The sequence below is a fragment of the Eleutherodactylus coqui genome, chromosome 1 (assembly GCF_035609145.1).
Source record: "Eleutherodactylus coqui strain aEleCoq1 chromosome 1, aEleCoq1.hap1, whole genome shotgun sequence".
In the NCBI taxonomy this organism is placed as follows: Eukaryota; Metazoa; Chordata; class Amphibia; order Anura; family Eleutherodactylidae; genus Eleutherodactylus; species Eleutherodactylus coqui.
The window spans coordinates 105884170-105956258 of NC_089837.1; the positions used below are offsets into that span (position 1 = coordinate 105884170).

A 72089-nucleotide genomic window follows, 5' to 3' on the forward strand; every position below is an offset into this window, starting at 1 on the left:
TTTTGTGTATCTAGTGCAACATCATCCTGACATCTCCATCTTAGTGTGTGGCACCATAACTCCCAGACAGTACGCTTGCTGCCTTGGAGTTATATTCGACTTCAATATCTCCTTTACCCCCTACATCCAATCTGTGGCCCGAACATGTTAGCTGCACCTCAAGAACATCACAAGAATCCGCCACTTTCTCACCATGGACATGCTAAAAACGCTCACTGTCGCCCTCATCCACTCTCTGCTCAATTATTGCAACTCGCTGCTGATCGATCTCCCCGCACCAGACTCTACCATCTCCAATCCATCCTGAATGCGGCAGCTAGGCTCATCTTCCTGTCCAGCCGCTACTTGGACGCCTTTGCCATGCAGTCTATGACACCACACCCCAGGCATGACTTCATAGGCAATCTGCAATGAAAGCCATGAGTGCTTCAGAAGGCTACCGGCTGCCATGGCAATTGAGTGGCACCCAGCGATCTCATCGCAATCTGGGGGGAAAAGATTTAGAAGCCCCGAACTTCAATCAGGATCCAGGATAAAAATGATAAAAACCTAATCCAGCACTCAGGTAGAGGATAGATGGAAAAATCTTGGACCGATCAAGGTTGCAGCAATAAACTTTCTCATCAATATTCTGGTCCAAGATTTTTCCATCTGTCCCCTACCTGAGCGCTGAATTAAGTTTTTATCATTTTTATCCTGGATCCTTACTCTATGCTTACACTTTGGTGGTAGGCATTATAATATCCTAGCAGCTCTTCTGTTCACCCAGGATAAGAAGGAGAATCAAGAGCACCACTTTGTGTTTGATGTATGCTCACCGGGATGTGGAGGTGGTAGCACTCACCGGATAAGTCCCTTTATCTATTCTCTATTGTGAAGACACTATCCTAGATTTGCTGTGGAGCGCTGTCCTGATTGTTTGTTTCGAACTTCGATCAGGGCATTTAAATGCCACTGTCAGAATTGACAGAGGCATTTAAAGGGTTAACAGCTGTGATCAGCGTGTCAAAGATAGCTGACACCTGCATTGTATGGAGCAGGAACGTCCCCTGGTCCTACTCCATACAAACCCCAAACCTCCTTGACGTAACTCTATGTCATGAGGGGTTAAGGAAAATGTGTTATTTTATTACAGTATTTTGGTAATTCAGGCATTTTACTTTCTGTATAATGATGAAAGTTTTCTCCTTTTGACTTGCTGCATTCTGTATAGTATTTTGTTCATGAAGCTTTAGACTCTGTTCACACTAGTGTTATGGCTTCCGTCTATCTGAACAATGACAGCTACTGTGTGAGTATACTGGGGTCAGTCAAGGTTCCAGCATTTTGATGGCAAGACTAGTGCTGCAGAAAGGTCGACGAACACCTAAACCGGAGCTCTGAACACAAATGTGAACAAGGTCTAAGGGTCTTTTTACCTGAACAGATAACCAGCCCATGCTAAAGTGTGCTGACCAACAATCACTCCTGGGATGATTACACAGGCAAATTATCTGCAGGTACAATGATTACTGCGAACCTTTGTCCCCATATAGCTAGCATTGGTTGGTCCCTGTGTACAAGAAGAGATGTGCAGCCGACCCGCAAATGTTCCTACTACCATAAATGAGCTGCTCAACTGGTGAACAATCATTTACATGGCCCCATTATTTGGATAGACCGGGGTTCAGGCTGGGGTTTGTCCCTATCCTTTGGAGAAAGCCAGGCTGGTAATGTTTGATATCTGGGAATGAGAGGCTCACCCCATTTTATGTCACTGACTGAATCAGTATGGCCTTATCTTCATGGGTGGGCAACTGACATCAGGCTCTCATCAGGCCAAAATTAGGCAGGCTACATTGGTTCCAGGACTGGCTTAGGCCTCATGTCCACGGGTTTGCACAGTTTCCCCGGACAGAATCCAGCAGCGGATCCCACCCGGCCCGAAGATATGACGCCAGAAAATACATTATACTCACCTGTGCAGACACTGTGGAGCTCTCCTCCATGCAGGCCGGATCCTCTTTCTTCTGCACGGTGGATGAGCTTGGGACGCTAGCAGCATGCCGTCTTTTTTTTTTTTTTTAAACTCCTGCTTTCCCGCAGTCCGCGGCATGGATGCAGTGACAGCTGCGTCTGTGCCGAAGATCCGGTCAGCTTCCATTGGCTTCCATTGGCCTCAGGAGCCATTCGTGCGGGAAAATCGCACAAAAATGGAGCATGCTGCTGTTGTTTTTCCGTGCATGTGACCTGCATGCCGGTGGAAAATGACATCCGCAGGTATTTGATTATCTGCGGGTGCCCAATGATTCCCTATGGGTGCGGATCACACGTGCGGGATAATAAATCTATTTTCCCTCTGAACATTGGGCCTTTGGCTAGGCTCACACGGGCAAGTTCGATATCGGGCAAGAAAACCTGGCAAGATATCGTGCTTCTTAACTTGCACTTTGCCCGCAAATACAAGGCGTTTTTTTTAATACAAAACGCCTTGCATCACTTCAATAAAATTGCGATCTTCAGGTGTTTGTTTCATGATTGTTGGACGATCGACAAGTGTTTCCCATTTTAATCAGAACAAGCAAGTTTTTATGAAAAAGATTCCTATGTTCAGGGTACCCAAAAGACACCAAATATTTAGTGATGTAGAGAGAAGGATATCTCGTATAGTCAATAGGGATAGCCAAAAAGAAGTGCTGAATCCTTAGTGTTTGAATAAAGTGATTATCTATTGACAAACAATACATGGTTCAACGTGTTTCTGGGCTAATGTTGCTCCTTTTGCAAGGACAAATCCTGGGCTGGCTCTGTGACCCCAAACATCCAGCAGTTAGTAACACTTAGGCTGGGTTCACACAGGGCGGATTTGCTGCGGTTTTGCCTCGTTTTTTCCGTTGCGGTTTTGCCGCAGAAGAAATGTTTCTGTGGCAAAACAGCTTCAAAGGTTAATTTTGGCTTGCGGATTTTCCTGCGGAACTCATAGAGTAAAAAATTCTTTATGAATCTATTTATGCCCAACATTACGCTAAAGCTAGCCATACATCAGAGATTTGTATGACTTAAAAGGCTGATTTCAAAGGCTGCCAATTTTCTACCAATTGTTTTTTGCAACACAAACGAGCATGACAGATGCCAACCAAAGTCAGATATCTGTGGAAATGTTGATCTGCCAAGTTGGATTTCTTAGGTTGTTGTTGGGTACAGCTGTTGTAAGGTCATACAAGACAACCAATCCTTAGAATAGTAGTCCCCTACCTAGAAGAGTTAAACTGGAGCAGTAACTATGCATGCACATTGCCACTCTATTCAATCTCTATGGGACTGAAGGACATAGCTGTGTGCCATACTCGTCTATCTCATTCAGTCCCATAGACTTTAAATGGAGCGGCAGTGCTCATGCATGACCATCAAACCCTTTAAATGCCTCTGTAACAGGGATTCTGGTACCCCATTCTAGTGATTGTGGTGATTCTATCATTGGGCCCCCAGTGATTACACATTTATTACTTATTGTTTGGGATAATCCACTGGCGTAACTATAGGGCAGTGGTGGCAAACCTATGGCACGCGTGCCAGAGGCTACGCGCAGAGCCCTCCCTGCTGGCACACGCCACCGTCAGAAGCTCATCACGGCAGTGAATACCGGCAGGGGCCGCGGCTGTGACGCAGCAAGGTCACGTGGGCTGGCGGCGAACCTAGAAGCAAGCGATGAAAAAAGAGGCAAAATTCTGCAATGAAGAATTGGCAAAACTGGAAATCGATGAAAGACGAAGGCGACAAAAGTAGAGGTATGACTGTATCTATAATAAAGGAATCTAAGTAATAAAACAAAAATACATATTTGGTATCATTGTATGATTTGCTATGATCCATAAAAGTCCAATCTATCAAAGTAACGCATTATTTATCCCGCACGATGAACGTCGTCAGAAAAAAAAATAAAGAATGCCAGAAATGCGCTATTTGTTAGCCTGCCTCCAATAAAAATGCAATAAAAAGCGATCAAAAAGTCGTATCTATTCTAAAATGGTACCAACGCAAACTACAGGATGTCACGCAAAAAATGAGCCCTTGCACAGCTATGTCAACGAAAAAATAAAAAAGCTATTGTAGATAAGCACAGTACTAGTCATTAAAAGGTTAATTATGGGTGACTTCAAGTGGATGAGGCCTTGGTGATAAACACCTGCAGTCACCATGGCAACTGTGCTGATGTCATCCACAGCTAGGCCTATGTCATAAACTGCCTACACAATAAAACTCCATGACGGAAGGGGATACGGCCAGATGCAGCGTGGTGCTTGGTGTGTCTGGAGACCTGGAGCTTCACCATCTGTGAGGGAGGAGGGGACGCCCGCCTAGCCAGCCAGATCAGCCATATTTACCTAGCCAGCCCAATCAGCCATAACTGCGCAGCCAGCCAGATCATGTATATGATCCCTAGCGATCCATGGGGTGACAGATGCTGCAGCCAGATCTCCATCATATCCAGTATTCGCTGCCCGGAGAGGTCACATTTGGATATCTCCATTAGGCATCACATGGGGCCTCTGCTTTGCCCTCGCCTTGTTTACTAATAACTATCATGTAATGTTCTGTTATAGGATGTATTACTGTAAGTATGATAAAATGTATCAATTCTGATAAAATATGCTGTTATATATTGGCATTAACCCCCTAAGCCCGGAGGGAGGGCCGTCCTCCAGCCATGGCTCCCCAGAGGTTTCCTCCACAGGGGGTTTTTCCTCTCCTGAGTGCTGGACGATGACTCTTCGTGAGTCGGAGGTGCGCCATTTTCAGTGTCTTCTTATAGCAATTGGTCTGATCTTAGATTTGAGACTCTGAATAAAAATATGTTATTTCAAATAAAATGTTGTCAATTAAACACCAATGAAAGTGTCTTGTGTATTTATTTCACAATCTTTGGTTCGGGAGAGGTTGTTTGGGACTCAAGATGCATCACATATGACACAATGATGAAGCCGGACATCCAGTGGGGGCATTTGTAATCCAGATTTATTTCCTCTGCGTTGAAGTCCTCAGACAAAAATGCAGTGCGGGTCAGAGCCTCGTTCTGTTTTGCCTCTGGGATCTGATCTAGTTTGGTGCCGATCACCAGCAGAGGGATCTGGTTGTTTGCAAACTGCTCCCGGTCATAGTCCCTGTTGGTCACCAGCACCCCTGCTGGCAGTAGATGTCGATTCAGGTCTTCTAAGGACAAGCAGTACCGTTAACACCATTGTAGAACACGGCTCTGGTACTTTTCATGCTGCTTGCGCTGCCCACCAACCCTCCAACGTGCCACAACTCAATATAAAATGTCTTCCCCTCCAGGGTTCCTCTCCCGATACTCATGAAGTCGGACATCCACCGAGCAGCCAACTGTCCATGATGGGTTTCCCAGGACTTGGTCATGACACAGCAAATGGACCAAAGACGATTTTTTTCAACACCTGAGTTATCTAGCACCAGTTATTGCAATCATTTTTAACCCCTTAGTGACCAGCCCATAGTGTTTTTATGTCCTGCCTTTAATCCCTGAGGACGTAAAAACATGCATCCTGCAGGGATTAAAGCCCCATGGGCTATGGACGTGACAGCTCCATGCTGTCGGTGCCCTGAGGTAGCTGACAACATGGAGCAGTCATCCCAGGCTCCGGGGAGCCCCCCCAGCAATGGGGTTGGCTCTGTCCATTGGATAGCGCCAATCGCAATAAAGTGAAAAAAAGTTTTAAAAAAGCTAAAGATTCAGCTGACCTCATAGATTGGATCCATGGAGGCAGCTGAGATTACTCACCCCCATCCTCCGTGCTGTCCCCCGCTGATGTGGTCCTCTAGGACCTGACGCCGGCCTTCTGCTCATGTGCGCCAGGCGTCATTACGTCAGCCGCATGCACAGAAGGCCGGGAGCTCTGGCAAATTTGAAATCTCCTGGGTCCCAGCTCCTGAAGGTAGCCGGGAGGCAGGAGATTTTACCGGTAGCGGGAAGTCAGGATAAGTCACTGGGGACCGCATCCAATGGATAACGGCGATCACGGAAAAGTGAAAAAAATGTTTAAAAAGTTAAAGTTTCACCTCCCCTCATGGATCAGATCCATGAGGGAGAGGAAAATACTCCCCCCCCCCCCCCCCGTCCTCCATGATGACCCTCGGAGATCGGAACCTGCGGCGGGCTGGCCAATGTGGCGCGCATGCGCAGAATGCCGGGGAGCCTGGCAAAGTCAAAGTCTCCTTGCACCCTGCTGTATGCGGTTCCCGGTCACATGATCACCGTTATCCATCGAAAATAAAAGTGTAAAAAGAAAAGTTTAAAAAGTTAAAGTTTCATCGCCCCTTTTGGATCTTAAGCCATGACGGGAGATGGAATTACATACCCAAGGTCCCTGGATTTGTTCCCCGATGGGCTCTTCATCCATGGACCTAACCCCGGCTTCGCCGCATGCGCCCGTCAGCATAATGGCGGACACATGCGCAAAAGTCAGGGATTGCCCGGGAAATTTAAAATCTCCCTGCTCCTGGCTGCCAAAGGTAGCTGAGAGCCTGGAGATGTCACAGGGAGCCTTGTGATTGCCATTGTCCAATGGATAATGGCGATCACATAAAAGTTTTTTTAAAAGTTGAAGTTTCATCTCCCCTCACCGAAGCGATCGTGAGAGGAGATGAAACATCCTTTCGGAGGCTTCCGCATTTGAATCCAGATGCGATCATCCTCCATGGACCTTTCCGGCTTCTGCACATGTGCCTGCCGGACACATTCGCGGGAGCCAGGGAGCCCGGGAGATTTTAAATCTCCTTGCTCACGACCACCAACGGTCGCCAAGTGCCTGGAGCAGTGACTGGTGGCCTGGTTGAGTGGTCCCCAGTCACGGGATAAAAAAGTAGTGATCTACCATTAGGCCGGTCTCGCATAACCAGATAGAAATTGCAGATTCTGCATGTGTTTGATCAGCAGTAATACGCAGATCAATCACATTGGATTGCACAATTCCGCTCAACTTAGCGGGTCGGAATTACGTAATCCACTCGCAGAAAACAGAACGCAGTATGTTCTATTTTACCATGGATATCTGCGACATAGAGCCTATTGTGCTCCATTGTATATAGGCTGCGGGTGCTGAGGGTACCCTCCTCATCGCTAAGCATCGGCGCAGGAAATATAAACAAATAAAGGTGTACTGCGCATGACTGCCTGTGTGAGTACGCAGTTATGTGTAGTACACTGCCGTACGCAGGGCCATGGCCGGGCTCAAATCTGGTTAAAGAAAACGAAAGCTTTTCAAATGTGCGTCCAGAATAAAGTAAACAGATGTAAATATATATCTTGTACAGTATTTTGGAACATATTTGATATATTACAATTGAAAATGTGAAAAAATGACAATTTTTAAACATTTTTCCTAATTTTAGCGCTTTTAATGAATGTACACAAATTCTATTGGACTATTTTCACCAGCTAAATGAAGTACAATATGTGGCGAAAAAACAATGTCAGAATCACTTGGATATGCAAAACCTTAACAGAGATATTCTATGTTAAAGTGACACGTCAGATTTCCAGAATTTGGCCTGGTCATTAATGTGTAAACAGGCTTGGTCACTAAGGGCTCAGTCAGACTAGTGGCGATCCGCGTGTATTACCGCGTGGAAAAACGTCTGCACCGCTTGCGGACGAAAATCCGCATGACCACGTCCATTGCCACCCACATGTTCTTTCTTTGGCAGGTGCGGATTTTCGTGTGACCGAGTCCTAAGGGCTTAAGTGTTATTTTATTCTTTTCGGACTCCACAAAGTATAGAAGTTTAGCAGTACTTCTTCACAGTTAGGGCTTAAACAGATGGGCGTGATTTAGTCCCGTTATGCGTCTGCGAATCGAGATGAAACAAAACCATTTATTTCAATGGAGTCGGTTCCACTAGCGGTATTCTCAGGCGTTAATGCTACACCCGAGTAAAGATACTATGTGCGAGAAAGATAGCGCAGGACCCACCTTCCCACTTTTTTTTCAAACTCAAACGGAATAGCGCAGAGTTTGCAAGTTAAAAAAAAGATTTTTACCTTGTTCATGCACCGCCACGCTCTGTAGAGGCGAGCGTAGTTGCGTATATGCAGCATGACTTTTTTAAAATTATCCATCAATATAGTCTTCTGAGGACTTGTTTTTTGCTGGCAAGTTGTATTTTTTAAATGGTACTATTGTAATATGTTACTTTCATAGATGAGACTTTTAGGCCTCCTGCAGACGGCCGGGTCAGATCCCGCTGCAAGAATTCTCACAGCAAGATGCGAGTGTGCCCCTGCAGTGACCTGGCGCCCATCTCCTCCTGGCGTTTTGCTCTGCTTTGCGTCAGTTGTCGCACAGCTGTGAGTGCGCAGAACAGAGTCGGCGCATCACCAGTGATGTTTCTATGCGGGCCTGGCACGCACAGAAATAGGACATGCCGTGATTTGTTCACCACGCGAGTTTTTATGCGGTCAAATTGCGGCTGTCTGCATAGGATTGCATTATCTACTACAATCCTATGGCAGCGGGCACAGGCAGAAATTCTGCGGGAAATCCCACCATGGAATTTCCGCCCGCGTGCATTTGGCCTTAAGGATGGAACAATACCAAATATGGTTTTTTTAATTATTTTTTTTAATTTTAAATATGGGAAAGAGATTTAAAAAAAACAACAAAAAAAACTTTTATTACCTTTTATCTTTTTTTATAAATGAAACTTTTTTTTTTCAGAATGTGAATTCTGCTTATGTTTATTTGTTCAGCAGTTAATATATTTTTCTGAATAGAAACAATGCTCTACAGTGGTCCAATCACAAGAGTAGCAAGTTTGTCATAACATACAATGAAGCATAACTTGTATTTGTATTGACATATTATTGTTCAATAAGTTTTTGTATTAGAAATTTTGTGCAATACAACTTTTGCAGTAGAATAAATTTTGCCAATACCTTACTTTTGTGTATCTAGTGCAACATCATCCTGACATCTCCATCTTAGTGTGTGGCACCATAACTCCCAGACAGTACGCTTGCTGCCTTGGAGTTATATTCGACTTCAATATCTCCTTTACCCCCTACATCCAATCTGTGGCCCGAACATGTTAGCTGCACCTCAAGAACATCACAAGAATCCGCCACTTTCTCACCATGGACATGCTAAAAACACTCACTGTCGCCCTCATCCACTCTCTGCTCAATTATTGCAACTCGCTGCTGATCGATCTCCCCGCACCAGACTCTACCATCTCCAATCCATCCTGAATGCGGCAGCTAGGCTCATCTTCCTGTCCAGCCGCTACTTGGACGCCTTTGCCATGCAGTCTATGACACCACACCCCAGGCATGGCTTCATAGGCAATCTGCAATGAAAGCCATGAGTGCTTCAGAAGGCTACCGGCTGCCATGGCAATTGAGTGGCACCCAGCGATCTCATCGCAATCTGGGGGGAAAACATTTAGAAGCCCCGAACTTCAATCAGGATCCAGGATAAAAATGATAAAAACCTAATCCAGCACTCAGGTAGAGGATAGATGGAAAAATCTTGGACCGATCAAGGTTGCAGCAATAAACTTTCTCATCAATATTCTGGTCCAAGATTTTTCCATCTGTCCCCTACCTGAGCGCTGAATTAAGTTTTTATCATTTTTATCCTGGATCCTTACTCTATGCTTACACTTTGGTGGTAGGCATTATAATATCCTAGCAGCTCTTCTGTTCACCCAGGATAAGAAGGAGAATCAAGAGCACCACTTTGTGTTTGATGTATGCTCACCGGGATGTGGAGGTGGTAGCACTCACCGGATAAGTCCCTTTATCTATTCTCTATTGTGAAGACACTATCCTAGATTTGCTGTGGAGCGCTGTCCTGATTGTTTGTTTCGAACTTCGATCAGGGCATTTAAATGCCACTGTCAGAATTGACAGAGGCATTTAAAGGGTTAACAGCTGTGATCAGCGTGTCAAAGATAGCTGACACCTGCATTGTATGGAGCAGGATCGTCCCCTGGTCCTACTCCATACAAACCCCAAACCTCCTTGACGTAACTCTATGTCATGAGGGGTTAAGGAAAATGTGTTATTGTATTACAGTATTTTGGTAATTCAGGCATTTTACATTCTGTATAATGATGAAAGTTTTCTCCTTTTGACTTGCTGCATTCTGTATAGTATTTTGTTCATGAAGCTTTAGACTCTGTTCACACTAGTGTTATGGCTTCCATCAATCTGAACAATGACAGCTACTGTGTGAGTATACTGGGGTCAGTCAAGGTTCCAGCATTTTGATGGCAAGACTAGTGCTGCAGAAAGGTCAACGAACACCTAAACCGGAGCTCTGAACACAAATGTGAACAAGGTCTAAGGGTCTTTTTACCTGAGCAGATAACCAGCCCATGCTAAAGTGTGCTGACCAACAATCACTCCTGGGATGATTACACAGGCAAATTATCTGCAGGAACAATGATTACTGCGAACCTTTGTCCCCATATAGCTAGCATTGGTTGGTCCCTGTGTACAAGAAGAGATGTGCAGCCGACCCGCAAATGTTCCTACTACCATAAATGAGCTGCTCAACTGGTGAACAATCATTTACATGGCCCCATTATTTGGATAGACCGGGGTTCAGGCTGGGGTTTGTCCCTATCCTTTGGAGAAAGCCAGGCTGGTAATGTTTGATATCTGGGAATGAGAGGCTCACCCCATTTTATGTCACTGACTAAATCAGTATGGCCTTATCTTCATGGGTGGGAAACTGACATCAGGCTCTCATCAGGCCAATATTAGGCAGGCTACATTGGTTCCAGGACTGGCTTAGGCCTCATGTCCACGGGTTTGCACAGTTTCCCCGGACAGAATCCAGCAGCGGATCCCACCCGGCCCGAAGATATGACGCCAGAAAATACATTATACTCACCTGTGCAGACACTGTGGGGCTCTCCTCCATGCAGGCCGGATCCTCTTTCTTCTGCACGGTGGATGAGCTTGGGACGCTAGCGGCATGCCGTATTTTTTTTTTAAACTCCTGCTTTCCCGCAGTCCGCGGCATGGATGCAGTGACAGCTACGTCTGTGCCGAAGATCCGGTTAGCTTCCATTGGCTTCCATTGGCCTCAGGAGCCATCCGTGCGGGAAAATCGCACAAAAATGGAGCATGCTGCTGTTGTTTTTCCGTGCATGTGACCTGCATGCCGGTGGAAAATGACATCCGCAGGTATTTGATTACCTGTGGGTGCCCAATGATTCCCTATGGGTGCGGATCACACGTGCGGGATAATAATTCTATTTTCCCTCTGGACATTGGGCCTTTGGCTAGGCTCACACGGGCAAGTTCGATATCGGGCCAGGAAACCTGGCAAGATATCGTGCTTCTTAACTTGCGCTTTGCCCGCAAATACAAGGCGTTTTTTTTTAATACAAAACGCCTTGCATCACTTCAATAAAATTGCGATCTTCAGGTGTTTGTTTCATGATTGTTGGACGATCGACAAGTGTTTCCCATTTTAATCAGAACAAGCAAGTTTTTATGAAAAAGATTCCTATGTTCAGGGTACCCAAAAGACACCAAATATTTAGTGATGTAGAGAGAAGGATATCTCGTATAGTCAATAGGGATAGTCAAAAAGAAGTGCTGAATCCTTAGTGTTTGAATAAAGTGATTATCTATTGACAAACAATACATGGTTCAACATGTTTCTGGGCTAATGTTGCTCCTTTTGCAAGCACAAATCCTGGGCTGGCTCTGTGACCCCAAACGTCCAGCAGTTAGTAACGCTTAGGCTGGGTTCACACAGGGCGGATTTGCTGCGGTTTTGTCTCGTTTTTTCCGTTGCGGTTTTGCCGCAGAAGAAATGTTTCTGTGGCAAAACAGCTTCAAAGGTTAATTTTGGCTTGCGGATTTTCCTGCGGAACTCATAGAGTAAAAAATTCTTTATGAATCTATTTATGCCCAACATTACGCTAAAGCTAGCCATACATCAGAGATTTGTATGACTTAAAAGGCTGATTTCAAAGGCTGCCAATTTTCTACCAATTGTTTTTTGCAACACAAACGAGCATGACAGATGCCAACCAAAGTCAGATATCTGTGGAAATGTTGATCTGCCAAGTTGGATTTCTTAGGTTGTTGTTGGGTACAGCTGTTGTAAGGTCATACAAGACAACCAATCCTTAGAATAGTAGTCCCCTACCTAGAAGAGTTAAACTGGAGCAGTAACTATGCATGCACATTGCCACTCTATTCAATCTCTATGGGACTGAAGGACATAGCTGTGTGCCATATTCGTCTATCTCATTCAGTCCCATAGACTTTAAATGGAGCGGCAGTGCTCATGCATGACCATCAAACCCTTTAAATGCCTCTGTAACAGGGATTCTGGTACCCCATTCTAGTGATTGTGGTGATTCCCTCATTGGGCCCCCAGTGATTACACATTTATTACTTATTGTTTGGGATAATCCACTGGCGTAACTATAGGGCAGTGGTGGCAAACCTATGGCACGCGTGCCAGAGGCGACGCGCAGGGCCCTCCCTGCTGGCACACGCCACCGTCAGAAGCTCATCACGGCAGTGAATACCTGCAGGGGCCGCGGCTGTGATGCAGCAAGGTCACGTGGGCCGGCGGCGAACGTAGAAGCAAGCGATGAAAAAAGAGACAAAATTCTGCAATGAAGAATTGGCAAAACTGGAAATCGATGAAAGACGAAGGCTACAAAAGTAGAGGTATGACTGTATCTATAATAAAGGAATCTAAGTAATAAAACAAAAATACATATTTGGTATCATTGTATGATTTGCTATGATCCATAAAAGTCCAATCTATCAAAGTAACGCATTATTTATCCCGCACGATGAACGTCGTCAGAAAAAAAAATAAAGAACGCCAGAAATGCGCTATTTGTTAGCCTGCCTCCAATAAAAAATGCAATAAAAAGCGATCAAAAAGTCGTATCTATTCTAAAATGGTACCAACGCAAACTACAGGACGTCCCGCAAAAAATGAGCCCTTGCACAACTATGTCAACGGAAAAATAAAAAAACTATTGTAGATAAGCACAGTACTAGTCATTAAAAGGTTAATTATGGGTGACTTCAAGTGGATGAGGCCTTGGTGATAAACACCTGCAGTCACCATGGCAACTGTGCTGATGTCATCCACAGCTAGGCCTATGTCATAAACTGCCTACACAATAAAACTCCATGACGGAAGGGGATACGGCCAGATGCAGCGTGGTGCTTGGTGTGTCTGGAGACCTGGAGCTTCACCATCTGTGAGGGAGGAGGGGACGTCCGCCTAGCCAGCCAGATCAGCCATATTTACCTAGCCAGCCCGATCAGCCATAACTGCGCAGCCAGCCAGATCATGTATATGATCCCTAGCGATCCATGGGGTGACAGATGCTGCAGCCAGATCTCCGTCATATCCAGTATCCGCTGCCCGGAGAGGTCACATTTGGATATCTCCATTAGGCATCACACGGGGCCTCTGCTTTGCCCTCGCCTTGTTTACTAATAACTGTCATATGTTCTGTTATAGGATGTATTACTGTAAATATGATGAAATGTATAAACTCTGATAAAATATGCTGTTATATATTGGCATTAACCCCCTAAGCCCAGAGGGAGGGCCGTCCTCCAGCCATGGCTCCCCAGAGGTTTCCTCCACAGGGGTTTTTTCCTCTCCTGAGTGCTGGACGATGACTCTTCGTGAGTCGGAGGTGCGCCATTTTCAGTGTCTTCTTATAGCAATTGGTATGATCTTAGATTTGAGACTCTGAATAAAAATATGTTATTTCAAATAAAATGTTGTCAATTAAACACCACATGAAAGTGTCCTGTGTATTTATTTCACAATCTTTGGTTCGGGAGAGGTTGTTTGGGACTCAAGATCCATCACATATGACACAATGATGAAGCTGGACATCCAGTGGGGGCATTTGTAATCCAGATTTATTTCCTCTGCGTTGAAGTTCTCAGACAAAAACGCAGTGCGGGTCAGAACCTCGTTCTGTTTTGCCTCTGGGATCTGATCTAGTTTGGTGTCGATCACCAGCAGAGGGATCTGGTTGTTTGCAAACTGCTACCGGTCATAGTCCCTGTTGGTCACCAGCACCCCTGCTGGCAGTAGATGTCGATTCAGGTCTTCTAAGGACAAGCAGTACCGTTAACACCATTGTAGAACACGGCTCTGGTACTTTTCATGCTGCTTGCGCTGCCCACCAACCCTTCAACGTGCCACAACTCAATATAAAATGTCTTCCCCTCCAGGGTTCCTCTCCCGATACTCATGATGCCGGACATCCACCGAGCAGCCAACTGTCCATGATGGGTTTCCCAGGACTTGGTCATGACACAGCAAATGGACCAAAGACGATTTTTTTCAACACCTGAGTTATCTAGCACCAGTTATTGCAATCATTTTTAACCCCTTAGTGACCAGCCCATAGTGTTTTTATGTCCTGCCTTTAATCCCTGAGGACGTAAAAACATGCATCCTGCAGGGATTAAAGCCCCATGGGCTATGGACGTGACAGCTCCATGCTGTCGGTGCCCTGAGGTAGCTGACAACATGGAGCAGTCATTCCATGCTCCGGGGAGCCCCCCCCCAGCAATGGGATTGGCGCTATCCATTGGATAGCGCCAATCGCAATAAAGTGAAAAAAAGTTTTAAAAAAGCTAAAGATTCAGCTGACCTCATAGATTGGATCCATGGAGGCAGCTGAGATTACTAACCCCCATCCTCCGTGCTGTCCCCCGCTGATGTGGTCCTCTAGGACCTGACGCCGGCCTTCTGCTCATGTACGCCAGGCGTCATTACGTCAGCCGCATGCACAGAAGGCCGGGAGCTCTGGCAAATTTGAAATCTCCTGGGTCCCAGCTCCTGAAGGTAGCCGGGAGGCAGGAGATTTTACCGGTAGCGGGAAGTCAGGATAAGTCACTGGGGACCGCATCCAATGGATAACGGCGATCACGGAAAAGTGAAAAAAACGTTTTAAAAAGTTAAAGTTTCACCTCCCCTCATGGATCAGATCCATGAGGGAGAGGAAAATACTCCCCCCCCCCCCCCCCCCGTCCTCCATGATGACCCTCGGAGATCGGAACCTGCGGCGGACTGGCCAATGTGGCGTGCATGCGCAGAATGCCGGGGAGCCTGGCAAAGTCAAAGTTTCCTTGCACCCTGCTGTATGCGGTTCCCGGTCACATGATCACCGTTATCCATCGAAAATAAAGGTGTAAAAAAAAAGTTTAAAAAGTTAAAGTTTCATCGCCCCTTTTGGATCTTAAGCCATGACGGGAGATGGAATTACATACCCAAGGTCCCCGGATTTGTTCCCCGATGGGCTCTTTATCCATGGACCTAACCCCGGCTTCGCCGCATGCGCCCATCAGCATAATGGCGGACACATGCGCAAAAGTCAGGGATTGCCCGGGAAATTTAAAATCTCCCTGCTCCTGGCTGCCAAAGGTAGCTGAGAGCCTGGAGATGTCACGGGGAGCCTTGTGATTGCCATTGTCCAATGGATAATGGCGATCACATAAAAGTTTTTTTAAAAGTTGAAGTTTCATCTCCCCTCACCGAAGCGATCGTGAGAGGAGATGAAACATCCTTTCGGAGGCTTCCGCATTTGAATCCAGATGCGATCATCCTCCATGGACCTTTCCGGCTTCTGCACATGTGCCTGCCGGACACATTCGCGGGAGCCAGGGAGCCCGGGAGATTTTAAATCTCCTTGCTCACGACCACCAACGGTCGCCGAGTGCCTGGAGCAGTGACTGGTGGCCTGGTTGAGCGGTCCCCAGTCACGGGATAAAAAAGTAGTGATCGACCATTAGGCCGGTCTCACATAACCAGATAGAAATTGCAGATTCTGCATGTGTTTGATCAGCAGTAATACGCAGATCAAACGCATTGGATTGCACAATTCCGCTCAACTTAGCGGGTCGGAATTACGTAATCCACTCGCAGAAAACAGAACGCAGTATGTTCTATTTTACCATGGATATCTGCGACATAGAGCCTATTGTGCTCCATTGTATATAGGCTGCGGGTGCTGCGGGTACCCGCCTCATCGCTAAGCATCGGCGCAGGAAATATAAACAAATAAAGGTGTACGGCGCATGACTGCCTGTGTGAGTACGCAGTTATGTGCAGTACACTGCCGTACGCAGGGCCATGGCCGTGCTCAAATCTGGTTAAAAAAAACGAAAGCTTTTCAAATGTGCGTCCAGAATAAAGTAAACAGATGTAAATATATATCTTGTACAGTATTTTGGAACATATTTGATATATTACAATTGAAAATGTGAAAAAATGACAATTTTTAAATTTTTTTCCTAATTTTAGCGCTTTTAATGAATGTACACAAATTCTATCGGACTATTTTCACCACCTAAATGAAGTACAATATGTGGTGAAAAAACAATGTCAGAATCACTTGGATATGCAAAACCTTTACAGAGATATTCTATGTTAAAGTGACACGTCAGATTTCCAGGATTTGGCCTTGTCATTAATGTCACTAAGGGCTCAATCAGACGAGCGTCGATCCGCGTGTATTACCGCCTGGAAAAACGTCTGCACCGCTTGCGGACGAAAATCCGCATGACCACGTCCATTGCCACCCACATGTTCTTTCTTTGGCAGGTGCGGATTTTCGTGTGACCGAGTCCTAAGGGCTTAAGTGTTATTTTATTCTTTTCGGACTCCACAAAGTATAGAAGTTTAGCAGTACTTTTTCACAGTTAGGGCTTAAACAGATGGGCGTGATTTAGTCCCGTTATGCGTCTGCGAATCGAGATGAAACAAAACCATTTATTTCAATGGAGTCGTTTCCACTAGCGGTATTCTCAGGCGTTAATGCTACACCCGAGTAAAGATACTATGTGCGAGAAAGATAGCGCAGGACCCACATTCCCACTTTTTTTTCAAACTCAAACGGAATAGCGCAGAGTTTGGAAGTTAAAAAAAAGATTTTTACCTTGTTCATGCACCGCCACACTCTGTAGAGGCGAGCGTAGTTGCGTATATGTAGCATGAATTTTTTTAAATTATCCATCAATATAGTCTTCTGAGGACTTGTTTTTTGCTGGCAAGTTGTATTTTTTAAATGGTACTATTGTAATATGTTACTTTCATAGATGAGACTTTTAGGCCTCCTGCAGACGGCCGGGTCAGATCCCGCTGCAAGAATTCTCGCAGCAAGATGCGAGTGTGCCCCTACAGTGACCTGGCGCCCATCTCCTCCTGGCGTTTCGCTCTGCTCTGCGTCAGTTGTCGCACAGCTGTGAGTGCGTAGAAGAGAGCCGGCGCATCACCAGTGATGTTTCTATGCGGGCCTGGCACGCACAGAAATAGGACATGCCGTGATTTGTTCACCACGCGAGTTTTTATGCGGTGAAATTGCGGCTGTCTGCATAGGATTGCATTATCTACTACAATCCTATGGCAGCGGGCACAGGCAGAAATTCTGCGGGAAATCCCGCCATGGAATTTTTGCCCGCCTGCATTTGGCCTTAAGGATGGAACAATACCAAATATGGTTTTTTTAAATTATTTTTTTTAATTTTAAATATGGGAAAGGGATTTAAAAAAAACAACAAAAAAAAACTTTTATTACCTTTTATCTTTTTTTATAAATGAAACTTTTTTTTTTCAGAATGTGAATTCTGCTTATGTTTATTTGTTCAGCAGTTAATATATTTTTCTGAATAGAAACAATGCTCTACAGTGGTCCAATCACAAGAGTAGCAAGTTTGTCATAACATACAATGAAGCATAACTTGTATTTGTATTGACATATTATTGTTCAATAAGTTTTTTTATTAGAAATTTTGTGCAATACAACTTTTGCAGTAGAATAAATTTTGCCAATACCTTACTTTTGTGTATCTAGTGCAACATCATCCTGACATCTCCATCTTAGTGTGTGGCACCATAACTCCCAGACAGTACGCTTGCTGCCTTGGAGTTATATTGGACTTCAATATCTCCTTTACACCCTACATCCAATCTGTGGCCCGAACATGTTAGCTGCACCTCAAGAACATCACAAGAATCCGCCACTTTCTCACCATGGACACGCTAAAAACGCTCACTGTCGCCCTCATCCACTCTCTGCTCAATTATTGCAACTCGCTGCTGATCGATCTCCCTGCACCAGACTCTACCATCTCCAATCCATCCTGAATGCGGCAGCTAGGCTCATCTTCCTGTCCAGCCGCTACTTGGACGCCTTTGCCATGCAGTCTATGACACCACACCCCAGGCATGACTTCATAGGCAATCTGCAATGAAAGCCATGAGTGCTTCAGAAGGCTACCGGCTGCCATGGCAATTGAGTGGCACCCAGCGATCTCATCGCAATCTGGGGGGAAAAGATTTAGAAGCCCCGAACTTCAATCAGGATCCAGGATAAAAATGATAAAAACCTAATCCAGCACTCAGGTAGAGGATAGATGGAAAAATCTTGGACCGATCAAGGTTGCAGCAATAAACTTTCTCATCAATATTCTGGTCCAAGATTTTTCCATCTGTCCCCTACCTGAGCGCTGAATTAAGTTTTTATCATTTTTATCCTGGATCCTTACTCTATGCTTACACTTTGGTGGTAGGCATTATAATATCCTAGCAGCTCTTCTGTTCACCCAGGATAAGAAGGAAAATCAAGAGCACCACTTTGTGTTTGATATATGCTCACCGGGATGTGGAGGTGGTAGCACTCACCGGATAAGTCCCTTTATCTATTCTCTATTGTGAAGACACTATCCTAGATTTGCTGTGGAGCGCTGTCCTGATTGTTTGTTTCGAACTTCGATCAGGGCATTTAAATGCCACTGTCAGAAATGACAGAGGCATTTAAAGGGTTAACAGCTGTGATCAGCGTGTCAAAGATAGCTGACACCTGCATTGTATGGAGCAGGAACGTCCCCTGGTCCTACTCCATACAAACCCCAAACCTCCTTGACGTAACTCTATGTCATGAGGGGTTAAGGAAAACGTGTTATTGTATTACAGTATTTTGGTAATTCAGGCATTTTACATTCTGTATAATGATGAAAGTTTTCTCCTTTTGACTTGCTGCATTCTGTATAGTATTTTGTTCATGAAGCTTTAGACTCTGTTCACACTAGTGTTATGGCTTCCATCAATCTGAACAATGACAGCTACTGTGTGAGTATACTGGGGTCAGTCAAGGTTCCAGTATTTTGATGGCAAGACTAGTGCTGCAGAAAGGCTGACGAACACCTCAACTGGGGCTCTGAACACAAATGTGAACAAGGTCTAAGGGTCTTTTTACCTGAGCAGATAACCAGCCCATGCTAAAGTGTGCTGACCAACAATCACTCCTGGGATGATTACACAGGCAAATTATCTGCAGGAACAATGATTACTGCGAACCTTTGTCCCCATATAGCTAGCATTGGTTGGTCCCTGTGTACAAGAAGAGATGTGCAGCCGACCCGCAAATGTTCCTACTACCATAAATGAGCTGCTCAACTGGTGAACAATCATTTACATGGCCCCATTATTTGGATAGACCAGGGTTCAGGCTGGGGTTTGTCCCTATCCTTTGGAGAAAGCCAGGCTGGTAATGTTTGATATCTGGGAATGAGAGGCTCACCCCATTTTATGTCACTGACTGAATCAGTATGGCCTTATCTTCATGGGTGGGCAACTGACATCAGACCCTCATCAGGCCAATATTAGGCAGGCTACATTGGTTCCAGGACTGGCTTAGGCCTCATGTCCACTGGTTTGCACAGTTTCCCCGGACAGAATCCAGCAGCGGATCCCACCCGGCCCGAAGATATGACGCCAGAAAATACATTATACTCACCTGTGCAGACACTGTGGAGCTCTCCTCCATGCAGGCCGGATCCTCTTTCTTCTGCACGGTGGATGAGCTTGGGACGCTAGCGGCATGCCGTCTTTTTTTATTTTTTTTAAAACTCCTGCTTTCCCGCAGTCCGCGGCATGGATGCAGTGACAGCTGCGTCTGTGCCGAAGATCCGGTCAGCTTCCATTGGCTTCCATTGGCCTCAGGAGCCATCCGTGCGGGAAAATCGCACAAAAATGGAGCATGCTGCTGTTGTTTTTCCGTGCATGTGACCTGCATGCCGGTGGAAAATGACATCCGCAGGTATTTGATTACCTGCGGGTGCCCAATGATTCCCTATGGGTGCGGATCACACGTGCGGGATAATAATTCTATTTTCCCTCTGGACATTGGGCCTTTGGCTAGGCTCACACGGGCAAGTTCGATATCGGGCCAGGAAACCTGGCAAGATATCGTGCTTCTTAACTTGCGCTTTGCCCGCAAATACAAGGCGTTTTTTTTAATACAAAACGCCTTGCATCACTTCAATAAAATTGCGATCTTCAGGTGTTTGTTTCATGATTGTTGGACGATCGACAAGTGTTTCCCATTTTAATCAGAACAAGCAAGTTTTTATAAAAAAGATTCCTATGTTCAGGGTACCCAAAAGACACCAAATATTTAGTGATGTAGAGAGAAGGATATCTCGTATAGTCAATAGGGATAGTCAAAAAGAAGTGCTGAATCCTTAGTGTTTGAATAAAGTGATTATCTATTGACAAACAATACATTGTTCACCGTGTTTTTGGCTAATATTGCTCCTTTTGCAAGTACAAATCCTGGGCTGGCTCTGTGACCCCAAACGTCCAGCAGTTAGTAACACTTAGGCTGGCTTCACACAGGGCGGATTTGCTGCGGTTTTGCCTCGTTTTTTCCGTTGCGGTTTTGCCGCAGAAGAAATGTTTCTGTGGCAAAACCGCTTCAAAGGTTAATTTTGGCTTGCGGATTTTCCTGTGGAACTCATAGAGTAAAAAATTCTTTATGAATCTATTTATGCCCAACATTACGCTAAAGCTAGCCATACATCAGAGATTTGTATGACTTAAAAGGCTGATTTCAAAGGCTGCCAATTTTCTACCAATTGTTTTTTGCAACACAAACGAGCATGACAGATGCCAACCAAAGTCAGATATCTGTGGAAATGTTGATCTGCCAAGTTGGATTTCTTAGGTTGTTGTTGGGTACAGCTGTTGTAAGGTCATACAAGACAACCAATCCTTAGAATAGTAGTCCCCTACCTAGAAGAGTTAAACTGGAGCAGTAACTATGCATGCACATTGCCACTCTATTCAATCTCTATGGGACTGAAGGACATAGCTGTGTGCCATATTCGTCTATCTCATTTCGTCCCATAGACTTTGAATGGAGCGGCAGTGCTCATGCATGACCATCAAACCCTTTATATGCCTCTGTAACAGGGATACTGGTACCCTGTTCAAGTGATTGTGGTGATTCTATCATTGGGCCCCCAGTGATTACACATTTATTACTTATTGTTTGGGATAATCCACTGGCGTAACTATAGGGCAGTGGTGGTGAACCTATGGCGCGCGTGCCAGAGGCGGCGCGCAGAGCCCTCCCTGCTGGCACACGCCACCGTCAGAAGCTCATCACGGCAGTGAATACCGGCAGGGGCCGCGGCTGTGACGCAGCAAGGTCACGTGGGCCGGCGGCGGACCTAGAAGCAAGCGATGAAAGAAGAGGCAAAATTCTGCAATGAAGAATTGACAAAATTGGAAATCGATGAAAGACGAAGGCGACAAAAGTAGAGGTATGACTGTATCTATAATAAAGGATTCTAAATAATAAAACAAAAATACATATTTGGTATCATTGTATGATTTGCTATGATCCATAAAAGTCCAATCTATCAAAGTAACGCATTATTTATGCCGCAGGATGAACGTTCTCAGAAAAAAAAATAAAGAACGCCAGAAATGCGCTTTTATTGGTTAGCCTGTCTTCAAGAAAAAAATGCAATAAAAAGCGATCAAAAAGTCGTATCTATTCTAAAATGGTACGAACGCAAACTACAGGACGTCCCGCAAAAAACGAGCCCTTGCACAACTATGTCAACGGAAAAAAAAAAAAGCTATTGTAGATAAGCACAGTACTAGTCATTAAACAGCTAATTATGGGTGACTTCAAGTGGAGGAGGCCTTGGTGATAAACACCTGCAGTCACCATGGCAACTGTGCTGATGTCATCCACAGCTAGGCCTATGTCATAAACTGCCTACACAATAAAACTCCATGACGGAAGGGGATACGGCCAGATGCAGCGTGGTGCTTGGTGTGTCTGGAGACCTGGAGCTTCACCATCTGTGAGGGAGGAGGGGACGCCCGCCTAGCCAGCCAGATCAGCCATATTAACCTAGCCAGCCCGATCAGCCATAACTGCGCAGCCAGCCAGATCATGTCTATTATCCCTAGCGATCCATGGGGTGACAGATGCTGCAGCCAGATCTCCATCATATCCAGTATCCGCTGCCCGGAGAGGTCACATTTGGATATCTCCATTAGGCATCACACGGGGCCTCTGCTTTGCCCTCGCCTTGTTTACTAATAACTGTCATATGTTCTGTTATAGGATGTATTACTGTAAGTATGATGAAATGTATAAACTCTGATAAAATATGCTGTTATATATTGGCATTACCCCCTAAGCCCAGAGGGAGGGCCGTCCTCCAGCCATGGCTCCCCAGAGGTTTCCTCCACAGGGGGTTTTTCCTCTCCTGAGTGCTGGACGATGACTCTTCGTGAGTCGGAGGTGCGCCATTTTCAGTGTCTTCTTATAGCAATTGGTCTGATCTTAGATTTGAGACTCTGAATAAAAATATGTTATTTCAAATAAAATGTTGTCACTTAAACACCAATGAAAGTGTCTTGTGTATTTATTTCACAATCTTTGGTTCGGGGGAGGTTGTTTGGGACTCAAGATCCATCACATATGACACAATGATGAAGTCGGACATCCAGTGGGGGCATTTGTAATCCAGATTTATTTCCTCTGCGTTGAAGTCCTCAGACAAAAACGCAGTGCGGGTCAGAGCCTCGTTCTGTTTTGCCTCTGGGATCTGATCTAGTTTGGTGCCGATCACCAGCAGAGGGATCTGGTTGCTTGCAAACTGCTCCCGGTCGTAGTCCCTGTTGGTCACCAGCACCCCTGCTGGCAGTAGATGTCGATTCAGGTCTTCTAAGGACAAGCAGTTCAGGTTTTGAGATGTCTTCTTGTTTGTGAGATCATGAACGAGGACAATACCGTTAACACCATTGTAGAACACGGCTCTGGTGCTTTTCATGCTGCTTGCGCTGCTTACCAACCCTCCAACGTGCCACAACTCAATATAAAATGTCTTCCCCTCTGGGGTTCCTCTCCCGATACTCATGCAGCCGGACATCCACCGAGCAGCCAACTGTCCATGATGGGTTTCCCAGGACTTGGTCATGACACCGGCCTTCTGCGATGCGCGCCAGGTGTCATTGCATCAGCCACATGCACAGAAGGCCGGGAGCTCTGGCAAATTTGAAATCTCCTGGGTCCCAGCTCCTAAAGGGGTTTTCTGGGACTACACTTTTGACGACCTATCCTCAGGATAGGTCATCGATAATTGATCGACTGGGGTCGTCTGCTTAGGATTCCTATCGATCAGTTGATTGAAGAGGTTGCGAAACTTGGTCCTGTGGCCTCTTCTCGGGCCTATGATATCACTTCAATCCGTCACATGGCCGAGAGCAGCTCATTCCCAATCAGGTGAATGGGACTGAGCTGCAATACCAGGCACAGCCACTATGCAATGTACAGTGCTGTGCCTGGTAGGGACTGAAGTGACATGGTTCTCACCCGAGCACTGCTGTCACTTCAATCAGCTGATCTGTGGGGATTCTGAGTGGCGGATCCTCTCTGATTAACTATTGATGGATGGCCTATCCTGAGGATGTTATCAATAGTTATGGCCCGGAAAACCCCTTTATCAACAAACAATGAAGTGATTGGGGACAGAAGAGAAGCTGTAAGCAACATACAGTCAGCTTTTCATTAGCTGATAGCATGTAGTTTCCAATCAGCAGAGATTAGAATATAGATTATAAACTTGTAAGGGAGAGAGAAGTAGAAAGTTGTATACTGTTACAATGTGTGTAATAAAACTGCTTATTGTGCAGATAAAATTACATTCACATGTACACTTTATTAGTCTTCTTTGTGGCGTGGTGTTATCATACAGCAGTGGTTGTGAACCTATCGCACACGTGCCAGAGGTGGCGTGTAGAGCCCTCCCTGCTGGTACACGCTGCCATCAGACGCTCATCGTGGCAGTGAATACCAACAGGGGGCGCGGCTCCCTGCCAGTATTAACTCAGCTGCGCTGATCCTGGTGCACACTGTGACTCCAGTCCCCCCTCCCCTGATGTCTCCTTTTAGGCTCCATGAGAGCAGGGGGAGGAAGCGTCTGGCAGCACACTGATGTCACAGTGTGCACCTGGGATCAGCGCTGAGCAGAGGAGCAGCGGCGCTTCCATGAGTGGGCCACTGTGGGATGTCACTGTTACTACTGGGGCCACTGTGGGATGTCACTATTACTACTGAGGGCCTCTGTGGGATGTCATTATTACTACGGGGGCCACTGTGGAATGTCACTATTACCGCTGGGCCATTGTTGGATGTCACTATTACCACTGGGGCCGCTGTGGGATGTCACTATTACTACTGGGGGCTGCTGTGGGATATCACTATTACTACCGGGGGCTGCTGTGGGGTGTCACTTACTACTGGGGCCACTGTGGGATGTCACTATTACTACTGAGGGCCTCTGTGGGATGTCACTATTACTACTGGGGCCACTGTGGAATGTCACTATTACCGCTGGGCCACTGTGGGATGTCACTATTACCACTGGGGCCACTGTGGGATGTCACTATTACTACTGGGGCCACTGTGGGATGTCACTAATACTACAGGGGCCACTGTGGGATGCCTCTATTACTACTGGGGCTGCTGTGGGAATGCACTATTACCGCTAGGGCCAGTGTGGAATGTCACTATTACTGCTGGGGCCACTGTGGCATGTCACTTTTATTACTGGGGCCGGTGTGGGATGTCACTATTACCGCTGGGGGATGTCACTATTACTGCTGGGGCCGCTGGGGGATGTCACTATTACTGCTGGGGCCACTGTGGGATGTCACTATTACTACTGGGGGCCACTGTGGGATGTTATTATTACTACTGGGGCCGCTGTGCGATGTCACTATTACTGCTGGGGCCACTGTGGGATGTCACTATTACCACTGGGGCCACTGTGGGATGTCACTATTACCACTGGGGCCACTGTGGGATGCCACTATTATCGCTGGGGCCACTGTGGGATGTCACTATTACTGCTGGGGGCCGCTGTGGGATGTCACTATTACTACTGGGGGCTGCTATGGGATGTCACTATTACCAGTAGGCCCACTGTGGAATTTTACTATTACTGCTGGGGCCACTGTGGAATGTCACTTTTACTACTGGGGCCGCTGTGGGATGTCACTATTACCGCTAGGGCCACTGTGGAATTTCACTATTACTGCTGGGGCCACTGTGGAATGTCACTATTACTACTGGGGCCACTATGGGATGTCATTATTACTACTGCATCTGTGCGATGTCACTATTACCGCTGGGGCCACTGTGGGATGTCATTATTACCACTGGGGCCACTGTGAGATGTCACAATTACCACTGGGGCCACTGTGGGATGTCCCTATTACGCATTGGGGCTGCTGTGGGATGTCACTATTACCACTGGGGCCGCCATGGGGGTCATCATTACTGCTGGGGTATGTTTGCATGTGGTAGAAATTACCGTGGCAAATTCTGCAGCATTTCCGCCTCCAAAAAGCAGTCAAAAGTAGTCTGCACCCTATTTTGAAGCGGCCCTGTCCTTTTTATAACAACGGAGGTAAAAATCATACGTTGTGATAAGCCCCGTGACCTGTTGGCACTTTGCGAAAAATAAGTGGGTTTTGGGTTGCAGTTTGGGCACTCAGTCTCTAAAAGGTTCGCCATCAGTGCTATAGGGGATGCAGGGGATGCGGTTGCACCCGGGCCCAGGAGCCTTAGGGGGCCCATAAGGCCTCTCCTCTCCATATAGGGAGCCCAGTACTATGAATAAAGCATTATAATTGGGGGGCCCTGTTACAGGTTTTGCATTGGGGCCCAGGAGCTTCAACTTACACCTCTGTGTTAAGGGGTTAAGAGAAGTTGGGGGCCCCAAGATGAACTTTTGCATCCGGGCTCACGAGCTTTTAGCTATGCCCATAACCCCATTAATATATGGATACAATACAATAATGTACCACATTTCTCATATCATAGGTGGATTTTCCACCAAAGTCAGATATCTGTGGAAATGTTGATCTGCCAAGTTGGATTTCTTAGGTTGTTGTTGGGTACAGCTGTTGTAAGGTCATACAAGACAACTAATCCTTAGAATAGTAGTCCCGAGCCACCCTATCTAGAAGAGTTAAACTGGAGCAGTAACTATGCATGCACATTGCCACTCTATTCAATCTCTATGGGACTAATGGAGATAGCTGTGTGCCATACTCATCTATGTCATTCAGTCCCATAGACTTTGAATGGAGCGACAGTGCTCATGCATGACCATCAAACCCTTTAAATGCCTCTGTAACAGGGATACTGGTACCCTGTTCTAGTGATTGTGGTGATTCCCTCATTGGGCCCCCAGTGATTACACATTTATTACTTATTGTTTGGGATAATCCACTGGCGTAACTATAGGGCAGTGGTGGTGAACCTATGGCGCGCGTGCCAGAGGCGGCGCGCAGAGCCCTCCCTGCTGGCACACGCCACCGTCAGAAGCTCATCACGGCAGTGAATACCGGCAGGGGCCGCGGCTGTGACGCAGCAAGGTCACGTGGGCCGGCGGCGAACCTAGAAGCAAGCGATGAAAGAAGAGGCAAAATTCTGCAATGAAGAATTGACAAAATTGGAAATCGATGAAAGACGAAGGCGACAAAAGTAGAGGTATGACTGTATCTATAATAAAGGATTCTAAATAATAAAACAAAAATACATATTTGGTATCATTGTATGATTTGCTATGATCCATAAAAGTCCAATCTATCAAAGTAACGCATTATTTATCCCGCACGATGAACGTCGTCAGAAAAAAAAATAAAGAACGCCAGAAATGCGCTTTTATTTGTTAGCCTGTCTCCAAGAAAAAATGCAATAAAAAGCGATCAAAAAGTCTTATCTATTCTAAAATGGTACCAACGCAAACTGCAGGATGTCACGCAAAAAAATGAGCCCTTGCACAACTATGTCAACGGAAAAATAAAAAAGCTATTGCACGCAGAAGATGGCAGCAGAAAATTATTTTAAAAGATTAAATATCTTTAAAAATAAATACAAGTAGTATAGCAAAAACAAGAACTATATAAGTTTGGTATCGTAGTAATCGTACTGACCCATAGAATAAAGTTATCAGGTCATTTTTGTTGCAGTTTGTGCGCCGTAGAAATAAGATGCACTGAAAGATGGCGGAATTTCATTTTTTTCCATTTCTCTGCCCTTATAATTTTTTAAAAGTTTTTCCAGTACATTATATGGTACATTCAATAGCACCATTGAAAGACACAACTCGGCCCGCAAAAAACAAGCCCTCATACAGCGACGTTGATGGATAAATAAAGGAGATATGATTTTATCAAAAGGGAGGAGAAAAAAACAAAAATAGAAAAAAACTAGTGATGAGCGAGTATACTCGCTAAGGCACTTTACTCGAGCGAGTAGTGCCTTAGCCGAGTATCTTCCCGCTCGCCTCTAAAGATTCGGGGGCTGGTAGGGGGCGGGGAGCGACGGGGGAGAGCGGGAAGGAACGGAGGGGAGATCTCTCTCTCCCTCTCTTCCCCCCGCTCCCCCCTACTCCCCGCCGCAACTCACCTGTCACCCGCGCCGGCCCCCGAATCTTTAGAGACGAGCGGGGATATACTCGGCTAAGGCACTACTCGCTCGAGTAAAGTGCCTTAGCGAGTATACTCGCTCATCTCTAAAAAAAACTAAAAAGCTTTGTCACTAAGGGGTTAACATTTACCATACCTACTTTACATTGCAACCATTTTTTTTTTACACCACATCCATTTAATTACCACATTCTGATAATCCTCAAGAAATAATACTACATTTACATTGTATCACGAGTGAAGAAAGCATATGTATTACAGAAAACGTAAGTAATTACAGTAGAAGACAAATGCGTGTTGTAGGACATTATAGAGAGTATAACGAAAAATAATAATATAATCACCCCCTATGTTAGACACACTCCGAAAAAATAGAGTAGCTGGTATGTGAGGGTGTTAATGTGAATATTACACCTCAGACCTGCAGATCCCCTCATTAAATTACATCCAGACATTTTTAAAAAATGCCATAATAATAAAAGGCCAGCTTATTGACCAGCACAGTTGACAGGTTTATGTAGATAAGCACAGTACTAGTCATTAAACAGTTAATTATGGGTGACTTCAAGTGGATGAGGCCTTGGTGATAAACACCTGCAGTCACCATGGCAACTGTGCTGATGTCATCCACAGCTAGGCCTATGTCATAAACTGCCTACACAATAAAACTCCATGACGGAAGGGGACACGGCCAGATGCAGCGTGGTGCTTGGTGTGTCTGGAGACCTGGAGCTTCACCATCTGTGAGGGAAGAGGGGACGCCCGCCTAGCCAGCCAGATCAGCCATTTTAACCTAGCCAGCCCGATCAGCCATAACTGCGCAGCCAGCCAGATCATGTCTATTATCCCTAGCGATCCATGGGGTGACAGATGCTGCAGCCAGATCTCCATCATATCCAGTATCCGCTGCCCGGAGAGGTCACATTTGGATATCTCCATTAGGCATCACACGGGGCCTCTGCTTTGCCCTCGCCTTGTTTACTAATAACTATCATATGTTCTGTTATAGGATGTATTACTGTAAATATGATGAAATGTATAAACTCTGATAAATATGCTGTTACATATTGGCATTAACCCCCTAAGCCCGGAGGGAGGGCTGTCCTCCAGCCATGGCTCCCCAGAGGTTTCCTCCACAGGGGGTTTTTCCTCTCCTGAGTGCTGGACGATGACTCTTCGTGAGTCGGAGGTGCGCCATTTTCAGTGTCTTCTTATAGCAATTGGTCTGATCTTAGATTTGAGACTCTGAATAAAAATATGTTATTTCAAATAAAATGTTGTCAATTAAACACCAATGAAAGTGTCCTGTGTATTTATTTCACAATCTTTGGTTCGGGGGAGGTTGTTTGGGACTCAATATCCATCACATATGACACAATGATGAAGCCGGACATCCAGTGGGGGCATTTGTAATCCAGATTTATCTCCTCTGAGTTGAAGTCCTCAGATAAAAACGCAGTGCGGGTCAGAGCCTCATTCTGTTTTGCCTCTGGGATCTGATCTAGTTTGGTGCCGATCACCAGCAGAGGGATCTGGTTGCTTGCAAACTGCTCCCGGTCATAGTCCCTGTTGGTAACCAGCACCCCTGCTGGCAGTAGATGTTGATTCAGGTCTTCTAAGGACAAGCAGTTCAGGTTCTGAGATGTCTTCTTGTTTGTGAGATCATGAACGAGGACAATACCGTTAACACCATTGTAGAACACGGCTCTGGTGCTTTTCATGCTGCTTGCACTGCCCACCAACCCTCCAACGTGCCACAACTCAATATAAAATGTCTTCCCCTCTGGGGTTCCTCTCCCGATACTCATGAAGCTGGACATCCACCGAGCAGCCAACTGTCCATGATTGGTTTCCCAGGACTTGGTCATGACACAGCAAATGGACCAAAGATGATTTTTTTCCACACCTGAGTTATCTAGCACCAGTTATTGCAATCATTTTTACCGCAGCCGCGGTTTCAAAAGATGCAGCATGTCTATTTATTGTTTACTTCCGTCGCGGTCTCTATGGGAGCGCCGGCCGCAACGGAAATGCGAGCAGCCGGGCCACTTCAAAGCCGCCGCGGGTTTTTCCGCGGCGCTTCTCCCGGCGGAAATCTCGTGGTTTTTGCTGCAGCCAAACCGCTGGATTTCCGGCGGGAATACGCCTAGTGTGAACCCAGCCTTACAGAGATATTCTATGTTAAAGTGACACGTCAGATTTCCAGAATTTCCAGAATTTGGCCTTGTCATTAAACATGCTTGGTCACTAAGAATTTACAAGGGCAGCTAATGGCAGTCAGAAATTTGGGAAATTTACTGCTAGGACCTTCCAAACTAATAAAATTAAAAAATACCTTTTATTAAATTCCTTTAAAAGAAGAACAAAACAAATACAAACAAATAAGGGGAAGATTAGGATTAAGAAGGCCACTAGTGACTAGTGACCAAACAGGTTAGAGTCGTATAATAGGACTCAACCTTAAAAAACGACAGCAACCGCCACTTCTGAAATATGAACAATGGGAAATCGAGTCATGTGATGAAGCTCAATTGATGTACAACATTGATCATAGATCCAGAAAAGTGATCAAATAAAGTAGAATCACTCTAAATCTGGTATCCTAATGTGCGTCGTATAGTGGGAAGGACTTGCACATAAGGAGTTTGCTCTTAAAGCAAAAATGCGCGTTACCCAACGCGTTTCTCCCAACTGGTGGGTTCCTCAGGGGTTACAATGCGCTAGTTCCAACCAAAAGGTTGGGTTGTGGCTAAATTTTTATAAAGTGTGGAAGCCACACATACTCCAGGACTGATAATCATGGACCAGTGGTCGCCAAAATGATCTGTCTCTAAATGTAAATGCAATGCAGCGAAGAATTCCAGTGCACCGCAATTTACAAAAATCAGAAAAGAATGACCTATGTCGTGGCAATGATGGTCACGGTAATGGTCATTAAGAGGACAAAATTATCCTCAAAGTACAAGATGAGATCAAAAAGAGATATATAAGCCGTCAGATGCTATCAATAACTTAAGCCCTTAAAGTCCTGAAGATAGATTTGCAGCTACCTAACTGATAAGAAACTATCTGAAGTTGCTAAATAGACTGATAATGCAACTCGAGTGAGTAGCTGAAGGGGACTAGCCCCTAGGTCAGGACAAAGAACTTAAAATCAAAGAAAATAAAGACAAACCGGCAGCATGTCAGTCCTTGTGGTGGAGTGACAGCATAATGGTGAGCTAGTCCAAGGAGCTTTAAATAGGGTTCATTAGGGAACACCTTTTGATGGGTGTGTATCCCCTGAGCCAATGAGAGGCAAAGTGGGAGGCGTACCACTCATGCTATGTAACCTAGGTAACAGGTAAACATATGTTTCATACTGAAGAAAGAGAGAAAAAAAAAAAAAAAGGATAACAGGTGCAAGGAAGGGGGCCAGCAACCGCTGCTGTAATGTGTGACTGATGTATCAAACCGTGCGCGCTATACCGTCGCTACTAGCTCCGTAACCCGGAGGTATAGTAGATGGCATAGCGACGTCAGCGCGGGGGGCGTGATTCCGCTGACGACGCCGGAGGTCACATGACGCTAAGCGTCATCGACCGCGTCATGGTCACATGACGCCGAGCGTCACTGACAGTATCGTATGATACCCGAGGGGGCGGACCGTGGTCCTCATGCGGTCCGCCCCCTTGGGTATCCTTGCATACGATCCTTGCACCTGTTATCCTTTTTTTTTTTTTTCTCTCTTTCTTCAGTATGAAACATATGTTTACCTGTTACCTAGGTTACATAGCATGAGTGGTACGCCTCCCACTTTGCCTCTCATTGGCTCAGGGGATACACACCCATCAAAAGGTGTTCCCTAATGAACCCTATTTAAAGCTCCTTGGACTAGCTCACCATTATGCTGTCACTCCACCACAAGGACTGACATGCCGCCGGTTTGTCTTTATTTTCTTTGATTTTAAGTTCTTTGTCCTGACCTAGGGGCTAGTCCCCTTCAGCTACTCACTCGAGTTGCATTATCAGTCCATTTAGCAACTTCAGATAGTTTCTTATCAGTTAGGTAGCTGCAAATCTATCTTCAGGACTTTAAGGGCTTAAGTTATTGATAGCATCTGACGGCTTATATATCTCTTTTTGATCTCATCTTGTACTTTGAGGATAATTTTGTCCTCTTAATGACCATTACCGTGACCATCATTGCCACGTCATAGGTCATTCTTTTCTGATTTTTGTAAATTGCGGTGCACTGGAATTCTTCGCTGCATTGCATTTACATTTAGAGACAGATCATTTTGGCGACCACTGGTCCATGATTATCAGTCCTGGAGTATGTGTGGCTTCCACACTTTATAAAAATTTAGCCACAACCCAACCTTTTGGTTGGAACTAGCGCATTGTAACCCCCGAGGAACCCACCAGTTGGGAGAAACGCGTTGGGTAACGCGCATTTTTGCTTTAAGAGCAAACTCCTTATGTGCAAGTCCTTCCCACTATACGACGCACATTAGGATACCAGATTTAGAGTGATTCTACTTTATTTGATCACTTTTCTGGATCTATGATCAATGTTGTACATCAATTGAGCTTCATCACATGACTCGATTTCCCATTGTTCATATTTCAGAAGTGGCGGTTGCTGTCGTTTTTTAAGGTTGAGTCCTATTATACGACTCTAACCTGTTTGGTCACTAGTCACTAGTGGCCTTCTTAATCCTAATCTTCCCCTTATTTGTTTGTATTTGTTTTGTTCTTCTTTTAAAGGAATTTAATAAAAGGTATTTTTTAATTTTATTGGTTTTGCTTGGTCACTAAGGGCTCAGTCAGACGAGCGGCAATCCGCGTGTATTACCGTGTGGAAAAATGTCTGCACCGCTTGCGGACGAAAATCCGCATGACCACGTCCATTGCCTCCCATATGTTCTTTCTTTGGCAGGTGCGGATTTTCTAAGGGCTTAAGTGTTATTTTATTCTTTTTGGACTCCACAAAGTATAGAAGTTTAGCAGTACTTTTTCACATTTAGGGCTTAAATAGATGGGCGTGATTTCGTGATTTAGTCCCGTTATGCGTCTGCGAATCGAGATGAAACAACACCATTTATTTCAATGGAGTCGGTTCCACTAGCGGTATTCTCGGGCGTTAATGCTACACCCGAGTAAAGATACTATGTGCGAGAAAGATAGCACAGGACCCACCTTCCCACTTTTTTTTCAAACTCAAACGGAATAGCGCAGAGTTTGGAAGTTAAAAAAAAGATTTTTACCTTGTTCATGCACCGCCACACTCTGTAGCGGCGAGCGTAGTTGCGTATATGCAGCATGAAGAGGCCCTTAGGGCCCCTTCACACGGTCCTGTTTTCAGAAGCAAAATCTGTGCACGCTAAACACAGAGAATAAAACCGATTGATTTTTATGGATTCGTTCTCATCAGCGTGTTTTGCGCGCGTTTCCTGTGTGCACAAAAAAATAGGACTTTCTCTATCTTCCTGCATTTTGCACAGCTATGGCCCCATAGAAGTCTATGGGAGATGCACAAATACGCAAGGGGAAGGGTGAAACACTGCGCAAAATGCACGAAAAGAAGACAGCTGGACCTTATTAGGCTTTAATAGCCAATCAATTCCACGGAAATTGTGTGTGAACTGACCCTGCATGCGCAAATATTACAGTAATATGCGCTGAGATGTGCGCAACAGTCTGATTACGTGGCTCTTCAAACTTTGTTCATGCGCAAATAAGCCGTGCTGCGGCAAGCGTATCTGAGCAAACATCTGAAGGAGCCCTTACTAGTAAATTTCAAAAGCTTATTTATTAACCCCTTAGTGACCAGGCTTTTTTGCTTTTTTCCATTTTTGTTTTTTCCTACTCCCTTTTGAAAAATCGTAGCTCCTTTATTTATCCATCGAAGTCGCTGTATGAGGGCTTGTTTTTTGCGGGACGAGTTGTATTTTTCAAAGGCACTATTTATTTTACCATATAATGTACTGAAAAACTTTTAAAAAATTCTTAGCGGAGAGAAATGGAAAAAAAACGACATTCCACCATCTTTCGGTGCGTCCTGTTTCTACGACGCACAAACTGCAACAAAAACGACCTGATATTTTTATTCTATGGGTCAGTATGATTACTACGATACCAAACTTATATAGTATTGTTTTTGCTGTAGTACTTGTATTTTTTTTAAGATTTTAAATTTTATTTAATTATTTTCTGCGGTCATTTTGTGCGCGTGATAACTTTTTATTTTTCCGTCGACGTAGTTGAGCAAGGGCTCATTTTTTGCGGGATGTCCTGTAGTTTCCGATAGTATCAATTTGGAATACATACGACTTTTTGATCGCTTTTCCTTGCATTTTTTCTGGGAGACAGGGTAACTAAAAAAATGCATTTCTGGCGTTCTTTTTTTTTTTTTTCGGACGACGTTCACCCTGCAGGAGAAATAATGCACTACTTTGATAGATCGGACTTTTGCGGACGCGGTGATACCAAATACATATTTTTATTTAATGATTTAGATTTTTTAGTAATTGATATTGCAAAAGGGGGGTGATTTAAACTTTTACTTTTTTTTTTTTTTTTACAATTGAAAAAACTTTATTGATCTTTTTTTAACTTTACTTTGAAGTCCCCCTGGGGGACTTTAACATGCGATGCTTTGATCGCTCCTGCAGTATGACGTAATGCTATAGCATTACGTCATACTGCTTTTTTACAGGCAGTCTATGAAGCCACCCTGTGTGGATGGCTTGATAGGCAGTCTGCTAAGGCAGCCCTGGGGCCATTCATTAGGCCCCCGGCTGCGATGACACCTGCACGGATCCCCCGATCTCACCGCGGGGGGGCAGTGCGGGACCCCCAAACAGCGTTCGGGGGATTTAAATGCTGCTTTCAGAATTGACAGCGGCATTTAAAGGGTTAATAGCCGCGATCGGCCCAACGGCCGAGTGTGGCTATTGCCCGCGGGTGTCAGCTGTAATAAACAGCTGACGCTCACACTGTATGGAGGGAGATAGCGGCGCTACCTCCCTCCATACACGTCCTGCAGCTGCAGGACGTAAAAACACTATGGTCCGGTCGTTAAAGGGTTAAGGACTCTTTCAGCTCTTAAATGGATTTTAAAAATCTATATATCAGAAACCCAATTTTAAATCGCCCAATTTTAAAAACTGCACCCCTCAAAGTATTCAAAACAGCATTTAGAATTTTTTTTAGCCCTTTAGATGTTCCACAGGAATTAGTACTTGATCAGCAGGTCAACTCCTCCCATGTACCTATTGTAGTCAAGGGCTCAGTCTGGGGTCTCTATACTGGTCACTGGTGCTGGACAAGGGGTATTGCTATGGGTGTGCGTTGTGCTCAATATCAGGACATCCCTCTTGTCCTTATACTTGGCACATGACGCGGGTATCACGGAGTGAGCCTCTGTGACCTATCCCCCCACTTCCCTGTAACCCACCAAAACAATACGCTACTACTTCTAGTTTGGATAATTTTTGGCCACAGCGGCCATTTATTTAACTTTAAGTTTAACAATGGGTAAAAAACACAAGAATATACAACCCACCAAAAGGGGGAAGTCCCCGGAGCCTACAACCCCCTCTGTCGCCTCACTACAGGGAAAAGGATCTTCCGTACTGCCTCCCGCCGCTCTCCCACTATCCGACTCGGGAGACCGAAGATCCCTCCCGCTACCGCCCTCCCGTCGCGAGACCGCCGACTCGGGAGGCAACACACACACGGTTGCCCCTAGTCGCCCACCTCCCGACTCAGAGACCCGCTAGCCGTTCCTAGGCCAGCCGACTGGTCTCCGCAGGGACTACGGCCTGACAGAGCCGGGAGGCGACAGACCTACCACACACTGTAAATCAACAATGGGGCGGGAAGGGGGGACAAGCAGCCATCGGCCCTCCGCTCTCCCCCCCCCCCCCCTCGCCCCGCATCCTAACTGGCTCCGAGAACTCCACCCCCCCTCCAACTGCCACAGCCAGCATGGCATGACCACCTCATGCCTGCGCAGACCCCCACAGAACCAATGCGCGTTCTATCCCCTCCTGTATGCCCTCTAACCAAAGATCTGTCCCAATCTCGTTGAGATGGACCCCGTCGCCTCTCCAATAATTTCCCGCCCCTTTCTCAAGATCAATATGCCGCACGGCGACTCCTCCATTCCGCACCACGAAACGAGACACCTCACGATTCACTTTGATCCTTGCCTTATCTATACCGCGCACCGAACGCACATTCCGCCAAACCTTATGAGGGACCATCTCGGACCAGACCAAGATCAAGCCCCGGTACATCTGCAACAACCGAAGCATATCATACCGTATGTCTCTGCCTAGCTCCCTGAACGGTCTACGCCCCAAGTCGTTGCCCCCGACGTGCAATACTAGAATGTCGGGCGTCCCGTCCAGGGAGACTAGGCGCTGTACATCCTGCAAAACCCGCGACCAGGCCATGCCCCGCACTCCTATCCAGCGAAGTACCGCCGCATCCTTACTCAGTCTAAGTTGCCTCCCATTAGGCCTAACCTTAGACCTCTCCCCCCCCAAAAAAACATACGAGTGGCCCATTATCCACACGAGTGCAGCACGCGGATCTGTAACAAAAAAAGAACAAAAACTAACCGTAAATAACGCCCCCACCATGTGCCCCCTACCCGCCCTTACAGCAAATGCGGTCTAATATACCGTCTGAACCTCTCCGACTTCCACCGACCGATTCCCATCACCGCCTGACTATCCATACCCCTCGCTGCCGCCTCTGTCGCCGCACCTATTCTAAACGAATGCGTTCCAAAACCTGACCCATCCAGTCCCAGAACAGCTATCGCTCTTTTAAACACCGCCTCAAACTGGAACCTTGATAAATAATGACCGTCCTGATGCTGTAACAGGGGCCGTACCCTGGCCCCTGCTAGAGAACAGTAGTTCTCCCAACAACTAACCGGGCACATGTTTTCCCCTGGAATACAGCCCAGCGACACCCGACGACCCTTCTGACCTGATCCGTCTTAGAACGCCGAATGACTATTTCTAAACGTCCCTTTACAACTCTAGTGTCCTCGGCTTTCAACCCCCCCCCCTATCTTTTTGCTTGGGGAAACCAATTCCCCCACTCGTAACGCCCCGAAAAAGGCTAACGAAAAAGCGAACCTAAAAAGAGAATACTCAAACCCGTTCCCACAAACCTCCTGCAACGCGAACCCCAATTTTTGTAGTAACTCAAACGAAACCGGGCGACGCGTATCCGGACTACCCCGCCCCTTTCTAAAACCTTTAAGCGCCTGCCTCACTACAAAGTTCTTTGTTACATCCGTTACACCCCTCAACTTAGCGCCAAACGCCACCCCCCCCATAAACTTGTTAACTGTAGCCACCGACAAACCAGCCTCCGCGCTTTTTGCCAGCCACCCCAACAACGCCCCTGCCGCGTCCTCGTCCGTCCGTACATTGCCCCACTGCTTCAACCACTCCTCCCATTCTACCCATGCTGCCTTGTAAGCCGCCCATGTGTTCCGAGCCAAGGAGGCACCTATCAGGTGCCTCACTGCTCGCTGACCACGCTCCATATGTGTCTCGGGCAAGACACCCCTTCTTCTTCTGCTCCTGGGGCCAACCGTCGGAATCGCTCCCATTGAAAGCGAGAAAGAGCATCCGCTATTGAGTTGCTTACCCCTGGCACGTGTACTGCCCCAATCCAAGCATTCAGCGACAACGCCTGCAGCACCAGGTGGCGCAATAATGCTACCACTGGGGGGGATGATGCAGACAATCTGTTTATTGCCTGCACCACCCCCAGGTTGTCGCAGTGAAAGCGCACCCTATTATCTCTAAACTGAGCTCCTCATAGCTCAACAGCTACTATTATGGGGAATAGCTCAAGCAGCACCAGGTTTTTTACCAAACCCGACGAAAACCATTCGCTCGGCCACCCTGACGCGCACCACCGGCCTTGGAAGTATGCTCCAAAACCCGAACTACCTGCGGCGTCAGTGAACAATTCCAAATCGAAATTGTCCACCACCTCCTCCATCATCACTGACCTTCCGTTATAATTTTCTAAAAACGCCGCCCATACTGCCAGGTCCTTCTTGTGGCCTTTGCCCAGCCGTATAAAATGGTGGGGTAACCGAACCCCTGCTGTGGCTGATGCTAATCTCCTACTAAAAATCCGACCCATCGGCATAATGCGACAGGCGAAATTGAGCTTGCCTAACAGCGATTGCAGCTTTCTTAACGTAACTTTTGTGACAACCCTTGCTCTGTTGACTTCAGCCTTTAATTCCGCCACTTTGTCCTCGGGCAACCTGCATTCCATTGCCTCAGTGTCAATGGTAATGCCCAGAAACTTCAAACACGTTGTGGGCCCTTCGGTCTTCCCTGGTGCCAAAGGCACCCCGAACTGACCGGTAACCCATTGAAGGGACCCCAGCAAGTTTGCGCAAAGTGGCGAACTTGCCGGACCTATGCATAGGAAGTCATCCAAATAATGGATAACCGACCTAATCCCTGTGCAATCCCTAACTACCCATTCTAAAAATGAGCTGAACGCTTCAAAATAAGCGCACGAAATAGAACAGCCCATGGGTAGACACCTATCCGCGAAGTAACTTCCTTCCCAAAAACAGCCTAACAAACGAATACTTTCTGGGGCCACTGGGAGTAACCTAAAAGCGGACTCAATGTCCACTTTAGCCAACCTAGCCCCCTGCCCGTACTTGCGCACCCATTTCGTAGCGGCGTCAAAAGAGGTATACACCACGGAACATATTTCCGGGTCGATACCGTCGTTCACTGACGCCCCTTTCGGGTAAGACAAGTGATGTATGAGCCTGAACCTATTTGGCTCTTTTTTAGGAACTACTCCAAGCGGAGAAACTACCAACTCCGTAACCGGAGGGGAGCTAAACGGCCCCGCCATCCGTCCTAACTGAACCTCCTTACGCAATTTCTCTGTTACCACCGCCGAATACCGGAGCGCCGACGGTAAATTTTTTGTAGTAACAGGAACCTTATGAACTGGGGCGGGAATTTTAAAACCATCCCTAAAACCTTCTAATAATAAACTCGCCTTCTCTCGGTCGGGGTACCTATTTAGAAACGGCACCATCTTTGCCAGTTTCACTGGTGTCATCCCTTTTTCCAGCTGCCCCGAAAAACTTTCCTTTTTCCTTTCTTAAAGCACCTTGCTGCTCCGTGTGATGTAGCGTTACACAGGGAGCAAACGTGCTTGAACCTGCAGCTATTTCCGAATTTGCATTGGCCGTCGTTAAACTGCCAACACAATCCGAGCCTATGACTCCCCGACTGTCCGCCCTGACTTCCTCCCTGGGAACCGCTGGCCGAGCTACTCGTCCCGGCCCCTCCCTGAAAGGGCTGCCCGAACCTAACTGGGGCCATTACCCTCAACCACAGCCCTATGTCTTTCTGATCCCACCGAATAGACGGTCGGATCGCTTTTCTTTGACGAAACTGCTCGTCATACCTAAGCCACGTCTGGCCCCCATACACCCTATACGCCTCACCTATCGCATCGAGGTAACAAAAGAGGCCGGAACAATTCTCCGGCGCCTTTTCCCCTATAACGCTAGCCAGAATAGCGAAAAAGCTTGCATCCAATTAGAGAAAGTCTGTGGAATCAGTCGCCACCGACGTTTCTCTTCCTCCTCCTTCTTGTATTCCGTCCTTTTCCCTTTATCCAAATTAAATTTTTCTAAAGGGAGAAGGGAAAAGATCTCGACGTACTCGTCGCGCCAGATCTTTTCTCTAACCTCCTTTTTCAAGTGCGCACCTAGGGGGCCCTCAAAGCAAACATATGCCTCCCCCTTCGCTCTGTCATCAAAGCGAATCCTGTCCCCTTCCTTTTCTGTCTGAACGCCTACCGTGACAGGAGCTGTTTGCTGCCCTACCGACGATCCCGTCCCAACTCCCCCCGTATCGCTATCGCGACCACTCACCGCATTGGACGGTAAAGTCCAGGCGGATACCGGCGACGGCCCTGGCCCAGACTGTTGCTTGCGCCAAAGCTCCAATAATCCCCCTAACATTAACCCCAACTCGCTCGCTGCGCCCCGTGTGCCTACCGTCGCCCCCCCCCGCCCCCTGTCCGCCCCCCCACACTATCTGCGCAACGCGGCTAACTGCGATATGTGTGTCCCTGTGTGTTCGCTCACCTGGCTGCGTAGGGGCTGTAGTCCCACCAGCCGCCGATCCTCCCTCCAACGGATCCGAGTCCTCGTCTGACGGTGATCCGCGCTGGCACTCGAGGTCCTCATCTGGCTGGAGTCGCGCCACCGGAGTCGCAGCCGCTCCTCTGCTGCTCGAACTGGCTCCCACGGGCCGTGTGTCCTGTGGGACTGAAAGAAAACTGTGAGGCTGCTCGCCGACCACCACCTCTCCCGGCGAGCGACCCCACGCTGCTCCAGCTCTCTCCGCCGACGGTCCAGTGCCAGGCCCCGCCCCCCTGGCGGCACGGGACCTGGAGCCAGACGCTGCACCGACCCGCCTGGTGAGATTCCTCCCAGGCCTGCGCTCCCCACCTGCTGAATTGGAAACTGGGAGCCGGCCAGGAGGGGCCCGTGAGGGACTCTCAATGCGGCGCCGACGCTGAGGGGTTAAATCAGGGCTCAGCCGCGCTGGGGCGCGAGCCCTCCGTGGCCTCGGCTCTCTCCTCTCCACTGCCTGTGTCCCGCGCCTCCCCACCGCTGAGGCATTGCGGCCATGCTCTGTCCCTGGGCTTCGTCCCGCTGCTGCTTCTGTCACACGGCTCCCAGCAGCAGCCGGGCTCCGTCCTCTTCCTCTGCCTGGCGCTGCAGCAGCTACAACGGGCGCCGCTTCCTCCGCTCCTGCAGCCTGTGCCGGACCCGCTCCCACGTGCTCCGGGCCAGGGGCCCCTGCATCCAGTAAGCTCACCAGCCAGTCTAAGGCCCGCTCCTCCACCGCTGCCCGGATCCTCTCCATGACGCCGTCCATACCGGTAAGTCGTCTTCTGGGCTCTTCCAGACGCTCCTCTTCGGGCTCTTCGGTGCTTCCAGCCGTCTTCACTCTTCTTTACTCACGATTTCTTCTCTCTTCTTCCTCGCTGTCTCCGTCTTCTTCTCTTCTGCTCCTTCTCCCTTCTGCTGCCGACTGAAACTCCTCCTCCTGCTTTTCCCGCACTTTCTAACTGCTCCCCCCTCCCTATTCTCACCCCCCCCACCTCTGGACTACTGTTAACCCCTAGCCTCCCCGTTAACCCTGTCATGTGCTGCCTACATATATACGCCTGCGGCTAATATTCCGGCACTTCTTAATACGTTGTTGCTACATACTACCCTGTTCTCGCACTTCCTTAGAATTTGCCCAAGCAGTGACTTACGGGGGCTTTTCTGTTTATTTATAATAGTTCCACATGTCACAGTTTTTCTGGAAGCAAAGCTCTGTATTAGGTGAACACTGGTGTAAAAATTATCCAGGTACAGGTGATACCTCTGGTCCAGCAGTGGGGGCACCAATTCCCATATGATTTTTCCTGCAATTCCCAGGAGGTGGGGGTGGGGGGCATATTTGGTGCTCCTCCCTTCATTGGGGTGCAGTATAAGATATCCCTGCTCCAATAGGCCCTAATGTTCGGCTTCTTTAGTAGCCCCATAAATAATGCAATGCCCCCAAATTTTGTGATTTCTGATACATCCACAGGGGTCAACTTGTAGGATTTTGCCTAACTGGAGTTGGGTTTTTCTTGGCTGAAATTCTGGGCACATAAATTGGTCTGGGTAACAATGTCAGAAATAAAATCATCCAACAAAAAAAACAAACTTAAAAAGTCCACTCCCTCTGCACCCAGCTGTATTTAATTGTACCCCTTAGTTTCCAGTAGAATCAGGGATCTGGGGTCTGAAAATTTCTGTGGTAATCTACTAAGCATCAGATGAATTGGGATCCTCTGAAGTGGCATTGGTCACCAGTTCAGACTCACTTGATGAAGAGGATAATGCCAATAATTGTGTAAGCCACTCCCACAATTACTGATAACTGCTAATTACGCTAGCAGCCATCACTACAGTTTCACCATGATTGCCACCGTGGCGACATTTTAAGCACAAGACGTAAGTGTATACCCTGTTGCTATAAGTACCATGCCCCCATGACAAAAACTTGTGTCCTGTGTCATTGAGAAACTAAAGGGGTTTTCTGGGACTACACTTTTGACGACCTATCCTCAGGATAGGTCATCGATAATTGATCGACTGGGGTCGTCTGCTTAGGATTCCTATCGATCAGTTGATTGAAGAGGTTGCAAAACTTGGTCCTGTGGCCTCTTCTCGGGCCTATGATATCACTTCAATCCGTCACATGGCCGAGAGCAGCTCAGTCCCAATCAGGTGAATGGGACTGAGCTGCAATACCAGGCACAGCCACTATGCAATGTACAGTGCTGTGCCTGGTAGGGACTGAAGTGACATGGTTCTCACCCGAGCACTGCTGTCACTTCAATCAGCTGATCTGTGGGGATTCTGAGTGGCGGATCCTCTCTGATTAACTATTGATGGATGGCCTATCCTGAGGATGTTATCAATAGTTATGGCCCGGAAAACCCCTTTATCAACAAACAATGAAGTGATTGGGGACAGAAGAGAAGCTGTAAGCAACATACAGTCAGCTTTTCATTAGCTGATAGCATGTAGTTTCCAATCAGCAGAGATTAGAATATAGATTATAAACTTGTAAGGGAGAGAGAAGTAGAAAGTTATATACTGTTACAATGTGTGTAATAAAACTGCTTATTGTGCAGATAAAATTACATTCACATGTACACTTTATTAGTCTTCTTTGTGGCGTGGTGTTATCATACAGCAGTGGTTGTGAACCTATCGCACACGTGCCAGAGGTGGCGTGTAGGGCCCTCCCTGCTGGTACACGCTGCCATCAGACGCTCATCATGGCAGTGAATACCAACAGGGGGCGCGGCTCCCTGCCAGTATTAACTCAGCTGCGCTGATCCTGGTGCACACTGTGACTCCAGTCCCCCCTCCCCTGATGTCTCCTTTTAGGCTCCATGAGAGCAGGGGGAGGAAGCGTCTGGCAGCACACTGATGTCACAGTGTGCACCTGGGATCAGCGCTGAGCAGAGGAGCAGCGGCGCTTCCATGAGTGGGCCACTGTGGGATGTCACTGTTACTACTGGGGCCACTGTGGGATGTCACTATTACTACTGAGGGCCTCTGTGGGATGTCATTATTACTACGGGGGCCACTGTGGAATGTCACTATTACCGCTGGGCCATTGTGGGATGTCACTATTACCACTGGGGCCGCTGTGGGATGTCACTATTACTACTGGGGGCTGCTGTGGGATATCACTATTACTACTGGGGGCTGCTGTGGGGTGTCACTTACTACTGGGGCCACTGTGGGATGTCACTATTACTACTGAGGGCCTCTGTGGGATGTCACTATTGCTACTGGGGCCACTGTGGAATGTCACTATTACCGCTGGGCCACTGTGGGATGTCACTATTACCACTGGGGCCACTGTGGGATGTCACTAATACTACAGGGGCCACTGTGGGATGCCTCTATTACTACTGGGGCTGCTGTGGGAATGCACTATTACCGCTAGGGCCAGTGTGGAATGTCACTATTACTGCTGGGGCCACTGTGGCATGTCACTTTTATTACTGGGGCCGGTGTGGGATGTCACTATTACTGCTGGGGGATGTCACTATTACTGCTGGGGCCGCTGGGGGATGTCACTATTACTGCTGGGGCCACTGTGGGATGTCACTATTACTACTGGGGGCCACTGTGGGATGTTATTATTACTACTGGGGCCGCTGTGTGATGTCACTATTACTGCTGGGGCCACTGTGGGATGTCACTATTACCACTGGGGCCACTGTGGGATGTCACTATTACCACTGGGGCCACTGTGGGATGCCACTATTATCACTGGGGCCACTGTGGGATGTCACTATTATGGCTGTGGGCTGCTGTGGGATGTCACTATTACTGCTGGGGGCCGCTGTGGGATGTCACTATTACTACTGGGGGCTGCTATGGGATGTCACTATTACCAGTAGGCCCACTGTGGAATTTTACTATTACTGCTGGGGCCACTGTGGAATGTCACTATTACTACTGGGGCTGCTGTGGGATGTCACTATTACCGCTAGGGCCACTGTGGAATTTCACTATTACTGCTGGGGCCACTGTGGAATGTCACTATTACTACTGGGGCCACTATGGGATGTCATTATTACTACTGCATCTGTGCGATGTCACTATTACCGCTAGGGCCACTGTGGGATGTCATTATTACCACTGGGCCACTGTGAGATGTCACTATTACCACTGGGGCCACTGTGGGATGTACCTATTACCCATTGGGGCTGCTGTGGAATGTCACTATTACCACTGGGGCCGCCATGGGGGTCATCATTACTGCTGGGGTATGTTTGCATGTGGTAGAAATTACCGTGGCAAATTCTGCAGCATTTCCGCCTCCAAAAAGCAGTCAAAAGTAGTCTGCACCCTATTTTGAAGCGGCCCTGTCCTTTTTATAACAACGGAGGTAAAAATCATACGTTGTGATAAGCCCCCTGACCTGTTGGCACTTTGCGAAAAATAAGTGGGTTCTGGGTTGCAGTTTGGGCACTCGGTCTCTAAAAGGTTCGCCATCAGTGCTATAGGGGATGCAGGGGATGCGGTTGCACCCGGGCCCAGGAGCCTTAGGGGGCCCATAAGGCCTCTCCTCTCCATATAGGGAGCCCAGTACTATGAATAAAGCATTATAATTGGGGGGCCCTGTTACAGGTTTTGCATTGGGGCCCAGGAGCTTCAACTTACACCTCTGTGTTAAGGGGTTAAGAGAAGTTGGGGGCCCCAAGATGAACTTTTGCATCCGGGCTCACGAGCTTTTAGCTATGCCCATAACCCCATTAATATATGGATACAATACAATAATGTACCACATTTCTCATATCATAGGTGGATTTTCCACCAAAGTCAGATATCTGTGGAAATGTTGATCTGCCAAGTTGGATTTCTTAGGTTGTTGTTGGGTACAGCTGTTGTTAGGTCATACAAGACAACTAATCCTTAGAATAGTAGTCCCGAGCCACCCTACCTAGAAGAGTTAAACTGGAGCAGTAACTATGCATGCACATTGCCACTCTATTCAATCTCTATGGGACTAATGGAGATAGCTGTGTGCCATACTCATCTATCTCATTCAGTCCCATAGACTTTGAATGGAGCGGCAGTGCTCATGCATGACCATCAAACCCTTTAAATGCCTCTGTAACAGGGATACTGGTACCCTGTTCTAGTGATTGTGGTGATTCCCTCATTGGACCCCCAGTGATTACACATTTATTACTTATTGTTTGGGATAATCCACTGGCGTAACTATAGGGCAGTGGGGGTGAACCTATGGCGCGCGTGCCAGAGGCGGCGCGCAGAGCCCTCCCTGCTGGCACACGCCACCGTCAGAAGCTCATCACGGCAGTGAATACCGACAGGGGCCGCGGCTGTGATGCAGCAAGGTCACGTGGGCCGGCGGCGAACCTAGAAGCAAGCGATGAAAGAAGAGGCAAAATTCTGCAATGAAGAATTGGTAAAACTGGAAATCGATGAAAGACGAAGGCGACAAAAGTAGAGGTATGACTGTATCTATAATAAAGGATTCTAAATAATAAAACAAAAATACATATTTGGTATCATTGTATGATTTGCTATGATCCATAAAAGTCCAATCTATCAAAGTAACGCATTATTTATCCCGCACGATGAACGTCGTCAGAAAAAAAATAAAGAACGCCAGAAATGCGCTTTTATTTGTTAGCCTGTCTCCAAGAAAAAATGAAATAAAAAGCGATCAAAAAGTCTTATCTATTCTAAAATGGTACGAACGCAAACTACAGGACGTCCCGCAAAAAACGAGCCCTTGCACAACTATGTCAACGGAAAAATAAAAAAGCTATTGCACGCAGAAGATGGCAGCAGAAAATAATTTTAAAAGATTAAATATCTTTAAGAATAAATACAAGTAGTATAGCAAAAACAAGAACTATATAAGTTTGGTATCGTAGTAATCGTACTGACCCATAGAATAAAGTTATCAGGTCATTTTTGTTGCAGTTTGTGCGCCGTAGAAATAAGATGCACTGAAAGATGGCGGAATTTCATTTTTTTCCACTTCTCTGCCCTTAGAATTTTTTAAAAGTTTTTCCAGTACATTATATGGTACATTCAATAGCACCATTGAAAGATACAACTCGGCCCGCAAAAAACAAGCCCTCATACAGCGACGTTGATGGATAAATAAAGGAGATATGATTTTATCAAAAGGGAGGAGAAAAAAACAAAAATAGAAAAAAACTAGTGATGAGCGAGTATACTCGCTAAGGCACTTTACTCGAGCGAGTAGTGCCTTAGCCGAGTATCTCCCCGCTCGCCTCTAAAGATTCGGGGGCTGGTAGGGGGCGGGGAGCGACGGGGGAGAGCGGGGAGGAACGGAGGGGAGATCTCTCTCTCCCTCTCTTCCCCCCGCTCCCCCCTACTCCCCACCGCAACTCACCTGTCACCCGCGCCGGCCCCCAAATCTTTAGAGACGAGCGGGGAGATACTCGGCTAAGGCACTACTCGCTCGAGTAAAGTGCCTTAGCGAGTATACTCGCTCATCTCTAAAAAAAACTAAAAAGCTTTGTCACTAAGGGGTTAACATTTACCATACCTACTTTACATTGCAACCATTTTTTTTTTACACCACATCCATTTAATTACCACATTCTGATAATCCTCAAGAAATAATACTACATTTACATTGTATCACATGAGTGAAGAAAGCATATGTATTACAGAAAACGTAAGTAATTACAGTAGAAGACAAATGCGTGTTGTAGGACATTATAGAGAGTATAACGAAAAATAATAATATAATCACCCCCTATGTTAGACACACTCCGAAAAAATAGAGTAGCTGGTATGTGAGGGTGTTAATGTGAATATTACACCTCAGACCTGCAGATCCCCTCATTAAATTACATCCAGACATTTTTAAAAAATGCCATAATAATAAAAGGCCAGCTTATTGACCAGCACAGTTGACAGGTTTATGTAGATAAGCACAGTACTAGTCATTAAACAGTTAATTATGGGTGACTTCAAGTGGATGAGGCCTTGGTGATAAACACCTGCAGTCACCATGGCAACTGTGCTGATGTCATCCACAGCTAGGCCTATGTCATAAACTGCCTACACAATAAAACTCCATGACGGAAGGGGACACGGCCAGATGCAGCGTGGTGCTTGGTGTGTCTGGAGACCTGGAGCTTCACCATCTGTGAGGGAAGAGGGGACGCCCGCCTAGCCAGCCAGATCAGCCATTTTAACCTAGCCAGCCCGATCAGCCATAACTGCGCAGCCAGCCAGATCATGTCTATTATCCCTAGCGATCCATGGGGTGACAGATGCTGCAGCCAGATCTCCATCATATCCAGTATCCGCTGCCCGGAGAGGTCACATTTGGATATCTCCATTAGGCATCACACGGGGCCTCTGCTTTGCCCTCGCCTTGTTTACTAATAACTATCATATGTTCTGTTATAGGATGTATTACTGTAAATATGATGAAATGTATAAACTCTGATAAAATATGCTGTTACATATTGGCATTAACCCCCTAAGCCCAGAGGGAGGGCCGTCCTCCAGCCATGGCTCCCCAGAGGTTTCCTCCACAGGGGGTTTTTCCTCTCCTGAGTGCTGGACGGTGACTCTTCGTGAGTCGGAGGTGCGCCATTTTCAGTGTCTTCTTATAGCAATTGGTCTGATCTTAGATTTGAGACTCTGAATAAAAATGTTATTTCAAATAAAATGTTGTCAATTAAACACCAATGAAAGTGTCGTGTGTATTTATTTCACAATCTTTGGTTCGGGAGAGGTTGTTTAGGACTCAAGATCCATTACATATGACACAATGATGAAGTCGGACATCCAGTGGGGGCATTTGTAATCGAGATTTATCTCCTCTGAGTTGAAGTCCTCAGATAAAAACGCAGTGCGGGTCAGAGCCTCGTTCTGTTTTGCCTCTGGAATCTGATCTAGTTTGGTGCCGATCACCAGCAGAGGGCTCTGGTGCTTTTCATGCTGCTTGCACTGCCAACCAACCCTCCAACGTGCCACAACTCAATATAAAATGTCTTCCCCTCTGGGGTTCCTCTCCCGATACTCATGAAGCTGGACATCCACCGAGCAGCCAACTGTCCATGATTGGTTTCCCAGGACTTGGTCATGACACAGCAAATGGACCAAAGATGATTTTTTTCCACACCTGAGTTATCTAGCACCAGTTATTGCAATCATTTTTACCGCAGCCGCGGTTTCAAAAGATGCAGCATGTCTATTTATTGTTTACTTCCGTCGCGGCCTCTATGGGAGCGCCGGCCGCAACGGAAAAGCGAGCGGCCGGGCCACTTCAAAGCCGCCGCGGGTTTTTCCGCGGCGCTTCTCCCGGCGGAAATCTCGTGGTTTTTGCTGCGGCCAAACCGCTGGATTTCCGGCGGGAATACGCCTAGTGTGAACCCAGCCTTACAGAGATATTCTATGTTAAAGTGACACGTCAGATTTCCAGAATTTCCAGAATTTCCAGAATTTGGCCTTGTCATTAAACATGCTTGGTCACTAAGGGCTCAGTCAGACGAGCGGCAATCCGCGTGTACTACCACGTGGAAAAATGTCTGCACCGCTTGCGGACGAAAATCCGCATGACCACGTCCATTGCCTCCCATATGTTCTTTCTTTGGCAGGTGCGGATTTTCTAAGGGCTTAAGGCCTCATGTCCACGGGGAAAATCGGGCCCGCTACGGATTCTACATGTAGAATCTGCAGCGGGTCCCTCCTGCCCCGCGGACATGAGCGCTGAAAATACGAATAAATAAGAATTTACCTATCCGTAGCGGGCGGCGAAGCTCTGCTCTTCCTCACGGCCGGATCTTCTTTTTCGGCCGGCGGATGAATTCCTGACGCCGGCGGCACGTCGTCGACGTGCCGCGCGCATGCGCCGGGCACATCCGCCGAGCCGAAGCAAGGGAGATGCGGCCGTGAGGAAGAGAAGAGCTTCCCGGCCCGCTGCGGGTGAGTAAATGCTTTAAATTCCTATTTTAGGTCTCCCGCGGATCCGGACGGCTTCCATAGGCTTCAATAGAAGCCCGCGGGAGCCGTCCCACGCGGGAGACCCGCACGAAAATGGAGCATGGTCCAGATTTTTTCATGCTCCATTTTTTTTAAAATCCATTTTATTGACGATCCGCGGGTATTTATCTACCCGCGGGTGGTCAATGCATCCCTATGGGGTGCGGATCCGCGTGCAGGTAATCCGCTGCGGATCCTAAATCATATTTTGCCCGTGGACATGAGCCCTAAGTGTTATTTTATTCTTTTTGGACTCCACAAAGTATAGAAGTTTAGCAGTACTTTTTCACATTTAGGGCTTAAATAGATGGGCGTGATTTCGTGATTTAGTCCCGTTATGCGTCTGCGTATCGAGATGAAACAACACCATTTATTTCAATGGAGTCGGTTCCACTAGCGGTATTCTCGGGCGTTAATGCTACACCCGAGTAAAGATACTATGTGCGAGAAAGATAGCGCAGGACCCACCTTCCCACTTTTTTTTCAAACTCAAACGGAATAGCGCAGAGTTTGGAAGTTAAAAAAAAGATTTTTACCTTGTTCATGCACCGCCACGCTCTGAAGCGGCGAGCGTAGTTGCGTATATGCAGCATGAAGAGGCCCTTAGGGCCCCTTCACACGGTCCTGTTTTCAGAAGCAAAATCTGTGCACGCTAAACACAGAGAATAAAACCGATTGATTTTTATGGATTCGTTCTCATCAGCGTGTTTTGCGCGCGTTTCCTGTGTGCACAAAAACATAGGACTTTCTCTATCTTCCTGCGTTTTGCACAGCTATGGCCCCATAGAAGTCTATGGGAGATGCACAAATACGCAAGGGGAAGGGTGAAACACTGCGCAAAATGCACGAAAAGAAGACAGCTGGACCTTATTAGGCTTTAATAGCCAATCAATTCCACGGAAATGGTGTGTGAACTGACCCTGCATGCGCAAATATTACAGTAATATGCGCTGAGATGTGCGCAACAGTCTGATTACGTGGCTCTTCAAACTTTGTTCATGCGCAAATAAGCCGTGCAGCGGCAAGCGTATCTGAGCAAACATCTGAAGGAGCCCTTACTAGTAAATTTCAAAAGCTTATTTATTAACCCCTTAGTGACCAGGCTTTTTTGCTTTTTTCCATTTTTGTTTTTTCCTACTCCCTTTTAAAAAATCGTAGCTCCTTTATTTATCCATCGAAGTCGCTGTATGAGGGCTTGTTTTTTGCGGGACGAGTTGTATTTTTCAAAGGCACTATTTATTTTACCATAAAATGTACTGAAAAACTTTTTAAAAATTCTTAGCGGAGAGAAATGGAAAAAAAACGACATTCCACCATCTTTCGGTGCGTCCTGTTTCTACGACGCACAAACTGCAACAAAAACGACCTGATATTTTTATTCTATGGGTCAGTATGATTACTACGATACCAAACTTATATAGTATTGTTTTTGCTGTAGTACTTGTATTTTTTTTAAGATTTTAAATTTTATTTAATTATTTTCTGCGGTCATTTTGTGCGTGTGATAACTTTTTATTTTTCCGTCGACGTAGTTGAGCAAGGGCTCATTTTTTGCGGGATGTCCTGTAGTTTCCGATAGTATCAATTTGGAATACATACGACTTTTTGATCGCTTTTCATTGCGTTTTTTCTGGGAGACAGGGTAACTAAAAAAATGCATTTCTGGCGTTCTTTATTTTTTTTTTCGGACGACGTTCACCCTGCAGGAGAAATAATGCACTACTTTGATAGATCGGACTTTTGCGGACGCGGTGATACCAAATACATATTTTTATTTAATGATTTAGATTTTTTAGTAATTGATATTGCAAAAGGGGGGTGATTTAAACTTTTACTTTTTTTTTTTTTTTACAATTGAAAAAACTTTATTGACCTTTTTTTAACTTTACTTTGAAGTCCCCCTGGGGGACTTTAACATGCGATGCTTTGATCGCTCCTGCAGTATGACGTAATGCTATAGCATTACGTCATACTGTTTTTTTACAGGCAGTCTATGAAGCCACCCTGTGTGGATGGCTTGATAGGCAGTCTGCTAAGGCAGCCCTGGGGCCATTCATTAGGCCCCCGGCTGCCATGACACCTGCACGGATCCCCCGATCTCACCGCGGGGGGGCAGTGCGGGACCCCCAAACAGCGTTCGGGGGATTTAAATGCTGCTTTCAGAATTGACAGCGGCATTTAAAGGGTTAATAGCCGCGATCGGCCCAACGGCCGAGTGCGGCTATTGCCCGCGGGTGTCAGCTGTAATAAACAGCTGACGCTCACACTGTATGGAGGGAGATAGCGGCGCTACCTCCCTCCATACACGTCCTGCAGCTGCAGGACGTAAAAACACTATGGCCCGGTCGTTAAAGGGTTAAGGACTCTTTCAGCTCTTAAATGGATTTTAAAAATCTATATATCAGAAACCCAATTTTAAATCGCCCAATTTTAAAAACTGCACCCCTCAAAGTATTCAAAACAGCATTTAGAATTTTTTTTAGCCCTTTAGATGTTCCACAGGAATTAGTACTTGATCAGCAGGTCAACTCCTCCCATGTACCTATTGTAGTCAAGGGCTCAGTCTGGGTTCTCTATACTGGTCACTGGTACTGGACAAGGGGTGGTGCTATGGGTGTGCGTTGCGCTCAATATCAGGACATCCCTCTTGTCCTTATACTTGGCACATAATACGTTGTTGCTACATACTACCCTGTTCTCGCACTTCCTTAGAATTTGCCCAAGCAGTGACTTACGGGGGCTTTTCTGTTTATTTATAATAGTTCCACATGTCACAGTTTTTCTGGAAGCAAAGCTCTGTATTAGGTGAACACTGGTGTAAAAATTATCCAGGTACAGGTGATACCTCTGGTCCAGCAGTGGGGGCACCAATTCCCATATGATTTTTCCTGCAATTCCCAGGAGGTGGGGGTGGGGGGCATATTTGGTGCTCCTCCCTTCATTGGGGTGCAGTATAAGATATCCCTGCTCCAATAGGCCCTAATGTTCGGCTTCTTTAGTAGCCCCATAAATAATGCAATGCCCCCAAATTTTGTGATTTCTGATACATCCACAGGGGTCAACTTGTAGGATTTTGCCTAACTGGAGTTGGGTTTTCCTTGGCTGAAATTCTGGGCACATAAATTGGTCTGGGTAACAATGTCAGAAATAAAATCATCCAACAAAAAAAAACCTTAAAAAGTCCACTCCCTCTGCACCCAGCTGTATTAAACTGTACCCCTAAGTTTCCAGTAGAATCAGGGATCTGGGGTCTGAAATTTTCTGTGGTAATCTACTAAGCATCAGATGAATTGGGATCCTCTGACGTGGCATTGGTCGCCGGTTCAGACTCACTTGATGAAGAGGATAATGCCAGAAAAGTGGGGTCATCCTCACTACCGTAGCTGAGTCTGACTAAGACACAATAATTGTGTAAGCTGCTCCCACAATTACTGATTGGCTGCTAACTACGTTAGCAGCTATCACTACAGTTTCACCATGATTGCTACCATGGCGACATTTTAAGCACAAGATCCCTGTTGCTATAAGTACCATGCCCCATGACAAAAACTTGTGTCCTGTGTCATTGAGAAACTAAAGGGGTTTTCTGGAACTACACTATTGATGACCTATCCTCATAGGTCATCGATAATTGATCGACTGGGGTCGTCTGCTTAGGATTCCTATCGATCAGTTGATTGAAGAGGTTGCGAAATTTGTTCCTGTGGCCTCTTCTCAGACCTATGATATCACTTCAATCCATCACATGGCCGAGAGCAGCTCAGTCCCAATCAGGTGAATGGGACTGAGCTGCAATACCAGGCACAGCCACTATGCAATGTACAGTGCTGTGCCTGGTAGGGACTGAAGTGACATGGTTCTCACCCGAGCACTGCTGTCACTTCAATCAGCTGATCTGTGGGGATTCTGAGTGGCGGATCCTCTCTGATTAACTATTGATGGCCTATCCTGAGGATGTTATCAATAGTTATGGCCTGGAAAACCCCTTTATCAACAAACAATGAAGTGATTGGGGACAGAAGAGAAGCTGTAAGCAACATACAATCAGCTTTTCATTGGTTGATAGCATGTAGTTTCCAATCAGCAGAGATTAGAATATAGATTATAAACTTGTAAGGGAGAGAGAAGTAGAAAGTTGTATACTGTTACAATGTGTGTAATAAAACTGCTTATTGTGCAGATAAAATTACATTCACATGTACACTTTATTAGTCTTCTTTGTGGCATGGTGTTATCATACAGCAGTGGTTGCGAACCTATCGCACACGTGCCAGAGGCGGCGTGTAGAGCCCTCCCTGCTGGTACATGCCGCCATCATACGCTCATCATGGCAGTGAATACCAACAGGGAGCGCGGCTCCTGCCAGTATTAACTCAGCTGCGCTAATCCTGGCGCACACTGTGACTTCAGTCTCCTCTCCCCAGATGTCTCCTTTTAGGCTCCGTGAGAGCAGGGGGAGGAGGTGTCTGGCAGTACACTGATGTCACAGTGTGCACCTGGGATCAGCGCTGCCAGCAGCGCCAAGCAGAAGAGCAGCGGCGCTTCCATGAGTGGGCCGCTGTGGGATGTCACTATTACTACTGGGGGCTGCTGTGGGATATCACTATTACTACTGGGGCCACTGTGGAATGTCACTATTACCGCTGGGCCACTGTGGGATGTCACTATTACCACTGGGGCCGCTGTGGGATGTTACTATTACTACTGGGGGCTGCTGTGGGATATCACTATTACTACTGGGGGCTGCTGTGGGATGTCACTATTACTACTGGGGCCGCTGTGGAATGTCACTATTACCGCTGGGCCACTGTGGGATGTCACTATTACCACTGGGGCCACTGTGGGATGTCACTATTACCACTGGGGCTGCTGTGGGATGTCACTATTACCACTGGGGCCGCTGTGTCAATGCACTGTTACTGCTAGTGCCAGTGTGGAATGTCACTATTACTGCTGGGGCCACTGTGGCATGTCACTTTTATTACTGGGGCCGGTGTGGGATGTCACTATTACCACTGGGGCCATTGTGGGATGCCACTATTATCACTGAGGCTACCGTGGGATGTCACTATTACGGCTGTGGGCTGCTGAGGGATGTCACTATTACTACTGGGGGCCGCTGTGGGATGTCACTATTACTACTGGGGGCTGCTATGGGATGTCACTATTACCGGTAGGCCCACTGTGGAATTTTACTATTACTGCTGGGGCCACTGTGGAATGTCACTATTGATACTGGGGCCGCTGTGGGATGTCACTATTACCGCTAGGGCCAGTGTGGAATGTCTCTATTACTGCTGGGGCCACTGTGGAACGTCCCTATTACTACTGGGGCCACTATGGGATGTCATTATTACTACTGCATCTGTGCGATGTCACTATTACCGCTAGGGCCGCTGAGGGATGTCACTATTACCACGGGGGGCCACTGTGGGATGTCACTATTACTACTTGGGCCCACTGTGGGATCTCACTATTACCACTGGGGCCGCTGTGGGATGCCATTATTACCACTGGGGCCGCTGTGGGATGTCACTATTACCACTGGGGCCGCTGTGGGATGCCATTATTACCACTGGGGCCACTGTGGGATGTCACTGTTACCCATTGGGGCTGCTGTGGGATGTCACTATTACCACTGGGGGCTGCTGTGGGGGTCATCATTACTGCTGGGGTATGTTTGCATGTGGTAGAAATTACCATGGCAAATTCTGCAGCATTTCCGCATCCAAAAAGCAGTCAAAATCTGCACGCTATTTTGAAGCGGCCCTGTCCTTTTTATAACAACGGAGGTAAAAATCATACGTTGTGATAAGCCCCCTAACCTGTTGGCACTTTGCAAAAAATAAGTGGGTTTTGGGTTGCAGTTTGGGCACTCGGTCTCTAAAAGGTTCGCCATCACTGCTATAGGGGATGCAGGGGATGCGGTTGCACCCGGGCCCAGGAGCCTTAGGGGGCCCATAAGGCCTCTCCTCTCCATATAGGGAGCCCAGTGCTATGAATAAAGCATTATAATTGGGGGGCCCTGTTACAGGTTTTGCATTAGGGCCTTGGAGCTTCAACTTACACCTCTGCATTATGGGGTTAAGAGAAGTTAGGCGCCCCAAGATGAACTTTTGCACCTGGGCCCATGAGCCTTTAGCTATGCCCATAACCCCATTAATATATGGATACAATACAATTATGTACCACATTTCTCATATCATAGGTGGATTTTCCACCAATGGTAAGAGAACTCAGCTACTAGTCATTACTGCGCGGAAGTGTATGGCAGCAAATGGGGTCAGAATAGGAGACTCTGACACAATAAAAGACCCAAAATGTCCAATCACTTGTCATTAGCGTCCAATTATCCTTATTGATGATATGTCCTGTGTATGCAATCATAAGAAGTTGAGCCCTAGCCTGATACTTGCAGCAAATATCCTTTGCTCAGTCCCAGTGAAGTTCTGGTTTGAAGCTCCTCTACGTATCATATCAGGAGGTGACCATACATGCGGTGAGATGTGTCTACTCATGTCTAGTAGCATTAAACGAAACATTAAGCAGGCATGTTTTCTACCAGGATGTGAGTCTGTTATGAGTCTACTGACAAATGTGTAGCATTGTAATTCAGGATCTCCAGCTCCATATAAAGCCAAGAGTATCTCCTGTACATGACTGTAATTTATTGGTGACCCTCAGCAGTACCTAAATATATCTCTTTATCTTTCTGGCACGCTTTATACCATTGGGCTAAATGTTTCTTTTTGTTGCCTTAGGATACAATGCAGTTTGGTCTTTCTTTCCTAAAATTGGATGCAATTTTATCTAAAAATCACCGAATTGCTCCGCAACAAAACTAAACACTTCACTCTGTTTATAATACATCAGTAGAAATTGCAGATGGAAGATAGGAGAAAAGCAGGGCATGTTCAATCTAAAACATGAAAGCTGTGGGAAGCTTTCATGACATACAACCATTTAACCCCTTAAGGACCAAGCTGTTTTGTACCTTAAGGACCAGGCACTTTTTAGGGATTTTACCCATGTGGCAGTATTATTGCCCTATTTTTTTTCCTTTACCTACCAAAATTATTTGTGCTGCGTTTTGTTCCGTGACTTATAGGGATATTTTTAAAATATCTTATTTACTGACTTTTTTTTTCCATTTTCTTGTTTGAGGGTAAAATGCTAAAAAATGATTTTTTTAACATTTATAGATTTTTTAAATTTAGTATATTTATGCTAAAATAAAGTATGGGAATGGGTTCCTCTATTTGTTTCGGACGTTTTGATATATAATATGTATGGTTTTGGTTTACAGGGCTCATACAGCGACGGTTTTGGTTGGTGACGGCTTTGGGTTATTTCTTTCTTATGTATATATTGTTGTTTTATTCTGTAATTTTTATTTACTTGTGTATGTAATTATGTTTTTTACTATCTATGTCCCCCATGACATCATGTAAGACCTCTGGGGGACATTTTTTTTTTTTTATTTGACACTTTCCCACTGTAGCTGAGGCATCTATAGGAGAGATCATCATTGTATCATTTACAGCGCAAGATGATCGCTCAAGATGAGCAATCACCTTGCGCTGCCAGAGCTGCCAGAGCTTGTCTTCTACATCCAGCTGTTCCCCTGCAGGGTGTCTCCGCTTGTCTTCTGCATCCAGCTGTCCCCCCGCTCCAGCGCCCGGCTTGTCTTCTGCATCCTCCACTCCCAGCGCTCGGCTGTATAACAGCTGGGCGCTGGAGCTGGGGAACAGCTGGATGCAGAAGACAAACGGGGTCACCCCGCTTGTCTTCTGCATCCTTCGCTCCCAGCGCTCGGCTGTATGGCAGCTGGGCGCTGGAGCGGGGGAACAGCTGGATGCAGAAGACAAGTGTCCCCGCTTGTCTTCTGCATCCAGATGTTTTCTGCACAGAGAGCCTGGCTGTTATACAGCCGAGCACTCTGTGCCAAGTATGGAGTACAGAGCTGGACCGCTCTGCTCTTCATACCGAGCCTGTTATCAGGGATGGGATACAGCTAAAACAACAGTATCAGCTGTATCCCACTGTGAATCCCTGATAGGACTCATCGTTGTCTTTCAGCGTGATGAGCGATGGCTTAACGTAATCTTCACGATGGGCGCACATTTACACGCAACGATTATCGCTCAAAAGACAGCTTTTGAGCGAAATTTGAGCGATAATCGCTGTGTCTAAATGGGTCTTTAAAGCGCCGCTGTAATTTTACTATCGGCGGTGCTTTAAGCCCAGGACCAAGCACCGTATATTTACCACGCCTGGCCCTTAATGGGTTAAGCTTTATTTCATAATGTAACCAATATTAAAGGCTATGGACACCCTTTGGGGGGTTAATCCTTTTTTTACTTAAAATGCATGCATTTTGGGGTCAAAACTGTTTTTGCAATAAGGTTTCTTTAAACATTTTGCACCGCTTTTCTTTTACATATCGCTGCATATAGACACTGTACTTTATTAATTAGCCAACTATTGGTCAAAAAATTGCTTAAAATGAGCGATTTTAAGGGATAGCCGCACCCGTGTAAACCTGGGACCCAACAAGGTTCTGAGTGAGAACTTGCTTATTAGTCGCTAGTTGCTTCATTACAGCTCAGTGAAACGAAATGACCAGTGAATGACTTCTCGCTCAGCATAAACAGGCAGTCATTCATCTTTGAACAACTGCCTGTTCACAGTGAATGAAGGCGGGTGGCTGGAAGAAATCTCTGGCACGTTCTTCCTCCCTTAACTAACCGACTATCGTTCCTGCGTGAAAGTACAGATGCAATAGTCATTGGGATGACTGTCAGGCGCTTCTGTGCCTGAGGCCTCGTTCACACGAGCGTGCTTTTAGCGCAGTATAGGCACATGAAAAGATTGCGACTATACTGCAATAAAAATAGCGTGAATGTGTGATTTCCAGCTATTAAGTCTCAAGCTTAATTAACAGTAAAATTGCCCGTTCACGTGATCAGGAGCTGCGTGGTACGTGTTATCCAGCTCCCATAGGACTCTATTGAAACTCCTGCGCAGCTCGCACCAAAGATAGGTCATGTCCTATCTTTTCTCACAGCACGGACCTTAGGGCGCCTACCCACTGGCGTTTTTTTTCCTGCGATGCTAAATTGCGTTTTGCATTTTTTCTGAAGAGCAATTAGTATAGAATGTGTTCTTGTCCATTAGGGGTTTTTTTTTTCGGTCCGTTGCAATTTTTAACATAGGAACTGTCAGTTGCATATGTCTCCTTATTTTTCTCTTAATGCACCCATGATTGTCAATGGAAATTAACGAAAAAAACGCAAAAAACGCGCGGAAAACGCCGCAGAAAACACTGCGTTTTTCACTCACGAAAATCGGCAACGCCAGTGGGTAGGCGCCCTTAGATGCGAGCTTTGCACATGCATGTTCTATCTTTGTTAGATGCGAGTTTTATGTGTGCCTGAATTTCCTTCATCTGAACGTTTCCATAGGAAACTGTTGGTTCTAATAAACGTGAACTTTTCACGCACCTATTCTGCACTAAGAACACGCTCATGTAAACGAGGCCTGACAGTCATCTCATGTACAGGCACCCTAATGCCCCGTTCTGAAAATCGTTCAAACAAACTAAACTAATCGTCGAGTTTAAACAAGGACAAACCTCTGAACAACGAGCGAGTATCGTTCAGTCTCAGAAGGCATAAAAATCATCACCAGCTTGGGGACTTATGCCATTTAATCACTGATCGTTAAGTATTTCAGATAGGAATATGAATGACTGAACGATAAGTGCCTGAGGAAGAACGAGCTGGTGATGACGTAACCAGCTCGTTCCGTGGGGCAAAGGAGGATCGTGCGTGTGTGTGCGTGTGTTTATGTAAAAGGGCCATTTGTCACAACAGCCGGTGAGGCTGGACTGACTATTTAGTTTTCAGCTATTGTCTCTTCTTTCCTGCGCAGATAAACTGTTGAAGTCATAAATTAGCTGATAAGAATGTTCACAAGAAGAGAGATAATGGCTGAAAATTGAAGACCCATTTAATCTTAATAATTATCCCTCAAAATTTGTTCAAATGAATGAATTTGAGCTATAATCATTCAATGTGAATGCGAAAAGATTGCTCACTTTTCATTAGCGGTTGTTTAAGCTGACTTTTCAGTCAGCTTAAAAAACCTTGTTAGCTCTCTGGCTTGTCATCCTGTGTAAATGCTTCCCACTTAGTGTTTCCCATAGCAGGTGAAGCGCTGAGCGAGAAGCGGACGAGAAGCTGGCGGGCGGCCGGGAAGTCTTTCGGTTTGAATGCTCTGCACAAGTGCTGATGACCTTCCAAACGAATGTCGTCCTGTGTAAAATGGCCTTCAGCTGCCAGCCTCACTGACGGATCTCCTATTGAGCTTCATGTCCCTTTTACACTGGACAGCAGTTGGGTAAACGTCTGCACGAGCGCTGACGTCACCGCTAAGGTAGTTAGCGCTAGTACAGAGTGTTTACACTGACAGATCACCGCTGGATCGTGGGATTCTCGCTGGTTTCTCACTCAACACTTCACCTTCTATATGAAGCACTCAGCAGGAGAACAACAAGCCCGCGATCCAGCGATGGTTTTAATGCTGGCTGAAAATCAGCGATAAGAACTTGTTGACAAATAATGAGCGATTTTTTTAAAATTTTCATTTGAACGAATTTTGAGCGATAATCGTCTTGTGTAAATGGCTCATTAGACTGCATTTTCTATATACAGTGATATGTAGAAGCTGCAGAAAACAAAGTGTGAAGATTCTAAATAGAAGCCTACTTAAAATTGATTGTCAGCCCAAAATACATGCATTGAAGTGAAAAAAAGCTTACAAAGGTGTCCATATGTTTTAACAATCACTGTAAAGCTCTACGCACTTGTATTTTATAGGTCAATCCTCTTGTACATTCTTAATTGCTATACATAGAATCAAAAAATGACACAGGATAGAATTAAAACAACCCAAAAACTTTCCCTGGAAATGCTTCCCTTTTCCTAGATTCTATTTTTGGCAATTAAGGACGGACTGGAGAGCTCATCTTCTAAGTACATATGATGATTGATGATGATCCGTTTAGTCGCATCCGACCCTCGGTCAATCCATGGATCAATGTTCTCCACGCATTTCTGTCTTTCATGGCTTCTTTCAATTCCATGATTAACATGTTGGTGGTGGCCTTGATTGTATCTAGCCATCTTGTTCTTTGTTGTCCTGATCTTCTCTTTCCACTGACCTTGCCATATACATATAAATGCTGATTTAAAGAGACATGAGCTGAGTATATGCTGGGCTCCATAACTCATTCACACACAGTAGAAGTACCCCCACTTGATAATTACACTTCTCTAATTCCCCACTCAGTAATGAACCATCTGGCCATACATGACATGAGACGTCTCGAGGCCTCAAATATAAAAGGGGAAAGGAGAAGGGGTCTGCATAAAATGCAGATGGGGACAACAGGTGTCTAGACCATCGTCAGGTTAGGTGAGAGAAACACTACAGACCAGCATGCATAACACCAAGCACAGAGCCCGTGTGAATGCACCCAAAGATGGACATCAGGTCTGGTGGACCTTCCACACTAATTGAAACAGTTCCACAGGTGCTACCATTCTGGCAACGGCCACTTGCGATGTCCTAGATGCAACTATTTTACAGTCTTGGCTGTCTCAAGCCTCCATGTAGCCCACCAAGCCTAATGGGCTGATATTGTGTCTGCGTTGATACAAGTCAGATCATATGAAATTTTTTTTGTACTGTAGATGAGGACAGTTCTTGAAGACCAAACATGTCCTGGAAAAAGGTTGAGTACTTGATTTACAATAAGCTGGCAGGATGTGATAATGCCCATGCGACGTGTTTGACTTTAAGAGCTAGCAATTTACTGGCAGCACAAAATAACGTTTTATGTTGGGTCTGCATTTTCTCATATTTATTGTTTCTCCCTTTACACTCACAAATATTTCTCTAGATAACTATCAGAACCTTGACCGTTTTTTTCCGACTGGTTTGCCATAGCCAATATCTGATTCTTACTTAACTTTTAACATCTTGTGTCAAGTATCAGAAGCACGCTTTTTTTTCTTGAGAAGAGAAAGATTCGGCAGAAAAATTCTTTGTTTCTTTTACCTCCCACAGACAGCAGGGATTCTTATCGAATTTAGATACTGTAAGAGTTTATTGGCCAACGATAAAATGATGCATATGAAGCCACTTACCCAAGCATAATACACTGGCTAATACCCAGGCATGGGCTTGATGCTATATGTTTAGTAAGATAGATCACTTGTTGTGGTGATGTAAGGGACTCCCCAAGGGGTTAATGTTGCCAGAGAGATAGAATGGAGGGATGTGCCAAAAACTGCACCTAAATCATTGTATGTGCCAAAAATTGTGCCACAATTTGGTACAACAGAACTGAGCATGCTCACGTGGAGCTAACTGATTGATGATGCTCTGACAATTTTTGCTGTGTATTAGACCTCATACACACGGCATGCGGGGATTCTGCATACAGATTTCCACAGCAGAAGACCTACGAGTCAGTGTGGAAATGATTTTTAAATGCTTGCCAGCAATTGCGGACATGGTCGTTTTTCCATGCAGATGCACGGCAGATTGCCCGCGCAGAAGAAAAATCGTAACCCCAAAGGGACTGCCTTCCCCCCACCTTCCTGTTTGGTCTCCAAGCAACCACAGAAGAATCTGCCTACAAATCCACAATGCATCCACAATTGAATTGCGGATGCATTGCGGATCACTCGCTTGGAGCCCATCCACACGGAATCTACAGTAAAATGGAGTATACTGCGATTCATTTTTCACATGCGGAATCTGCAAATCAAATCTGCATTTGTGCGTGGAGCTGAGAATGCTCCATGCTTTCCTATGGGCAACTAGTACAGCAGATCTCCCACGCGGGTGCCGATTGCAGATTAGAATCACGAAGGGTATCGTTTTTACTTAATCAGAGCACCTAGAAAGTGTGTGAAGAGACTTATAAGGCCATCCGTGCTCCTATGGGAAATATGCAAATAAGAAAGATGGAACAATACTTCTGCAGCACCACCTATTGGAAGGCAGCATTCCTGCAAGTCAATGTTAGACTCTTTATACAAGCCTTATAACAATGACTGCGAATTGAAAGGCAAGTCAGAATCCATACACAGACAGCTGTTTTGGTTTTTTTTGCCCCTTATTAGACTGAGAAGGCTGGAAAGAGTGGTCTGAGCTGAGTGAGGACTGGGCTGGAAGGAGGGCCTGAAAAGCTGTTGCCTAAGCTCCTGGAGGAGAGAGATAGAAGGATCTTAACATTTCTTATTTGGAGAGGGCCGATCAGTACTGACGAGAAGACCAAGAAAGGAGCAGAGAGTTGCACTCCTGGCTTAGGACAATGCAGCAGGATCACTTGGGTTGGTAGAAGCTGTAACTCCCGTGCATCAAACTGTGAAGCCATCCTCAGCAGAGACCATAGGCGGCACACCAATAGGCAGACATAGTTAGTCAGTAGGCCTACTGCAGCATCGGTATTGTGTTACGGATAATTTCAGGACTGAGGAAATTAACAAGGGAACAGGATAGAGATGGGTTATATGAGGTAAAAATCCTTGTACTCAAACAGAGACTGTATGCTGCGTTCCATAATTTGTACTCCTGTCAGATTGTGTTGCTCATAACCACGCGTTTTATTATTGCTCAGCTAGGAATTACTACATTATAGTTGATCGTACATTGTGTTCAGAGAGTCGAACGGGAAAGTTCAATTGCTTACTCATTAATGTTTTACTGTTCACTGAAATGACCCTTCTAGACACAACGAGAACTGCGCCAATCTCATTTGCCTGAGCGAATGAGCTGGTGATGTCAGCACAAAATCATTCGTGATCATGCAACATAGGAATGTGAAACACTGAACGATCATTGTTAAAAGGCAACGAGAAGTGAACGAGCCAACAGTGGTTTTTATGCCGACTGAAATTCAATAACCTGCGAGAAGCGAATGATTCTCCTCCGTCGCTCAGTCATTGGCTCGCGTTTAAACTGAATGATTATCATTCACTTTTGTTCATTTGAATCATTTTTTTAATGATTACACTATGCAACAAATTTTTAAAAAAAAATTGTAAATAAATCGAAAATAATTGATGTTTCTGTAAAATTAAAACCTGCTGATCTCACCGGTAACATTGAATACTAGCGGCACATCTCATTTTTAAGTTACAAACCATTTCCTTTATTTAAGATGCTAACAGTTTGGACGTACCCTAATATTACTATTCTACTGTTTTTGGTGGAAAATGACGCTTGGATCTTGACTTCCTCCTGTAAGAAACATTACTTTCCCTCTGTAAGAACCAGCAAAAGTCGCCCATCATATTCGGATTGTACTTCCCTTTGTAACGGTCTTCAATGACTGAGATGTCTTGTGTGTGTAATACGCAGTGAATAGAAGCCATTGATTTCAATGGTTTCGTTTACATGAGCGTATTATGCACGATGTACAATCTCGTGAAAAAATACGCAGCATGACCATGTGGAGCATATTACACACTGCAATAAGCCATTCAAGTGAATGGGCGGACACAAATACGCAGCGAGTACGCAGGAAAGCTGCTTATTTGTGCACCATTTCAATGAGCCGGTCTACATGTTTTTTTAAGCGCAAATATGCAGCGTATTTGTGCACTTAAAAACACGCCAGAGCAGGTGAAAAACATGGGCGTAAGCAATTTTCAGTCGTACAAATACATATCGTATTTGCATGACTAAAAGCGCTTACGTCCATGGGAATGAGCCCCAATAGTGACCCCTATAGTAGCCCCAGTAGCAATAGTGATCCCCACAGTGGCCTCAGTAGTAATAGTGTAATGGCCCAGAATGTATATTTTTTTGGCCCCTCCATAAATGTCATACATGTCATGTGTTTTGTAGTTGTGCTGTGCAAAATTGTCCAGTCATGTTGTTATTTGTATTGCACAGCTACAGCAAGTGAGAGGTTAATTTTTGCATGAGACTGGGAGATGCCTGCAATGTATCAATAGTTGTCTAGTCATGTGGTATGTGAGAGAATTATAAATATGAGAGTCAGAGTAAGAATTCCATTTCTTCTGGGTTCCTGAGTAAGAATGCCAGCCACATGGGAGTACCTTCAACCCTCATGTGGTGAAGAATGGAAGAGGAGGAGCGGTTTATGAGGATCTATATGTCAGTAACCGCGGAGGAGTGAGAATTGTCCAGGAATGGTGCCTGTCAGATAACTTGGCCTGTAGGACCGGTGTCATCCTGTGTTTTCCTCCCGGACCTTCAGTCTACTCTTTTGCCTACACGGCCATCTCGTATCCTTGTGCCTTGTACTGAGTTCATGTCAAGTAAAGTTTTGCCAGGCTCAGACCATTCCCAGGGACCTGAGGTACATTACGCAAGTCTGCGGTTCATTTATTTACTGCCAAGGGTCATTCCGGTGGGTAACAGAATGGTGGCGTCACCCATGACAACCTTGTATCCTGTTCTCATGCTTATTGGCATCCGTCTCTTAGAGGTGTCCGGAAGAGGCCCAGCGCTGCTCTGGCAGTGGCTACGTGTGTCCCTCTTGGAAGGAGCCAGTGACAAGTGTCCACTCTACCCTCCCAGCTCCTCAACGTATGCCCTGTGTCTGGAGTTATCCTACTGAACGCTGCTGCAACCTACTTCTATTTGGCGTTAGCATGAACAGGATCATCTCCTCTGTCACCCTAAGGGATGCTGTAATAGTGACCCCCCATAATGGGCACAATAGTAAGTGACCCACAGAGAGGACCCAGTAGTAACATGGTCCCCTGTAGTGGCCTCAGTAGTAACAGTGTCCCCTGCAGTGGCCTCAGTAGTAACAGTAATATTGGCCCCAGTAGTAATAGTGACCACCATAGTAGTCCCACGGATGCTGCCAGCCAGAGCCATTAGCAGCCCTCCCATTGGATCAGGAAAAGGTAATCTGGCGTCATGATGCACAGGTTTTATTGCAGAAGGTATATTTGGATACAAAATTTTATCTTTCTGTTTACTGGAGAAACCTTTGGTATTTGTCATACAGAAATAACAGTCAGTATAGTGGTCTTCTTGTTTTCGGCATGCCATCGGAATGGCATTTTATGCTTGCCTTTTAGTCACTGTTTGAGATGAGTGTTACATGACACACAGATGATGAGTGGTGCCCACTTCTTATCTTGGCCACCAAGCTTTATTCTGAAATACTTGTGATAGGCACACTTTACCAAGGATGTTATTTTCCTTCACTGTGTCTAGCAGAAATTGTCTGGGTTGTTCAGACATTCTTGCTGCTTAAGCATATTGTTATTACATTTTGAAAAATAGTCCCAGTCTAACCAATGGCCTGTAAAAACAAAGTTGATTATTTACAACTTACTGGTGGATGATCTGTAGCATTTCTGCCACGTGGAAACATACCCTATGTGTTACATATACCTACCCTTATAGTGTTCAATCAGCGCACGGTGTGTAACATTGATTCCGAAATAGTTTTGCAATCACTTTTGTTATTCTTTTCATTAAGCAAGGTTAGTGGCGAGCCTACTAGATTAATTATAGATTAATCTAGATAAAGAACCTCATGTGGTGCAGAGTGTAAGCTCTTGCCTACGACCTGAAGGTTGCAAGTTCAATCCCTGCATGACTTGGGTAGCTGGCTCAAGGTTGACTCATCCTTCCAAGTTCAGTAAAATGAGAACCCAGCTTGGTGGGGGGTAATAAGTAATAATTACCTGAAAGCGCTGCTGAATAAGTTGGTGCTATACAAATACCAAGATTTAATTGTATAGGCATATTTCCAAAGAATAAAGTACAACAGCAATTGGATTACATTATTCCCCATAACTGGAAAACATTATGTGGCAAAAAAAAATGTCTATCATATTTGAATTCAGCGCACTAAAGTTACTATGAGCTGCTTATCACAAAAATTGTGTTGCACAATGTAATCGTTCTGTCTAAACGCACCTTATCTCCTGTGTTCCCAAATAAATATTGTAAACTTTGCTTACTCCATCTGCTGCATCATATCCTGAAACTTGTGTCGTTATACTGTAGTGGCCCAGAGTTAGTGGGGCCTCTTCATCAGTGTGAATGTATTTGTTTCGTGCCTATTGTATTGTCGGTATCTTCAATGTGAATGAACATGACGTGTACTGCACCTCTGCAGCACTGAATGGGTTACTGTCTGGGTTCTGTCTGGAAATGTATCTTTTGTGTGTCATGTGACCTCGTGTATATATATATATATATATATATATATATATATAATTGCAAGGTGTGTACAAGGAGCCTTTTAGGATTTTTGGTTCGAGAGTCTGAAAGAGTTCTGTTCTGGACTCGCCAGAGAGAGGAGTCCTTGGAGCTTTTGCAAGTGAGCCACACAGAGACCTTCAGCTCTGTGTGGTCCAGAATGGAAGAGGCTGAGAGGAATCCAAAGCCTATCCTGGGCCTGCTTTACCCAGGAGATGCCAGTGTTAGTCCTAAACACTGAGAGAGAGAGAATGCTGCATACCCCTTTCCAAATGTAAATGATGACCGGTAGAGAGCTGGAGAGAGAAGGAAGAGTGTTGCCGGGATCAGGACTCACAGATAACGGGACTGTGCTTTTTTCTGCCTACCTGTGAATCCTCCCTGTCACTTGCGTTTTACCCTGTTTTCCCTGCTGACGTGTATTACTGAACTGTACCAAGTTATTGCACGTAAACAAGCTTCACCGGCCGTTCCCGGTTTGGCTCTGAAATTTAAATTTCTGTGTGCGGACTCTTTATTGCTAACAACTGGATTCACCGCAGATAATGGAACAGTGGCGTCACAAGTGACAAAAGGGCTAAGGCAATCCATTAGTGGGTTTCCCTATTTAATAGCCTGCCCTCGGCCCTTTGGACATGTCCCTTGTTACCCGCTGGGTGGGAAACGGTAGCTCCACCGTGACAAGGCCCAAACTCATCCCCGCTATCTCCTAGGCTGGAGCCCACTCCTCAGATGCTACAATACCTTAACAGAGGTTTATGTGGAGGAATCTCTGGGCAGTGCTTATCCATCTGTGTATTCCATAAAAGAAGCTACTATAGCAAGTGTGTTCTGTAGTTCAGTATTGGGCTAAGTGAATATTTTCCTAATGTTTTGCCCTATTTAGAAGATAAAAAACAGGTGTAAGTAACAATGACCATGAATCCTTGATAATGCCCACACCTCACACTTGTGCCGGCTCAGCGTACGCATTCTGTGCTCCGCCAGCTATAAAAACAGTCAGCACTTTTTATTATCTCTTCAGTATCACATATTTAGCTTAGTTGTTCATGAGAACATGCAACAGACCTGGGACTTAGTATACAATGTTCAAAGCACGCAACACGCTCAATATAGAACCCAAGAATTCCATAACGACCTATTGTAATCCTTCATCCAATCTTACTTTACGTCTGCAGATGATCTGAAAGAAGCAAAACGTGCAACTTGATGAGCAGTCCTAATTATCACCTTTTACTTCTTTGACTCCAAAAGAGTTTCCCCTTTGATCCATCTGTCCATATATTATTATCTCCCAAACTTTCAGGATCATCCAAGAGCATTTTGGCGAAGCATCGATATTTACTTTAGGATAGCGGATTTCTGCTTTGCACACTTGCTGGTCTGTAGTTTTTGGGTGTTCTCCTGGACCGTAAACTGGGGCTAAAATTCTAAATAGTGCAAATTTGGCATAAGAATACAATTCCTATGGTCAGAACGATAAAACCAAAGTTGACAGACCAACATCTAAACATAAATATCCAATCCCAATCTGTTCATTGTTTTTCTGTATGTTCCAAGTTAATCGACATTCTTTCATAAGATACTAATGAGATGAGGCCTCTAATATGCTGTTCAGATGGTTTGGCAATGTTCCCGGTAATATTCCATTGTTAATCTACAAAATGTCGATCTTTGTCCTTGGTGTGTAGGAGTATAAAATGCCCAAATGTGCAAACAATGGGGTAGATTTACTAATCCTGTCTAATATTTGGACTAGACAGTCTGAAAATATGCCAAATTTATCATGGTGACTCACACTGCATAATACATTTGATACATTTCTAGACAGTATTGTCTTAAATTAGACTACCTATTGATTGGCTTAGTTTATGTCAAAGGTTTGATGCAATTTTGTGGCAAGTTTCACATTTTAAGGCCTCATTCACACAAGCGTCTATTTTGCGTGTTCATAATGCTTGCTTGTAAAAGAACCAATGGGTTCCTATAGAAGTGTTCATATGCGCAGAATTTGAAGCACAGAACAGCGCGCACCTAAAAAAGATCATCGGCTATCTTAGGTGCACATTTTACCGGAGTTTCCATTGACTCCTATGAGAGCAGGAGTTAAAGGGGTTGTCTCGCGAAAGCAAGAATCAGGAGACTGGAATCGGCACATGTGACGGGGGCGGAGCTACGCGATGATGCGTACAAGGGGCGGAGCCAAAACGCCGCTACTGCCGAGCCGAGCCGAAGGGAGAAGACCCATCTGCGCAAGCGCGTCTAAAAAAGCAAGAAGACCCCGAAATTAGACGGAGCCATGGATACGGGGACGCCAGCAACGGAGCAGGTAAGTGAATAACTTCTGTATGGCTCATATTTAATGCACGATGTATATTACAAAGTGCATTAATATGGCCATACAGAAGTACTTAACCCCACTTGCTTTCGCGAGACAACCCCTTTAATGGAAACTCCGGTAATCCCCGCGGGGAGTCCCCTCAGCACTGAACACTGTGACAGCACTGTCATAGTGTTCAGGGATTATGGGATTCCTCGTGGGGATGAAAGAATCCCCTGCCAGCTGTGACAGCTGTGGCAGAAGAGCGCAATGCTTTCCTATTGCTTTCAATGGGTCCGGCGCTGCTGCCGCCCCATTGAAAGCAATGGGATGAAGGCAATCTTCACAGTGATGATTTTCAGGGGGAAAGGGTGGCTTGAAATATAAGTCCTACCGCAAAAATCCTCCCTAGCTGCAGAAAAAAAATCTTTACTCACCTACAAGCGCTGTCTGTCTCTTCTCCCCAGTCTCAGCAGTCTTCTTCTTTCTGAAGGCCGGGGATTGAAAAATCCCCGCCTTCTGAAAGCTCTGGCTCTGATTGGCTGAGCGCTGTGACCAATCAGAGGCAGCGCTCAGCCATTGAATGACAGCTGAGCACTGGCTCTGATTGGCTGAGCGCAGGGACCAATCACAGCTATTCAATAATCGAATGTCTACGATTGGTTTCTGCGCTCAGCCAATCAGAGGCAGCACGTCCAGGAGGCCAGAAGAAAATTATGCAGAACAGTGCTGGCTAGCCGGGGAGAAGATGCACCAGAGCCCCAACAGCGCTTCTAGGTGAGTTAGGATTTTTTTTTTCAGCAGCTAGGGGTTATTTTCAGGGAAGGGCTTATATTTCAAGCCCTTCCCCCAAAATCCCTGCGGTGGTTGCCTTCATCCTACTGCTTTCAATGAGGCAGCAGAAGCGCTGGCCACATTGAAAATAATGGGATAGCATCGCAGTCCTCTGCCACAGCTATGACAGCTGTGGCAGGGGATTCTTTTATCCCCGCGGGGAGTCCCATAATCACTAAACACTGTGACAGTGTTGTCACAGTGTTCAGTGATGAGGGGACCTTTGTGGAGCAGCTGCTCCAGGGAACGGGCAAAGTTTCATGTGCAAACACTTCCCGTTCACGTATTTTTCCGCTCATGCAAGCAGCGAGTTTTTTTTATACACATGGGTGCGCAAAAAAACACTCGTCTGAATGAGGCCTAAGCCATGCTTCTTTTTCATTAAACGGCACTCCCTTTATGAATGGAATGCAAAAAGTATATAAAACACATAATTATGTGGTGTAGACATGAACACGACTGTTAATTTGTACCACTATTAGTATGAGACATTTGTATGCTTGATAAAAACCTATCGGTTGAAACGTTGCTACTATTTGGTCTACTGTGCACCCTGTATGCTCTCACGTTCTCTTCTATTTTGCCTTAAGATTGGATCCATGAATTCTGCCTCCTGGTGACTTTGCATCAATTGCCCTACTTTGCAAGTGCTCAGGATACTGCTGCTGGCACGTGTTTATTTCTACTAGCATGAACACGGCCGTCGTCAGTGCCACAACTAATCCTGGGTTCGTTGCTGAAGACAACCTGGTTCCACTTTGTTGCAGTCCAGCTTCGTTCTTCACCGGGGTGTAACAATGGGGCCACATGTCTCTGGATAGTGGACAATGACACAGTTGGAGCTGCTCATGCTCGTCAGACAATCCGACAATCCTTTCTACTGGTGGTCTGTCGAGGGCGTCCTGAGCCCCGGTCACCTTGAGTGTGTCCCATCATGCATCCATTGGTCCCAACACCTTCTAACTGTCTGGTCGGAACAATCCTGGTGGCGGCAATTCATTGATACATCTATCCAGCTTCTCACATTTCAATAATGCAGTCCTCTCAGACCGGACAAAATCTCTCTTTAAGAAGCAGTCATGCTTCTTAAAAGGTCCACAGCGCCAGCAATAGAATTGCCCTGTCTACAAGTGGGAGCAGCTACCTGTGAATAGCAGCAGCACAGCAGCCATAGCGTGAGAGATACAGAGACACTGCAAAGCGCCATGCACCAGGCACTTTATGGTTATATTTATGTGAATTGGGAATCTGTAATTATTCATAATTGTTTGGTATGAATTTTTGTACATAGATTTTTGTATTTTGCAGCATTTGGGCACTTTATCTTTGTGTTTTATCACTCCTCTGCTCTCATTTGCGGTGAATATCGCCTTAGACTCCGCCATTTTGTTTTCCTGCGTACCTAGATCACTGTTGCTATAAGCTACAAACACAAAATTTTGAAAACATATATTAGACACATAAGGCTTTCATGTGATGTAACATTCATTACCATAGAAATAAAAAAAGAACACAAAGACTTATCAGCACCCCCTCGTATAACCGCGGGCCAGTGGGCGGAAAGTGGACCATTGACTGTAATAGGGTCCATCCACTTTCTGCCTAGCTTTTAGACAGAAGCAAAAGCACTGCATGCAGCGGGTTTTTTTTCTGGTATTTTGAGCCGGATCTGCGACGGAACTTCTGGCTGGAGATGGCGACGCAGATGTGAAATCAGCCTTATATGTTAAAGTCTTCTAATATCGTTGCTTCTCTGCCAAATTGTATTTGAAGCCATAACAACATTTTAATTACTGAGGCTCTTGAATAGATGACATTGGTAGACCCCACAAGAAGAAGTTGCTTTTATCATGTAGTTTATCCTGTGCTTCGGTCTATGAACAAGACACAGAGTGTCGTTCCAGACAAGTATTTTCTTTGGCTGCTCTGGACGGTCTTCTAGATACTTTGTCATCTCTGTTCTGAGGGCAGCGAGACTTTCCATTCCTTAAGCTGAAACAGCAACTTTGTGTCTTCAGCAGGAGACACTTGTAATTGGCTCCCCAGATTGTTTTTTGTTGTTATTTTAACTAGTGTAAAGGATATTATTTTCTGTAGTTTATTTACTATACCAAGATAGACGCAAAGAGAAAGCTGTTGTTCTCTGGTAACAGTCATTTCTGATGAAGTGGAAGGTAAAGGCCCTTTTAGACACAACAGCTTTCGCTCAAAAATCGCTCAAAGACGTTTTTTGAGCAATATTCGTTGTGTCTAACTGCACTGACATCGTTCAGTTTTCATTAAGCCATCGCTGATCTTTCAGCATGCTGAAAGATCAGCGATCAGTTATCAAGAGTTCATACTATTTCAGCTGTATCCCGCTCCCCGAAGACAGGCTGCGTATAAAGAACACAGCTATCCAGCTGTGTTCTTCATCTCCCTCTCTGAGCGCTCGGTTGTATAACAGCCGAGCGCTTCAAGTGGGGAACAGCTGGATGCAGAAAACAAGCAGCCCCGCTTGACTTCTGCATCCCCCGTTCGAGGCGCTCGGCTGTATAACAGCCGGGTGCTCCGTGCAGAGAACAGCTGGATGCAGAAGCCAAGCTGCCTTGCTTGTCTTCTGCATCCCCTGCTTGGAGCGCTCGTCTATATAATAGCCGGGTGCTCTGAGCAGGGAACAGCTGGATGCAGAAGACAAGTGAGGCCA

The 72089-nt window shown here is 45.9% G+C and overlaps 1 pseudogene; it reads right to left on the bottom strand.

Moving 5' to 3' along the window:
* Positions 1-29134: 29134 nt before the first annotated feature.
* LOC136625571 (rab-like protein 3 pseudogene) lies at positions 29135-56774 on the bottom strand (annotated as a pseudogene).
* Between the last annotated feature and the right edge of the window lie 15315 nt (positions 56775-72089).